Below are 71,038 nucleotides of genomic sequence, written 5' to 3'. Positions count from 1 at the left end.
CTGCGACTTCACCGCTATTCTATCCAGAAAGCACTGCGCCATCGATCCTACTACAAGAACCTGTTTTTCGGTATCGTTGACATGGCATTAGTCAATGGGTTCATTATCCACAAGTTAGTGATGAAAGAGCAAGGCAAACCTGTTCCCACCCATGCTGACTATTTGGCGCGGCTACACGTGGAGCTGCTTGCGCAGCAAAAGGTGGACTTTCAAGGCAACATGCACGCCCAAACTTTCGACCCCACTGGCAGGACAACCGCACGTGCTGACAAAAACTGCGGAAACCTACAAGAACAAAGTCCGTCAGTATTTATGCAAAGTATGTTCGGCCTATTCCGACAAGGAACATCGCAGCTTCGAGACGCCGTACTCTTGTGAAGAATGCTCGCTTACCTTTGGGGGTCGCGTGGCTCTTTGCAACAAGGTTCGCAGAGAGGAGCGAGGCAACACCGACACGTGCCATCAGACATGGCATATCACCTGGAAGAATGGCACCATCATCCCACCGGACATGAGAAAGAAAATTAGATTCAGGAAAAGAAAGCTGCAGGAAGTAGATGACGAGTAGCTCACCTCTGATCTAATGTGGAGGAAACTTTGCCCATTTGTTGTTCACACAAGTCTTTGCTTGACAAATGGGCAAAAGTTTTCTCCGCGGAAAGCGCGGGGTAGCTGCAGCGCTCTCCACGCCACCAGTTTTGGCGCGAATCGCCACGACGACTTCCGTACATCGAGTGTGAAAGGGTAACGAGTGCTACAGACATTTTTCACGATTTTGCACAAAATGTATCCATCAATCTAGCCAATTAGGACTCTTGCATTTACTGGTAGCATCATAAATTGTACTAGAATCCGGCTCGATTGCTAGAAGGGGGCTACAAACAGATAAACTTCACACAGGTACGCCGTCATACTATAGGAAAGCTTATTCCTTTTGCTGTATAATACAGCATAAACAGAGGGGCTAGAAGGGTTAACGCGCCAACATAAACACAGACCAGACCATGTCCGCGTGTAACTTACCATCGGATCTACAAGAAGACTGCAGGTCACTCGTGGACAAGGATATGGCCGCACAGACGCAGTGGCAAGTCCGGCCGAATAGTGACACCTTGCGCTATATAATTTCACAGATTCGCCTTTGTCTACTTTGTCCTATCCGATCTGCCCAATCCAACGCCACTATGTACTGCACGGCCACAAACTCGTCGATCTAGCTCAAGTCGGCTTCCAGACGGGCCCTGCGGCATCTTCATCAAGTGCCTGCGAGCGTCAAAGACAAGCAATTGGGTGCAGGGCCCAGTGGGTATAACTACCATTAGCTGGCACAACTCTGTAGTTGGCGTAACCGATTTCGGTATCCGAGACGTGGGGACACCTGCCACATCCTCGGCGGAGGGACCGATATACAACAGTATCGGCACGAGTCCGTGCAAGCGTGTCACCGACAATGTCACGTCCAGGTCGATCTGAAGGCAGCAAGAGACCAAGTCAAGTTCCAGTGGAGCAGCAACGTTCATCCGACCCAAGTACAACGTCGGCAAGCCACGGGTCAGTGAAGGAGAGACTCGCTCGGAGCAGGGTGCTACAACACATCCGACAAGGAAGTACGCTGTCCGTACAGACACCAAGTCTGCAACCAGTCCAGAAGACTACAAGAAGATCACTTTCTCGCGCCCTGCATCAGTTACTGTACGTCAGTGTGCTGTGCTCGGCACTCAATACTTCGAAATCGGCAAGGGCTGCGCGTGCGAGTATCGGATGCGTGCCAGACATTTACAACGGCGGGTGTTGTGGCTTGTTAGTGTTCCCGAGCTGTGTACGTTTGCGGAAAGTGCGCTGGTGACTCGTGATGCACTAATCACCCACGACGGTTAAGGCACGGTGATTTACCTCAACAAGCCGCGGTGGTTGCGCTCAGTTGCTGCACGTTTGCATAACGAGCTCCGCGAGACCGCCGTCGAGTTTCTCAGTGTTTTTCGACGGCGAAATGACAATAAGCGAGGATACGTTGCATGTATCGGCGCGGAAACACGTTACTGCGGAGATCTCGCCTATTCAAAGTGAACGAATTGTGCCAGCACGACGGTGTTGGTATTGTAAGGGTTTTGAGATAGAGGGATATTCTCGGCGTCGATTTGGACCAGTATTTGTGTGGATCGCAGATTACTGTGGCTAAGCTTGCCAAGATTTCATTTTGTCGATATTTTAAAAATTTCTACAATCAAGATAGGGACGGTAGTTTCAAAACGGTGGGCAAGTCGAGCATGATCAAGTTTTGCAAGCACGGACGATGCCGGTCGCACGTGTACGTCTCGCCACCTGGACCTGCTGAAGTGTGTGGTGCGGGCCGGCCAGTGGTGATAATGTGCAAAAATCTCCAGCCATGTGTCTGAGATAATTGCGAGATGCTGTTTGTACTGCCCGATTTTTGTCAAATTGTGCTTGGTTCTGGGTTAACTACGAGAGCTGATTTTACATTCAAAATTGCGTTGTTATGAAACTTCGGCGCTTGATAAAGTTTGCGCTGTGGGATTCGATCAGGTGATTTGTTTTCGTTACGAAAGGCTAGTGTAAACAATGTGGAACCCGTGGCCGAATCGGTACTTCTGAATATGTTTGCAGATGACTAGATGCATTGAATCAGTAAGCGTAGATCTGCTCCTTATTTTTTATTTTACCAAGTTATGATTTTGCTAAGTGTTATTTGAAATGTATGGTGTTCTAATTGATCGTTCGAGTATTTGTTGCTGCAAGAATATCCGACTATTGCGTGGTGATGGAATGTCAGTCATGGAAAATGCGTTGATTCCTTGCCATTGTACCGTGCAGTCTGTACGCTTCCTCTTACCTTGAAGGATTGGGTGAAATGTTAATTTATGCTAAGCGTAACAGTAGCCACTGTGCAACTTCGACGATCGGCACTCTCTCGTCTGCACTAATTGGCTTGGTTTGTTCCATTTGGTGGCAAATTTGTTGTTGATACTGAGCTTCTATCACTTGATAATCTGCTGAAATTTATGGTTCTCTGGATGTATGCTGCGATCATGACACGTTTCGCAATAGAGAGGCGTAAATATTAAAGATGTGCATTGTAATTGCTCTTTCCAGACGCCAAAAGACGACTTGGTCAATTCCACGAAGCTTGTGGAGACTGAAACCGCTCGGCCACCTGTCGGAGCACGCACATTCACGCATCAATTAAAACAATCGGCGAGCCTTTACAAAGTCACGTGTTGAAGGAGATCTCAAGTGGCTGCTGTTGTTGAGAGCTATTGGGTTATTTTCTCTACCTTTGTCTATCACCAGCTCTACAGGCCACTTGACGTCGCAGTTCAGCCCTGGCGTCATCTGAGCGTGCTCCTCGCAGCTTTGACCTCACTCTGCAATTTGCAGCAACCCTCTCAATGTTCTCGGGGGGTGGTCGTGAGCTCGCTGAGAAATTGAGGTTGTGAGCTTTTGAAATAAGCACATGTAGCTATCGCTGTATACGAGAGAATTGGGCGAGTAGTGCTTTTGAATTTTACAGTATCTGTTTTAACGATCATATACAAATAACATACGTTTTCAACCTAAATTCCAGCACATTTGGATTTTTTAAAATCCGTTTAAGAAGGGAATACGATTTGAGTGAGGTTAATATTTTCTATCACCGAAAAGATCAATTCTCGTCAGTGATTAAAATGCTTTAAACGACACTCGGCAAGGTTTTTCTTCTTCTTTAATACCGGGTAAACTAATTCGTGTAGACCACATAAAACATGTTTGTCCAAATTCGACAAAAAGGAAAACAAATTGACTTTAATTAGGAGTCCAGGCTTCTGTAATGATCACCCTATGTGTATATTCAGATGTTAATCGACCGTTATTACGGGAATTATATACTATTTACTAAGTTATTACATAAATCTTTCTCCTTACCTCTTATTCGACCGAGCACTTATCTCTCAAAGTCCACTATCGGCATATTACGATCGTTGAAGGCGTTGATTGGTCGATCAGTCTAGAGTTAGTATTGCTATTTTTGTCAAAGTTTCCGGCTTTGGGCCAGCTGAGTAAACCTCCGCTCAGCCCACACCTCCACTTGATTGGACTTAAATAAATGGGTACATGTACAAGAAGCCCAGAAGCCCATGCTGCTACTAGACTTAGAGCGAGTTTTTTTTCAGACTCTAGCAGGCTACGCGCGTGCCAAGAGCTAGTGTGGTTTGCCATCAACACCTGAAGCAGCTGACCGGCAAGGAGATCGCCGTGCTAGTAAGCCGAGTCTGCGTGGGAGAGCCGACTAAATTGGAAGAAGGATCGGTAAGATGTAGAGCGATACTAAGAAGGATGACATCTACTTCATGCAGGGCTTGCAAATGTCCTACATTGACATGCCTATTGACAAATAATGTTTTGTACGAAGATTGCAGTTAAAGCATCGAGTTTGATACTAAATTATGGAGGAAGCTGCTACAAAGTAGCACGCTCATCCAAATACAGTTTTTCACTGTTTGTATAGATTATATTATCTTGGCTACGCTCGACCACAACTTGAGCTCATATACAGCATGAATGAAAAAAACAATTGGCAATTGGATTCAAGCTTACGAGAAGACTGGAACCTATCAGCGTGCTAAAGCCTCGACCGACAGGAAGTTCACCGCGGACCACAGAAAATGGTTGTGTGATTTCTACTCAGAATCACTACTTGCTTATCTTGATGAGGCGCAAGACGCTTTCCAGGAGGCCAACCACATTCGCATCTCGAAGTCAAGTGTGTGGAGAATTATCCACGACTGTGGCCTTATACACAAAGTGTTGGAACGTCGTGGTACGCACATCAAGGAGAATGACGTACATGTATTTCGCTTTGTTGAAGAGCTGAGCAGTATCGACTGGCGCCATCACAATTAAGTGTTCCTTGACGAAGTAATTTTCGATAATCGCGGTATGATTCGAAAGCGTGGCTACGCTCTCAAGGAAAAGAAACTCGCAGTTAGGAGCGACTTCCAGCGGAAGCCCAGTGTATCATTTTGGCTTTTATTGGCGTGCTCGGACTAATTGATTACTACGACACAGTAGGCACATTCGATCGAGCAACGTTTTTGAAATGCTGCGAAGACTTTGCCTACTCAAAGAAAGGCAATGTCCGTCTGTATTCTGGATCACATTCTGTTAGGATTTTGGATGGGGCGTCGATTCATCGAAATCCGGACATTGTGTATTTTCTAAGGAGTATTGGCATTGTGCCAATATTCCTGCCAGCTGGCTTATTGTCCCTTCTTCAATCCTATCGAATATATGTTCGGCTACGTGAAGCATGCGTTCCAACGCTATTACAGCGAGTCAAGTGGTCGCGATTTATTGCAATTGTAGTGATGACTTTTCGAAAGTTCGAAGTGTTTTTCATGGGTAGAGTATTCGAGTTTTGTGGCTATAAAATACAGGGTCATTCTGACCCTACCGGGCCTATGTCTACCGAGAAGCGTCATGCTCCTGACATCTGGGATGAAACTGTGAGACCTGAAGTAGAAGATAAGAACTTAGAGTTTATTGAAAGGTGTAATTCAACGTAATAATAACCCAAATTCTCAACCTACTCTTCGTGCTTGAAGTCATCGATGTTATCAATGGTTTCCAGTATAACTGCTACTGCACTTGCAGGTGGCGGCTGGATATCACGGAGGAACCCCCTATAATAGTTACTCGAGGAAGCAAAACGTTTTTTTAATGTCCAAGCGCCGCGGTAACCCTTCCTCATCATGCTGCAGCTGATGGTGATCAGCTATTGATGCGTTAACATAGTCTAACGTCATTTCAGCTGACCTTGACAGGTGCCAGCCGCTGACGATCTTCAGAATCCATATTTCTGAGAAGATGAGCAATTTGATTGGGAGAGGACTGCGATACTGCGTCGCTCCAGGTGGAGCGGTTGAGGTTGCGAGTGATGTGATTCCCCACATCCTCCACACCACTTCTTCTGCTTGAAAAATGGGCTTCCAATGCTCTTGCAATTGCCGGACTACTTCACGCAGAGAGCTCTCTGTGGCCGCCGCCGCACGATCGGTCTCTACAGGACGAATGCACGCACCCAAAAAGCTCCCAGGTCTTGGATTTTGGTAATAGCAAGACCATATTCGTAAATCAGAAGTTTCAGTCTTATCACGCATTGAGGCCATCCAGAGATTCCTTGCATATTCAGTATTCTCGCTATCAACAAGGTGATTATTGTACTTGAACGGAATCACCTTCTACCAAGCTTAAATTGTAAAAGCTGCAACAGACCAGTCACTATCCTGCTTGACAGCCTGGCCTTTGATGCAAGGACAGAACTTCTCCACTAATTTATTTATTATATATTGGAACGTAGTGCCGTCAACCAGGCAACTACTCAGCGCTTCACCAGACGTCTCACACTGCCCAACCGAGCTCTTAAGAATGGGCTTGATAACCAGCTGGAACTAGTTATACGGTGGTGGAGATGTGCGCGTTGCCTGCGCTGATGTGCACTCTGGGTCACGAGAGCCTGGTGCCCGTGTCGGTATTACTGGTCGAGGTGTATGCAGCTGACGTCTGGTCATCTGCGGAGCTCGTACTTGTGATGTATTCAGTCGAGGAGATGCATTGAGCGCTAGAGATGAATCGACACGAGTTGGAGTGCGTACGCGCAACGGATATGGTGATACTCGCCGTGTAAGTGCTTGATGTGAGGGCTCTTCAGTTGAGGCGCTCGTTCCGGGAGTATGTGCCGACGGTGATGTGGTTTGTTGCAGCGGCTGGGGTCGATAAAGTGACATGGCAGGCGGCGCGCTGAGATCTTGAGCTGGCGCTGGAGTTAAGTACGAGCGAAGCCTCAAAATAGAGAAGTGTCGATGGTGACGAGAAAACCTATCGCTTAGGATAAAACATGATGTTAGAAAGGACGGAGATTGCTGGCGAGGTCGATTTAATCGAGCTGCTTCGAACATCTGGAATATAACGCACAATACCGGTATTAACTAACCTTCGCTGTCAACAGTATACACGTAGCTGTAATTTCATCCATACTGTTGACGGCATGAGAGTGAGTAAATTGCTCTCATGCAATTTGCCATTACCAAATGGCGGCCGATTTATATTTAAATCCCTCAGTACGAATACTGTATGCCGTTTGCTACCTGGGCATTCTGATCGAATTACTACTACATATATTACTATAATAAACTAAAGCTCCCTAGTGGAGTGGGGGCAGCGTCTGTCAGTCCGCCGTAACGGGCTAGGGCTCTAAAATGTAGCTCAAATACGTGCGGTCTACTGGCTGCCGAGCGCAGCGAAGGCGGCGTCGATTGGCTTAACTCGTATTATGTGGTGTACACACTACACTGTATATGGTCGACATATCGTACTTAAAAGCACCGTACAAATTTTATTTTTTAGCAGCGGCTCGCCAGGCCACGCAACGATGCCTGTGGGCCGGTAAGTTTGTATTGGTAGACATCGCCGACAAGCACACACGTATTATTTGCTCTTATAAGCTGGCTGTAAAAATTGTAGGACCTTTAGGACGCGCATTTCGCCTTGAATAGTCATTTTAGTACTTATAGCTCGCAAATATGATATTTTAAAGATTTGTAGTATGTTTAAAAAATGTTAATTATAAGATTGTTTTGCATAGTACTATTCTTACAAGCTTTCTTATTTTTGTTTGCAATCTTTTGTAGTAGTAGTACATAAAGCTATTATATTTTTGCTAGATAAAAATGCATAATTTTATTATTAATATAAATTACTAGAAACTTTTAATATGTGACTAAAGTGGCCGAACACACACCATTCTGCTGCCGCGAAAAATAGAACGTCTTCATTTAGCTCCAATAAAATACATTCGTATTCGCCCGCGAAGTGTTTGAATCTAAAATAACTTGCCCACTTTCCAACACGTTACGTGGCGTACATCACACGCACTGGGTGGTCAAATTGACGCGGGGTCACTGAAGAACACGAAACCAGGTATGAGAAGGAAACACGGAAGGACATTAAATAAGACTATGTATCCGCTGAAATGGATGCGGAAGCATGGCTGGGCACGAAAAAACGAAAGCCACGAATTATCTGAAAAGGACGATCCACGAAAGAGCACGCACCCATAAAAATTGGAAATACATGTACAAGAATATGACGGAGCGTACGGGCCAAGATAGGAAACTAAAATATTGACCCGAGCATGCTGAAAACACGGGCTACGAAAGAGCACGCACGTTAGAAGCCACGGTTGAACACGTTGTGTTAAGAGTGCACGGACAGAAATTTTCCCATAACACCACGATAGAACACGGAGCACTGTCGACCGACCAAACATGAAGCCACGGTAGACCATAAACGGGAGATCACCGAGCATTGGAACACGATAACAGGGTAGAACCGGAGCTCACTGGGGAGCGCGATACTACCGTAGCTAACGAAAGCACGGACGACAGCCCAACCGCGACACCACGAGATAGCACCATACCGTGGCCGATCGGCCAACTTTTAAGCCATGATAGAACATGCAGCCACTGACTCTATAGATGGGAAATCACCGAGCCACGGAGCACGATACCAGTGTAGCACCTGAGCTGATTAGCCACGGAGGACAGTAGTATATCAGAACACAAATGAGCGGACGGCGAACCAACCACAAAACATACGGGGGGCGGTTGGGGTGACCACGATTGCACACCACGGAGCACGATGCCATTGTAGAACACGATAATATACGGAAAAACGCAGATAAACTAAGCGAATACGATAGCATTGGATGGCGCAACCACACCGCGATTTGCATGATAGCGCGATAACGCGCTAATGGGTTCACACCATGAGAGCACGATACACGGGCGACGGATCGACACAACTACGTGGAGCACCAAAATCACGGAATAGCACCCTTCGGCTAGAATATCGGCGATGGAAGGCCAACGACTATGTACCACGAAATCTGTGCAGCCAACGTAAGGTTTTGAGAACAGGGAATAGCTAGTAGCCACGAAAGAGGCCGTACTAAAGAGCATGATCCCAATAGCGAGGGCGCATAGCCTTTAAGCAGCGTCGACCACGGGTGAGCAGAGAGCCACGAAGCCAGGAAGAGCACGGACGAGCACGGGCCACTCAAGAGCATGACATTCCAACCTGTAGTACGGGTTGGCGAAGCGTACCCAACCACGATACTGTACGGGACCACATGAGACTACGAAATGGTATGTGGTTGAGAGCACGAAGCCACGATCTACTGGTGTGAACGACGCTAACAAAGCACGCGACACCAAGGAGGGGCTTGGTGACGGCACCGGCGTTCCGTTCGTCATCCCAGCCCTCTGTAACAATTGGGAGAGACCGTCCATGATGAGAGTCTGTAAGGCTGAATCCGTCATTGGCGTTCCACTTCCTCTCGTCGGCGTTCTCATCGATTGAACAGGCGTCGCTCCTCGTCTTCCAATAGTCACGTACGCTCGCGTGTGCTCCAGTAACAACAGGTGCAGCTGCTGGGGCACTTCTGCTTCCTTGTTGGCCCGGTACGCTGTTGTTGGGCTGTCCGTACATTGACGTGACCATGGGCACGTCTCTTCTAGAGCCGTCCATCGTTTGCAAGGAGGGACGCGCTCGATCCAAGGCGAACCCCACCTTGCAGCGACCTCCCGAGTCCATCACCGAGGCTTCCAAGAGCATACCCGTCGTCGTCCTTGCAGGCGTCGTTCCTTCGCTGGGCGCCGGTTGGCCTGCCCACTGCTCAAGGACTGTGCTAGACACCTGTCCACCCTGAGGGGTCCCATGCACACACTTGACCGTCCTTCTCGTTCCTGGAGACGGAGACGCAACGCCGACCATGTCCTCGCCTTCCACGTGAATCGCTCGTGTCTCGTACCCTCCCGTCTCGGGATCAGCTCGCTGCGGCGTACCACGCTCCTCGCCATCTCCCTGACGTTCCCTTCCTTGAGATCTCTGTGGCGTGCCGCCGCCAGCAGCCCTCTCACCGCGATCTTCCGCTTTCTCCTCGAGGATCTCCACGCGCTCGGTATCCAACGGAGAAGCCCATCCCCCTACCCCCTCACTGGCTTCGAGTCCTTCGCCGGACCATCCAAGAGCGCTCATCCTTTTCCCGCTTCTTTCTCTTTATTCCTTGATACTCCGTTGCCAAGGCTTCTTCTCACGCCTGTACTCCTACGATATTCGGCTAGAAGATACCCTACTTCTCCACCAAATTGTCGCGGTCTTCCTCTAATCGGGGTCGTGAGTATCTTGGGCCGACGTTGGAGGTAGTAGTATTAGCGACACTGCTAGGATAGTAATGTAAAAGTTGACGTATTCCCCTTACCTTTCAGCAGGTCCCTCGTGTGTGGCGGTCTAGCTCCAATTTCCGCCACGACCAGCTGCTTCACGACCTCACACTTGGGGCGTCACTGACTTGGCCGCAGGTCCCGCTTGCTTAGACGTGGTCCGAAGAGTCTGGAGCGAGTAGACCTTCTGCAGGCAGTCCGCCAGCATCGTTTATCCTTGTTAGCTTACCGCTCCAATTAAATCGTATCCTACGCCCTTGTCGGCGACACGTCCTCCAGTTTAGTAGTATCAATTGTTGCTGTCTAAACAACGTTTAGAAAACAAAGGCAATCAATTCGCCTACCGTAGTCATTGTCACCAGCACATATGAGTTATTTTCGCTCCATCAGAGAACATGTGTGGATATGGCTCAAGTGACAACTTTTATAGCACAGCGTTGCTCTTACGGCCCTTTGTTACGGCCAGCTACTGTTGTACTACGATTTGGCAGTTACCTCATAGAAACCGACTCAGGTTACTTATTTTTACAACACAACAATCATGGTAACTATTTTAGTCGATGTTTGTCATCGTAGGTTGCCGGTGCACTCGGTCAGAAACGATAGAGTACGGCGTACTACGTCTATTAAAATCATCTCCTCGGAAACGCGAGCTCCTACGTGTCCGCTAAGCACTTTGCAGCATTACAAACAAGTGATAGCACTCAAATATTGAAAATAACAGCATTTTTAAAAAGTAAATATTATTAAAACGATGACGCCTTCGGATAATGAATAGCCTCGTGCAAATCTCTATATGTACACTGTCAACCACATGAAATTAATAATGTAAGCTACACAATCCAGACTTAATCAATTGGAGCCGCCTTCGATTCGCTCGACAGCCAATGATAGAGCTCAAAATCTGAGCGTTTCGTGTGACGGACGGACGGACACCGTGCTAGCATTGATAGCTTAGGACTAGCCGGCCGCCGCCGCTACGCGGCGGAGTGGGCAGGGTCTGTTGGAGACGAGGTGGCCGCAAATTTAAGTGTCAAACTACGACACACGTGCCACGTACCGTGCCGACGCACCATCTAACTGTACACCGTGACACAAGACGCCATGTTTTTGTTGTTGTTGTTGACGGCAGTGTTTTTTTATTTTATAGTGTAACGATGATTCCAGGATGCCTAAACGTCATTTAGGCTGCAAGAGCTATTAACGTTTCTTTATGGGGTCTACTTAACAAACTAAAATTTTCACCTCTCGTGTTGTACCCGACCTCGGACGTCTTCAAAGATGGAGTACCAAGGACCGATGACCCCGAGAGAATGAGGACGCAAACGCCGGTTTCGACACCTAGCCAAATGCCGATGGCTGCGATTTCCTCGTATGGAGGCGTGTCAACTTAAATGGCCGGTTCCATGTGGAGCAATGATGTAGTGGAACGCCTCAAAGGAGTGCGTTCTATCCTCCCTTCCAGCCACCAATGACGTCGAAACCTGGGTGGGCTGCTGCTGGAACGATATCCGCGTGGTCCGCAGCGTCTGCACGGCAGACACCTGCCAGCCCCAGAAGCGGAACGAACGGATTGCCGTTCCAGAGAACGTCACCCATGCATGGTGCGACGTTCCAGGGACGAGCACGAGCGCTAGGACAAGAAGAGAACGTGGGCGTTCAGGGAGGAAGGTACGCACCTAACGCAGTACCTCCGCAAGGACAAGTGACGAGTCCGTACTACGACCAAGGAGTCCGCAATGGCTCGCACGGGTCTAGAAGAGGTGCACCGCAGGACGTTCCGATTGTTGGTATCCCGACGGAATTGCGGAACGCTTCGAACGTTATTGCTCCGTTCTACTCAGAGACGGCCACGTACGAAAGGGCGGCCGCCTTCAGGCGCTCCTACGAGAAGTGTACGCTCGGTAATGACGACCAAATGCGGTTGACAGCCTTCGAGCAGTGCCTTAAGGGCAAGTTGGTTCAAAAAAGGTGGTACAATGCGAGGATTAACGATTTTGAAGCTCTGCGAGTGAGATTTTATAACCGCTTCATCTTTCAGACGCCAGCTCAGTTGTGGAGTCGACTCAAGGCCGCTAAGTGGAACTATGGCGAATCCGCTGAAGAGTGGGGCGACAGGAGCATCACGATGTGCGAGTACCTAAGTTATCACGAGCCTCGTATGCAGTACGAGTTCCTCCTCGATGGGTTAAGGAACAAGCAGATGCGGGCCGTTTTGAACGCGAACTTAGCTGCGTCGATCCAGGAAGCGTGCGCTTTATTGTTGTACAAGAAGCTGCACCTCCCTGTGGAAGACGAGGACGAGTTTGCGAATAGTGGAACGACGTTGAGGAACGTGAACGCGATGACGTCCACGCAGTCACAGATGCTCCAGCAGCTTCAACAAATGAACCAGCTGGTGCTGAAGCAGCAGCAGGATCTTGGAATGTCACAAGGGTTCGTTGGCGCCATGGCTCCCATGAACGTTCCAAGTACTGGCGCTCCAACTCCGAATGGAAACGTGGCTGGCGCACCGCTCGGACCCCTTCGCATTCGATTAGGGCCTGACACGCGTACCACAGAGTAGAAGTGGTGTGCGGACGCTGGGGACGTGTTGGACGTGGACGCGAGACGTGTCCCTGTGGACGAGGCCGTTGCAATCGGTGTAACGAGCTTGGACACTACTCGATGGAGTGCAACTGGCCAAGACCCCAAGGAAATTACCGGAGCAGAGAGCGACGCCAAACGGAGTGTCTGCTATGTGGTAAGGCGGGTCACCTGGTGGCGAGATGCCCGAGCCTCGATACTTTCCGAGGAACGATGCAGATCATGGCCGCCGGAAACGTGACTGCACCCGCTGGTACGTCCCAGCAATGAAGGGGGCAGGAGAAAGAAGAAGGAAGTGTCGCTCCTTCCTCCTGCCTAGTTGGCGACACGAAGAGAGATGAGGGTTCACCGCGACAGGACTTGACGGGTGAACATCAGAGGGCTCTCGGGAGAGGTGTGGTGAGTGATGAAGGCACTCGTGACATTTCTGTCACGAGCGTAAAGACGGAAATTGCGGAAACTAAAAGTGGAGCGAGCGGAGAGAGCAGTCCGACGGAGCCGACTGGACTAGAACGAAACGAGAAGATTAAGGGCTCTACGGAGAGGCCCGCACGAGACGGAGTGGTCGCTGAGGAAACAACGGAGTGTTCCTCGGCGAAACTAAACTGGGAAAACGGAACAACGGAACGTTCCAAGTTGGTAAAAGACGTCAGCACGGGAGCAACGGAACGCACCGAGACTACGTTGGACGCCGAAGAGAAGGGCCAAGCGAGTGAGGAGGTGGAGACGCTGTCCACCCGCTTAAAGCAGTACTAGGAGCACTCGAAACGATCACGGAGGACGCATCTGGCGCCAGGTCAAATCAGTTCTCGGCAGTCATTGGACAAGTGAGCACAGGTCAAGAAAGGACAGAAGCTCCGAAGAGCGTACTAAGGGAAAGAATTCGACGCAGCACTACGAGCGCCTGTTTACGGATGAGGGGCTGGACATGTTCGAGCACGGTGGCAATCAGGTAGTGAAGAATGAGCCCGAGGAGTACGATAAGAAGCTCGAAGAACGATTGTTCCCGATGAACGAAGAAGCGGCTCTGCTACGTGCCAAGCGGAACGCGGATGAACAAGGCAAGCCGACACTCGCGGAAATGAGTGCCGAGCTGCCGAGGCAAGACGTCGAAAATAGTGGCTGCGACCGTTGGGACAAGTTCCAGGAAGAGGGTGACTTTCGGTGTGGTTATCGAGGACGGAGATCCCAAAATAAGAGAAGGGGAAACCGAGGTCTATTTCCTAAACGTGAGAAGAGCTCCCAAGCCGCGGAGAAGCCCTGGGCTGCGCGAAGTGAGCGGCGATGACGTCTTCGACGACGGTGAAAGTGTCGTGCCGGATGGCAAGCGAGTCATCTGCAGCGTCGGGGGTGTGCAAGCGCTGTCGGACGGCTTTATCGATTGCTGCCCGTCCGAAATGCTAGCTGATACAGGTGCGGTCGCCAGTCTCGGACGAGCCTCCGAACCTCTACGACCTTATACTGGGAGCTTGGAAAGTGTCTCGGGGCACAAGGTTCGCGTTAGTGGGATTATCGACTTGCCCGTCACGCTTGGAACGCTGGAGAAGACGCTTCCTTTCGTCGTGACCGATCACTTGTTTGTGGACGCAATTCTCGGAACGGCCTCGCTAAGGGTGTTCCGTGTGGTGATTGACCTCGAGGAAGCAGTCGATGACATTGAAAGAGACGGGAGACGTGATCCCGTTAGATGCGACAAGCGTAGAAGAAACCTACGCGGCTACGATATCGTCGACGGTGCGTTTGGAACCCAAACGTCAGGCCTTAGTGAGATCGAGCGCTCGTGGAACGATGAAAGGACCACTCAGCTGTGTTGGTCGAGGGCGTTCCCGGAACGGACGAGTCTTTGAGAGTCGCGAGGACGTTGTGTACCGTGACGGATGGAACGGTGTTGGTCGAAGTGTTTAATGCTTCCGCGGAAGAGGTAGAGATCAAGTCTGACGCGTACGTCGCTACTGTAACCATCGTTCCCAAGTCGGCGATCACGACTAGAGTTTCAAAGTCAGATGGAACGACTAGGAACATAAGTGCAGTGCTGAGCACAGCGAAAGAGAACGCGACGATCGAAGTTGGAACGACAGAGGCTGAGATGAGTGCCGCCATGGACGACGACTTCGAAGTGGACTTTGACGACTCGTCACTCGGAGCTGAACAGAGGGGTCTTTTCGCGAAGATGTTGAAGGACCTGAGGGACTTATTCGTTGAAACCTCTAAGAAGCCTGGAAGGACGGATCTGCTACGATTCAGTATGGACACCGGAGATCACGCGCCTACAAAACAGCCTCCGTACAGAGTGTCAAAAGCTGAAGGGGACGTCATGGAAGCCGAAATTCAAGAGTACCTGGAACTCAGACTCATCTGACCTTCGACAAGTCCATGGGCCAGTCCTGTGTTGATGATACGGAAGCCTGATGGTGGCGTTAGATTCTCATCGATCATCGGGAACTAAACGCAGTGACAGTGAAGGACAGCTACCCAATGCCTTTGATCGACGCCATCCTGGACGTTCTGGGGAAGGCGAAGCTTTTCTCCACGATGGACATCGCTTCGGGATATTGGAACGCTCCAATGAATCTCGACAGCATGGAGAAAACGGCTTTCACGAGCAAATTCGGCCTCTACGAGTGGTTGGTTATGCCGTTTGGTTTGTGTAACGCTGTGCCTGCATTGGAGCGTTTGATGGAGAACGTTCTCGTTGGTCTCAAGTGGAGGGCGTGTCTCGTCTACCTAGATGACTGCGCTGTCTTCAGTGACGACTTTCCGACTCATTTGATTCGGGTACTGATCCTGGAACGTTTCAGAGCAGCAGGATTCAAGTTGAAGATGAAGAAGTGCCATTGGGGACGTGACCAAGTGGCGTTCCTAGGGCATATCGTGACTCCGACTGGAATCCTACCGAACCCTGAGAAGGCAAAAGCGGTGATGAGCATCGAGAGGCCGCATGACTTGCAGACGGTTAAAGCATTCATGGGTCTGACAAGCTACTTTCGACGCTACATACCGGGATTTGCTGCGATCTCTGCGCCGCTGGAACGCTAGAAGCAGAAGGACGTCGATTTTCGATGGAACGACGACTGTGAGGGCGCCTTCCGACAACTACAACGAGCATTAGTGAAACCACCGATAATGGTGTATCCAGACTTCAAGAAGAGGTTTAAGCTCCATGTAGATTCGTCACATTTAGCGGTGGGAGCATGTCTGATGCAAGAAGTCGACAAGAGAGACAGGGCGATCGCGTACGCGAGTAAGATGCTGGTTGGATCACAACGGAACTGGGTTAACAAGACAAGTGGAACGACAGAAATTGAGTGCTGGGGAATCGAATGGTCGACACGTAAGCTGCGGTGTTATCTGAGTCACGCGGAATTCGATCTGTGCACAGACCATCAAGCTCTCACGTGATTCTCCGGCGAGACAACAAGAAGGGCAACCGCAAAGTTGGCACGATGGACCATGGAGCTATCGCAGCTACGGTTTAAGATATACCACAAGCCAGGGACGTCGATGGGACACGCTGATGGTTTGTAGAGACTGTATCACCGACCGGATGCTGGTATTGTTAGCGCTATCCGGATGGCGGACCTTCTCAACGACAGTGAGGAAGGGAATCCTGACTTACAAGGGTCGACGTCAGACGAAGTGCAGACTCAATCCGGAGCGCAAGTCTTAAACGGAACGCTGGGTCACAACGTCACCGACGTTTTAATCCCAGTCGGGGAGCCTGCCGAGACTACGTATCCTAACGGAGAGACTGAGAGGAGTAACCAATAGACTGAGGATGCGTCCGCGGCTGTCGATCCTCTCACGCAAGCGGAGTAGGAGGAAGACTCGCAAGGGAGGGCTCTACAGGCGAGCTCATCGCCGATTGACGTGTTTGGACTGGACTATGACAAGCTCGTGGCGGAACAAGAGCGTGTGCCCTGGATACGAGCGCTGATGGCGTTCCTAAGAGATGGAGCCTTGGCTCTTGATCCACAACTGAGAGTGAGTGTGCTAAGATGTCTCCGCACTACTTGATTCGAAACGGAGTTCTGGTACGTCTCGTACATCTAGGAGCACGTGCCGGTCAAGCCCGAACTGTGTGCGTTCCAACTGTCCCGCTACCGCTCATTGAGACGGTCCTGCACTATTGTCACGGCGACATCTTCTCTGCACATTTGAGGAGGACGAAGACGACAGACAAGGTGAGACGCCACGCGTATTGGCATGAATGGAGGAAGGACGTGATCGAGTGCGTGCGTGAGCGCTCTATTTTCAGTGGTGGGAGTGGACATAGACCCTGGAGAGTTGGACTAATGAAACGGATGCCTGTTCAAGACTTGTCTGGTCCGTTCTCGCTACTCGTAGTCGACGCGATTGGACCACTGGTTATCACTCCACGTGGAAACAAGTATATTCTAGTGGTTGTGGACTATTTCACTAGATGGGTCGAGGCATTTGCTGTCGCTTCGTTGGACACGATTTCGTTTGTGAACGCCATCATAGAGGGCGTTATCGGTCGACATGGAGTACCGGAATGTCTACTAAGTGACCGTGGGTCCAACTTCACGTCCAATCTGGCCAAGTCACTGTATCAGACGTTGGGAATTAAGAAGTTGTTCGGAGCGGCGTACCACCTGCATCCACAAGGTCTGATGGAGCGCTTCAGCGGAACGTTGATGGGGATGCTACGTATGTTCGTTAACGAGACGCAGACGGATTGGGACGTGTACCTGCCAAGGGTCCTATTTGCGTACCGGACGGCATATCACGAAGGCCTCGGTGACACCTCGTTCTTTAGTCTGTACGGACGTGAGCCTCTACTACCTATCGAATTGGCGTTCCTGAACACGGGTAAAGACTGCAAAAGTAACGAAGTTGCGACGTACCGCCGGAGATTGTATCGCTCGCTGCGTGACTCTCGTCGTCTTGTGGAACGACAGCTACTCAAGGCTCAGGTTCGACACGAGCAGAGGTTGGCCAACCAAGTGAAGGTGACATTTGCAGAAGGAGACGCTGTCTGGGTGTACCAGTACTTGAGAGACCGGATGCGGTAACGCAGAACGAAGAAGCTGGCGTTCTTTATGGCGCGGCCCCTACCGTGTTGTTGGCCAAGTCGGGGAGAACGCCTACAGGATCACGATTCCTACGCACCCGAACAAGGTCGTCACGGCGAACGTTAACCGTCTGTAGCGCTTTCAAGGACGCTGGAGCCGACCCTACGCAGACGAGAAGCCGGATAGAGTCGAAGAGGAAGAGGATGACGGTACGGGTCCATTGGACGTCGAGGACGTGCCGCCGACGAGCTTTGTGGAACGTCTGTCTATTGGCGAAGAAGGAACCGCGCTCTCGGGAGTGTCGTCGCCGGGTTGTGGACATGATCGCGAAGAGAGTCGAAAAGCGTGAGCTACAGTATCTAGTACTCACCGCCACGTATGAGACGTTCTGGCTGTCTCGAGCGGCTTGGCGCCTGCGTTCTGGAGCGATGATACGTGCGTTTGAGGACGCAGATCGGAAGAAGGTAGTTCTGCCGAGTGGCTTCGGAACTTCAGAATGGTGGAAGCCAATGCTGATGTCGACGACGCGGGGGTGTTATTTCTAGCTGGCTAAGAACGCCGGTTGGAACGAGTGCAGTCGTGGGACTGCACGGGAATGTTCGAGACTCACTGAATCTTAAGACACTGAGTGACGTGTACATATTTTCTATTTTGGAACGACATCGGGTTGTTCTTTGGCTTTTACGTAGTTGGTTATTTTGGGAACGTCAAGAGTCTATGAAGTCAGAAGAGCGTCGGGGCGGAACGCGAGGAAGTTTGGGATGAGTCAGATTGGAACAAGAAGAAGCATTAAAAGAAGGACTCATTGGAGATGGGAACGAGGAACCAACAGAGGAGAGACAAGCCAAGACGGCGAAGAAATGACGGAACGTTACGGATAAGTGTCAAAAGAAAAGAGAGCTTCCTAGTGTGGAGCGACTCCGAGGAGCGCATGCCGAAGGGACGTCGTCTAGAGCAAGAAACGTGAGTCAAACTGCGAGTGGAACGTCACGTGGAAACGCTCCAGATCTAACCGTGGACGACACCGTGCGACAGGCCCCGGGCGATGTGGCTCGGCGAGGACACCAAGCGTCAGTCGGCGAGAATTGTCCTAGTGTACAGTTAGATGGTGGATTAACGATGCTGGCGGACTGCCTGCAGAAGGTCTACTCGCTCCAGACTCTCCGGACCACGTCCAAACAAGCGGGACCTGCGGCCATGTCAGTGACGTTCCAAGTGTGATGTCGTGAAGCAGCTGGTCGTGGCGGAAACTAGAGCTGGACCGCCACACACGAGGGATTGCTGAAAGATAAGGAGCTTTAAAACTCTTAGCGAGGTGAAATAAGGAGGTCAGTCGTGGATTTCCTTCTAACACGCACAAGAATATCTCAGCTTTTACATTACTATCCCAGTAGTGTCGATAATACTACTACCTCCTACGTCGGCCCAAGATACTCACGTAGAGGAAGACCGCGACACTTGGGACGCAATATCCAAATGTTTCAATCATAACTGGCAGATTCGAGTGTCTAACAACTAATTCTGAATCAGCCTGAATTATTTTTAGCTTGCATTGAGAGCTACAGAAGTCCCTCTGAATAAGCGTTTCTTGCTACCCATTGGAGACATAAAAACCAAATCACCAGATCGCAATGATTGGCCTATGCAAATTTATCAGATGACCATCTACGCTTATTGAAGAGGACTTCTGTACTTACAAGCTCAAACAAGCGGGTACTTAGTGCAAGCTGGGCAGACCATTACTATAATATCCTTAGAATTGATGCGAGCTAAGTTTCATTGAAATGGCCTGTGATATCGAGCACGCTTGAAGTGCAGGAAGGTACGGTGATAGCCAACAATAATAAACTGTCACGGTCACTAAAACAATATTTTATAAGCGTGGTAAGCATGATGCTACCGGTAGGGGATCAGATATTTATAATACCAATGTAAGCTGCACCCAGGGGCTAATGGTATCCAAATATCCTATGATATTTTTGAAGTAATAGTACTATTTTCGATATTAAATAGTAATAGTAGCTCATTTTTGCAAAAGTTAACATAATGTTTTAATATTAACTCTGAGAACTGAAAAATATTAGATACTACATAATATTTTATAGTATTTCCCACTTAAGTACGTTTCTTGCCACCTTAAGCGGAGCCAAATAACTTTTTCGATCAGGTTCTAAAAAAGCAGTAGGCCTTAAGACTGACGAGTATTTGCTCTAGTATTTCACTGTGACACAGACAAAGGCGATCGAGATGGAAAACTGCAAACGCTTGCAGCTGTTTAACGTTGATAGAGCGAAATCAAGACATTTGTTCTTGTACTCTACCGATCTCCTCGTCCACATCGTGCGTCTATTAAACCTGCTGCCTGTGGCGCTAGATTAATGCGCTCAGCAGTGCCAACACACGACGCCTTGCCGTCACTCTCACAATTGTCCCTCCCTCACGGTTGATTAGTAATACTTCAGCTAGTCGAGCGTTAACGACATCTGATGGGTTAATTTAGCCCGATTACGCAATCTTTGAAAAATATAATATCGTATTAGCTAATATTATGTTGATATTTAATAATATCATATTGTCTCAGAAGAAAATATTAGGTGATATTTTTTATATTAGCTGGTATACATGTACAGGTGATATTTTCACAATATTAGCTTCACCGATTTTGGAGTTATTAATACCATTAACCCCTGCCTGCACCGCGATTCAAATCGGAGAGGCTCATACGTTCCCTCTGGACTGACGACGCCAGCCCAATAGCCACGTCACTGACGTGGCTCAGTTTTACGCGCTAAATGGCCATAGAAGTAATGCTCCTCCATTCCTACTGTACCTTGAATGTATTTATTATAGGAGAAAATAGGGGAAACACACGTCCATCGCTGGGATAACACACACGGGGCTAGGCGACGTGGGTGCCATAGCCGCGGCGCCAACTAAGGTGAGCGGGTGCGAGGCGCGTAGCCACAGCAAACCCGCGCGGAGAGCCCGCGAAGCAGGGCCGCGCGGTATTTGCGGAGGCGGGCCCAGCGCTGAGCTCACCAGCGAGCCGAGCACTACACTTTCCAGAACATTCTATCTCCATATTGCGAGCGCAGCGAACCGCGGGGGCGCCGATGGGGCGCCCAGCCAAGCGAAGCGCGGCTGGTCCATTTTCTGCTGTGACCTCTAATCGTCGATTATGTCTTATTGCGACAATCAGAAGATCAAAAGTATACAGAAGTCAAGTCAAATGATTTGCTGTGTGCTGAAACAGTAAATACATGTGTTTGACATGTTCTGTCTTATTATAGTACTTGTATTTGTAGTATACCTGTATTTGGTTCAGCATTCCTGGTATTAAAGTGCATGTACTGTAGCAGGAATGCTGAACCAAGTGCAACGTTCAAAGCATTTCCGCCTCGGTTCTGCCGCACCACTTGTATTTGAGCACTTTCACCAGACGCCACTCCTTTGCATTGTCCTTGGATAGGAACTGATCGGCTATAGTCCAGGTATAATAAGGCGATTCGGGCTACGGTGTGGGTGCATGTGTCAGCATAGCTCATATTGCATTAGCAATGGTGATTGCTTCTACAGACAACACTTGGTTTCGACATGTGGGGTCGCTGGGGCTTGCTTGGACTCTTTTACTCAACTGTCTTGATGCCGAATGTGCCGCTGGTTCTTCGACGCTTACAACTGGTGGCTGCTCGGCTTGCGAGGCCTACGCTCTGTGTCGAGGCTTCAGCTTGGCCAGCGACTGCTTGGGTCCCCACTGCAAGGCGGATGGAAATTGCACGTTCGACTGCTTGAGCGTTGACGCTAATTCGACCACTTTAGCTGTACTGGTGGAGTTTGGTGACTATCAGAGCGAACATCAAGTGGTAGCAGGGAGCTACAGCGACACGGACTTGACCCAATACCCTGGTTCGGCTAACTGGCCTTCAGTATCGAACAACCAAGTGGATACACTCGGATCGATCGATTTATCTTCGCAAGTGACTACATTGTATGTTTGTTCGTAGATTCCACTGTCCGTATTGATGCTGACAGGCGAATTGGTTTATCATTTGCCTAGTACATGTATTTTGTCGGGTGGAAGCGCTGTATCGCGGTACCCGAAAGGCAAGGTCTCCAGAATATCATTGACCTCAAACTTCATTTATCTCCAGACGGAGGTGACCAAGGTGGCACTTTAGAATCTAAATCTGGCGACGCAAATTGACCTGCTTCCAGATTACCTCCCATCCTCTGTACAGACGCTTGACCTCGGCAATACGCTTCTAAACACATTCCCGACGGAATTAGGCAGTATGGCTTCACTCCAGCGCCTGTAGGTGACGACTTGATTCAAATTGGGCGCTTTTTGTTTGGCTCATTTCTTCTTTTTGTTGCTGTCGATCAGGTTACTGGATAACAATTTTTAACTACTATACACGCGAATGAAGCGATCGATGCCATCTGTGACGGGCCCATCGTCAAACATCGCCATCGCATCCAATGCGATGGCCAATCAGCTTGTAGAACACATCTACTGGTAGGCGTGGTCCGAGACCACGCCGTTAACTTTCAATTCATCTCAGAGTCTAATTTGCCTGCTTCCTCACGCACAGTGTACGTAAGGTAACGGGTTGCTGAAAGCCCGTTACACCTGGTAGCACTTTGTCATCCGTCCAACGCTCACGATGAACGACATGCCGATGCCCGACGCGCCCAAGTTGCCCAACACGTCGCTGGAGCACGACAGCTTCCCCCACCTCTCTTCGATCGAATGGGAGGCGTTGCACCGCCTCGCTGCTGCGTCCGGCGAGGCTGTCATCCACACGTTGCTCACTGCTGGAACCGAAGCTCAACATCGCCTTGCCGCCCAAGAATGTATGGCGCGTGAACTCGCTGACCTCCGTCAGCGCGTGTCGACTCCCACGCTGTCCAAGAACAGGACTGACATCGTCAAGCTCGATGTCTCCTCTTATAGTGGTGAAGGCGACGGTCGCCTCCACTTGAACAGATGGTTCTGCGAAGTGGACATCGCAGTTGAAGCCCGGCAGCTTTCCACCGAGCTCGCGCGGACTCGCTTCCTTCTTTCCAAACTGACGGGGAAGGCAAAGGAGTGGGCCCTCGGCAAGCTCGTTGTCAACCCCTCATGCTTTCCCACGATGGCTGCAATGAAATCTGACCTGCGACTCGCGTTCGAGCCGCCCCAAGACGAGAGAGTCCAGCGTTCCGCCTTCCTGTCGTTGCAGCAAGGCAAGATGTCCATGCTCGAATATATCCAGCGGGCACGTCACCTCATCTCGTGCATCACGACACATCCGGTTGACATGGCGACCCAAGTCCATGTCTTCGTGTCCGGCATGAACACCGGCTACCAACGCTTCTACTTAACGCGGAAGTCCCCATCTACGCTGGAAGAAGCTTTCGCGGTGGCCCTACGCGAAGATTACAGCGTCGCGGCATCTCAAGCTTTCGATTTCAGTCGGGCTCCGGCCTCCGAACCAGAACCGGAGCCGATGGAGATTGATGCCATCCGCCACTTCGATCGTTCTCGGTCGACGACACGTCCACCGCGCTCCCCGACGCGCAGCTAACGTCCGATGAAATGCTTCCGCTGTCGCAAGCCCGGACATCGCGCGGCGGTGTGCCGCGCGCCGGCACCTGTCCTGGCACACGTCACGGTGGAGTCCGAGGTCGCCGTTCCAAAAAACGGCGACAACCAGTAGGTGCGGGGCGCCCTACTGGGAATGGAAGGAGATATGCATCTCTGGTGGCAGAGCCGCCTCCTAGCCCTCCAGTGCTTCACGCACGACTTTTCGCCACCACTTCCGGCAGCGACTCGAGACTGATTATTCTTAGTCTTCACGTTGACGGCGCCCAGCGTGATGCCGCGGCCGCTCTTGCATTCGTCCAACGACGCGAGTCGGTAATCCGCTATGTGCGCGACGCCATCGCTATGGCGGTGGATCGCCAGAAGGACAACGCAGACAGGCGTGGTCGCAAGAATCTCGCGACGTTTGCAGTAGGCGATCGTGTTTTGCTATCCACCGACGGCATTACACCCACTTCTGTGACGAACTTGGGCGCCAACAAGCTGGCGCCGCGATATATCGGACCGTTCAAGAAATTGAAGGTATTACGTGACGCGTATACACTTCGACTACCTACAGCACTACGCCTCCACCCTACCTTCTACGTTGGTCGCCTCCGCCGCTATCACCCTTCGTCTATCCCCAGCGACGCGGATGGTTCCCCGCGTCCGGACTTCGGCGATCATCCCGAGGCTCGTCCTGACGTCGCACGCGTTAGCGCAGCTCTTGATTCTCCCGCTCCAGATACTCCACACGCTGAAGCAACCGATCCAGACGCTGCGCGGTCGCAGCGGCTTCCCGCCGTCCGCGGTCCACCCTTTCAGCGTGACGGTCCCGCTCCTCTTGTCGATAGCGCGGGTAATCTTCGTCATATCGTTGACCGTATCTTGGAACACGAGGACCCTCGTGCTGCGCCCAACCTTGCTCATACGAGTCACGGCGCTGATCGCCATGACGCTGCCATCCCTCCGCTCCGGCGCTACCTCGTTCGGTGACTCGGCCCCATGAAGGATAGTTGGGAGCCTCGCGCCATCCTTCTCGCCGACGTACTGGACTGCGTGGCGGAGTACGAGGCTGGTCTCGTACCGGCGGCCGATCGTCACGCGGGCGCGGCCGTCCGCCGCGCCTAGCCTCGTCGAGGGCCCTCAAGTAACCTCCTATCACACCACGCTCCACTTCGGTAATTGCAGCAGCTTCAAGAACACGACCCCATTCTGCGTCGTCGGGTCGCGAGACACCACGCTCGCGACAACGCTGACACCCATCTTCTCGGTGTGCGGTACAGCACCGGCGGCCTTGGTCACTGGCCAACCTGCAAACTTGAGCGGCCAGCGCGCTGACGGACAGCCGCGAGTGCGCCGCCTCGCGCTCGAGCAGCATGCGCTCGAACGCCTCGCCTCCTTCCTTATTCCAGCGGAGCATGAACGAAGTTCACGCTCGATCCAGGGACTGGAGTGTCACGGTGGCTGTCGCCGTGACGGGTTTGCCTCTTGTCGCGCGGAACCTCTCAAACAGCCGTTTCATCTCGTCATCACTGCGGGCGTTCACGAAGGCGCTGCAGTCGTGCAGCGCCCACCTCTCCAGCGCCTCCGCGTACGTGGTCGAGTCGTCGTCTCGCTCGCTCATCGATACCCAGTTCGTCGCGCCGTACAAAAAGGAAAATGCTGCGTGCTTTCTCTCTGAAGTGGGGGATGGTGTGACGGGCCCATCGTCACACATCGCCATCGCATCCAATGCGATGGCCAATCAGCTTGTAGAACACATCTACTGGTTGGCGTGGTCCGAGACCACGCCGTTAACTTTCAATTCATCTCAGAGTCTAATTTGCCTGCTTCCTCACGCACAGTGTACGTAAGGTAACGGGTTGCTGAAAGCCCGTTACACCATCACCACTCTGTACGTACGATATTATTTTATATTTTCTTATTTATAATAATAAACATATCTTTTATTTGGTGCAGGAGTCTGGAGAATAACAACATCGACACATTTAAAGGAGTTTTTCCTGGCGGATACGTTGTACTGGGATTGTCAGTATTCTACAGCATTTGCTAACGATTTTTTATTTTATACTGCAGTTATCTCGGCAAGAACAACTTGACAAGCATTCCTACTGCCATCTACAGACATTCGAAGCTGAAGTCTCTGTACGTTAATGATGCTTGCCTTACTTTATAAGATTTACTAAATGAATTTCGCTTTTCTGGTACTATTAAGAAACTAGTGGGGAACTGATTCTCGACCCGATACTCTACTCCTCACCAAGTCCAGTTCTTGCGAAATCTTGACACGCTGGGACTCTCCGAGTCGGATTTTCAAGTTGCAGTGGGGTGTGACGATACCGAGCAGAGTGTTCTACATGGAGTGACAGTTTGTCTTAAAGATGAAGCATCGGTGGGATCCATTCATTCTGATGCAACTCATGTGGATGATTTAGACTCCAAGACTGCGGACACGTCGTCCACAGTGACACGCATGGTTTTAGGTATCGTTTACGGAGTCTCCACTGTTGCGATGGTCGGGATCTTCCTGTTTACAGTCACACGAAAGAGGAGATCACGAAATCTCGAGGCTGCTGAGTACACTGACGAACATTCAGCTTCAAGAGTGACTGATACTCGGCAGAAAAAGATGCTGCGTTCGGGTCGCTATGGATCCAACAGGAGTGCCAAGGGCTTCGGAAGACAGTCCAGTAATTTCTCGATAGGTATACCCACATCATCAGGAGGTGATGACGCTAGTATCGACACGCCAGTGCTTGAAGCTTCCAGCCTCAGTACTTTTAAGTATGCGTCGGTTGTAAGAACAACGCACGATACAAAACTAGACGAGTGGACACTCTGGGATGACTATGAGCTCCTCTCGCTACAGCTCTGTGACAGATCTATCATGGACATCCAGCAACTGGGACGTGGGGGGTTTGCTACTGTTTGGCTTGTTCGCTACCGAAATCTTCAACTTCTTGCATCGAAGCGTCTACGATCGGACAGAAACACAAAGAAAAATGTGGCAGCTTTCGTCGAGGAGATCAAACTTGTGGCTAACTTTGATCACCCAAATATTGTGAAGTTTGTCGGTGCCGCGTGGACAGTGGAGAGTGATCTACAGATGGTTCTCGAGTATATGGATGGCGGTGATCTACGTCGGTATTTATCCAGTCCAACAACGCCTACAGGATGGACACACCACAAGTTTGACATCGCTATTAGTATCATCGAGGCGCTGGTGTATTTGCACTCATTCGTGCCGCCATTACTCCATCGCGATGTCAAGTCGAAAAACGTACTTCTGTCTTCAAGGCTCAAGGCAAAACTGAGTGATTTCGGCAAGTCCCGCTTTCGGTCAGACAGCAATTCAATGTCAGGTGGAGTTGGCACAAGTCGATGGTTAGCGCCCGAAGTTATTCGTGGAGATACCGACTATGGTCGCTCTGCTGATATTTACAGCTTTGGTGTCTTGTTGACGGAGCTGGACACGAACAGAATACCGTACAGCAACATTCGTGGCCCCAACGGTAGGGCCCTATCAGATACGACAATTATGCGTCGAGTCGCAAGTGGAGCACTGTATTCAAAGCTTCGGAGTACGTGTGAGGTTCAACTGAAAAAATTAGTGAAACGCTGTCTCGCTGGGAACCCACACAAACGACCAGCAGCGTCGGAAGTTGCCGATGAACTGCGAGTAATTCAGCACAAAATGGCGGCTTCTCTCTCTAAGCAGGCACCATGGACGACCGACTTTATTGGGCGCTAGTACTGTAGTTGCTCATAATTATTTATAAACATTTATTTCAGCTATGTTTTTTTCTAATTAACGCGAATAACAAACTCGTGTCTACACTGTAAATATATTCCGTTAAAGCATGTACTTGAAGAAGAAAGTGTTTTAACATTTCCTTCAGTGTTTTATCCACAATGAACTCTTGCAATTGATTGCAGGACTTGTTGCAAGAAAAACCTTTTTGAAAAAAATAAAGATACTTTTATTGATTCGTATCGATAATTTCCATTTTATTTTTGCTTAAATTACATTTTTTGAGTGAAGCTTTATGGTAAATCTGGATATTTCACGCTGACCCGAAGTGAAAATGCTTATTTATTTATGTGCGTATAAACAAATTCTACTACGTAGTACAGTAGTAGCAGGAAACACCTTTTAAATGTTAATGATTGTGCAAAGCAGTTGGCAAAGTTCATTGTGCGAATGTGGTTCGATCTTGCTTCATCATTTTTCCCCTAAACGAAGTTGTTGGGGTTTCGTTCGTAAGCTTTCCTCACTTTCTTTAAATACAGACTTCCTAGTTTCTTTGCCAAGCTTATTCGGACCTTGTTGACCTGCTTGATCAAGGGAAGATTCGAAAACTTCGGGGGACTGAGCAAAGCTGATAGCTTGTCGAACTGCGGAGTTGAGATAGTCCTCTCTTCTTCTACACCATCAGTTTTGGTCGCTTCATTGTTCCCTCTGAGGTAGCGATAGTCTTGGCTTTCGTGTTTGCGGTGAGTGGAAACTTCCAGGTCTTGAATCTCGACGGGGTTATCCGCAGTCGCGATTGTACCGTGGGCAGCAAGGAGAAGCACCACATAGAGGATGATACGCATTCTTGAAAGTTGACTTTTACGGTTATCTCGTTCAACCTTGAGCGTGTGAAAGACAACTGAGAAATGAGCTGTGATATTTTCATGGGATGAACCTATCCGATCGGTTGTAGCTAGAGCGGATTAGTTGCGGTGATTGCGCTACGCTACCTTTCACGTACAATTTGTAATTCGAAGCATTATACTACAAAGTGTGTATGTACGCTATCGGTATTGATAATATTGTGATTAACCGCATCTTGTTCTGGCCATTGCGAGAATTTTCTGGTCCAACCATTCCAAAATTTATCGGACCTCCGATCCTTTCGGACATGTACCATTATTATGGTATCTGCGTAAGAAAGCCAACGGACTTTATTTGATGAGTATGACAATTTTGTCTAATCATTATGTTTGGAGGAAAATAGGCAAGATTTGTGTTTTAAGATAGCGTAAGAGAGCCAACGGACTTTATTTGATGAGTATGACAATTTTGTCTAATCTTTATGTTTGGAGGAAAATAGGCAAGATTTGTCTGACTCTGTGCTCTATAGTACCGTATTCTGCGTGAAAAGTGAACGGGTCATGAACGCATAAATTACCACAAAGAATAATACCACCCGACAAGAAGGAGATGTGCAAAGGTATTGAGCTAAGATTGAATCCACCGGAGGTACAGGCAAAAAATCCATTTTATTTCAACATTTGAAATTGGCGCGCTTTTGGCGCCTTGCCCATGTATGTAATACATGCATACTATGCATGTAGCTTAACGGACCTTCACATCCCGCCGTTACTAAGCTGCCAATGCCGCCATGCCCCCCAATTCTACGAGGCGGGAAGGTGGTCACTCTCTCGTACTATGTCCTACAAGGCAATCGCTGAATGGGCCGTTAACGAGTTCTGTCTCCCAACCACTTCCGGCTAAGCCACCATGTGTTGTATTTTCAAGTCGTCAGCTACACTACTGAAGCAACCAGTGGAGAAGGCTACTCTATTCTCAAAAAAGTGATGCATGCATTAAATCGCTTAGGAGAGGGACATGCCGTGTGACGGGGTCACACAGCACCTTGCGCAAGAGGAAGTTATCTTCCGAGAGTATACAAACTCTCAGTGAACGGCAGTTCACAGGTCCCCTCTTTTATTAAAGAGAGCGAAGTGACCTAAATAAGGTAGATTGTAAACTGAGTATATTTATAGGTAGGTTAAGTTTGGGATTAATACTATCTGTTAGTTACCTGTAGAAATGCAATGTCATTTAACCAATGGTTGGCTTTGAGCGACCTTGGTACCTTGTACCAAATATCTCGGAGTATGACGTGTCATACTCCTGAAGTGTGAAGTGTCACACTTCATGTAACCAGGGTACACTTAGGGCTACGTACCCCGTTACATCCTCCCCCACTTAGGTTCGGTTTACCGACCAATCAGAATGAAGAGGTGTTCGTCACAAACTCTCATTCTCAAAGTCGAAAACCATCGACTTGGCCGCGCGAGCGCGGCGGAGGCTCACTTCACAGTTAGAGCCTCGAGCAGCAACCTGTGCGCTCTTCGTCAAGGTCTCCACTTCGACCGTTAACATGCCTCGCGGCACTGCTAAGAGCGGTGCTAAGACACGCTCCAAGGCTGCAGCCGGTAAGGCGCAGGCCAAGAGCACTAAGCCTCACGGCAAAGGCTCTGCACTCAAGGAGGCTACTCAGGTGGCCTCCGAGGCGATCGGTTCCTCGGGTGACGCGGCTGCGGACAAACGCGCAAGCAGGCGCCGCAGTCCGTCGCCCTCGTCTTCAGACAACCGTCCGAACCCTCGGTTCGTAGAACGCGAGTTCAACTCGGGCAGTGAAGACGATGCCGAGTCCGAGAGCACTCAGGATGCTCATGCGGGCTCTGTGGGAGGGCACAGCCCAGTGCCCAGTGAGCACAAAGAAGGCAGCGTGCAGTCGCCCGCTAGTGATCACGGTGATCACAGTCCCAGGACCTCTGTGCGCTCTGAGAGTCCGGCCGTTAAGGCTAAGGGCGCTCCCAAAGCCGGTGGCGATGAGGAAGAGAATCCTCGCAAACGTCTCTCGCTTGCCGAGGGTCTTGCGCGCGCTAAGGCCTCTAAAGCCGAAGGCGCCAAGCCCTCGAAGAAGCGTACCGCCTCTAAGTCTCCACTCCGCGAGGAGAAGGAGACTCGACGCTCCTATCAGAGTCTCTTCGGCTCCTTGGATGAAGAGGAGGAGAAGGAGGAAGAAGAGGAGGAGAAGGGTGCTATCGTTGAGCTTCGGGAGGTCTCGAATGACCTCGCCCAGCAGCAGGAGGAATTCCAAGCTGCCCAGCGTGTGCGTGGGGGTTCGGTGGCGGCACCCGTCAGCCAGGGAGCTGCCATCAACTCAAGAGGGTATTGGCCTCCCGAGGAGAGCTCTGGGGCTGACCTCTTCTTAGAGCTTCTCGTCGCTCCTCGTGGCCTTGTGGGCGGCCACACTTCTAGGGGCATCTATGAACGAGCCCTTGTTCAGAAAGAACAGTTGTTCGTCGACAACTTGGAGGCTGCTCGGTGTGTGCTTCTCGCGCAACACCGCATTCCCCTTAAGGACTTCACGACTTGTCGTAAGAAGCCCGAGACCCGGGGTGGTCTCTATCCTGTTTGGGGATACCCCTGGGTTATGCCCGAGAACTGTCCCACGTGGAGTTCTTGTGAGGACATGTTCTGGGCGTGGGTGGAGACTCTCAAGTACTCGCCCACGGAGTTATGGGAACTCCATGAAGATCAGCAGCTGCCCCACATCCTGGACCAGCGTGATCTTCGTGTGAGGTTTGCCCACTTGATCAGCAAGCGTATGCTGCCAAGGGACATCCTGAAGCCCGCGGCTTCTAGCGCTCACGGTGAGCGCGGGTACGGTATGTATTCATCGACCGTACCCGTTCGGGCAAGAAGCCCCGGACTACTTATGAAGCTGCCGCCGCTTCTGTTCCCAGATTGCGACAGCCTTCGGGCAGTCAATCAGGAGCCGTTCAATCGGCTCCCACGAATTCTCGGAGTGGGCATAACCCCTCCACTTCACGAGGAGCTGTCGCTTGCCGCGACACCGTTGCTCCTGGAGGATCCGCTCCACGTGGAAGTGGGCTTCTCCATTCCGGTCAAGCAGGGGCGGAGGTGCCCTCGTACGAGTACGAGTACTCGGCGCCTCCCGAGAGCCACTCTCGTCCGAGTGCTCCGACGGCGGGTCCGACACAGGACCCTGAGGTTGACCGCCTCCGTCAACGTGTCCTCGTGCTTGAGATTGCACTTGCCCTTGGAACTGGCGGTAATGCTGCCGCCCAGGCCGGGAATCAGGGCGAGCTCGCTCGTCTTGCGGGCCGCCTGAACCTGGTGGAGCGAGAGGTCGCGAGCCTGCACCTGCGGGTGGATCGCCGGGCCTCTTCGTCCGATCTGGACGAGGCCTTTCGCATGATCCGACGGATCGAGGCTTTGTTGCCACGTCCGGATCCGCCTGCGGCACACTCCCAGACGTACGCGTATGGTGCGTACCCGGCGTACTCAGCGTACTCGGCGTATGGCGCCGGGGTCCGTTCGTATGGAGCCCCTCCGGCGTACGGTCTTGACCGCAGCCTTGCCGTCCCGACCGAGGCTTGGGTGCCTGCTCCGACGCCCTCGTCGACGACTGTGACCGGCCCTCGCTTCGAGGAGCTGGGTCAAGGGGGGTCTGCGGGTCAAAGTACCGCTTAAGACGTCCGACATAGAACGTCGGGTGCGTCGTCATTGACTTTGGAAGGTCGATGGTGTACGACGCACCATGTCTGGCCAGGACTGCAAAAGGTCCGATGAAGCGGTGCTTCAGCTTGTTGCTGCCGACAGAGCTAATAGTGTCTAGAGGTAGGCTCCTCGTGTCTAGTAACACTAAGTCACCAATCTCAAATATACTTAAGTTTCCTCTTCCTTGTTTGTCCGAGTACTCCTTTTGTTTATCTTGGGCCGCTGCCATGGCATCGCGGACCCTGCTGACAATGTTCAGCTTGGTATCCATAAAGGATTCCACCTGTTTCCGCAGCGAAACTGGTCTCACATTCGAGACCTGGGAGGAAAGGGCTTTCCGAGCCTCTCCCCCACTTAGAATAGAGGAGTCAGTGTCTCCTCGAAAAGTGAGAGGCACTCTGGGGTGGCGGAAGCCGTTCAAGTAGAACGGCGTGAACCCCGTGGACGCGTGCACCGCGTTGTTGAGCGCAAACTCAACAACTGGAAGCTGCGACGACCACGTACGTGGCGCTGCCGCGCACACACTGCGCAGAGTGTCCTCGAGCACTCGATTGACGCGCTCTGTTTGGCCGTCTGTCTGCGGATGATCCGCAGTGGACATCTGCAGACGAGTTCCCAGTAAAGGGAACAGCGTTTTCCAAAACGCAGCAGTGAACCGCGGGTCTCGGTCCGAGACAATCGTCTCCGGGAGACCGTGATAGCGGAACACGCCATCGACGAACAACCTTGCGGTTTGTTCGCCCGTTACAGTGACGGGCAAGATGTACCATCTTGCTCAGCCGACACACGAACACCAAAATTCCGGTGTTGCCGTGTCCGTCGGCGGGAAGCCCAAAGATGAAGTCAAGACTCATCGACTTCCAGCAATCAGCCGGTACGGGCAGGCTCTGTAGTGGAGCCGAAGAGTGCCCTGCGGGTTTGACCCGCTGACATGGTTCGCATGTCTTGACGTATCGGGCGACCCACTTGTACATGTGGGTCCACCAGAAGGACTGAGAGACCGACAGAAAGGTCTTCTCGCGGCCCAAGTGGCCGCTGGAGGGCGCTTCATGCGCCTCCGCGAGGATGTCGAACTTCAGATCCTCGTCGTTGGGTACGACCACCCGTGGAGGATCAGTGGGCTCCACCCGATAATAGAGGAGGCCCTCCTTCAACTCATATCGGTGGAGCCGTGAGCGCTGTCGCGACGAGAGCCAGTCGGACTTCGCGCTCGTTCCGGCCTTAAGGAACTTGACGATAGGCGCGACAGCCTCATCGTCCCGATACGCCATGCGTATCCGATCATATAGATCCGTTGTCACCCGCGTGATGTGGGCCAACTCATAGTCGGGACGCCGAGAGAGGGCGTCCGCAAGCACGTTGAGCTTGCCCGGCTTGTATTCGACGCGGAAGTTGTATTCCGCGAAGATGGACAGCCATCTCGCCATCCTTTGGGAGAGGTGAGGCGAGTTAGTCGCCGTCCTCAAGGACGCGTGGTCTGTGTAGATCACAAAGGGCCTAGAGCCCAGAAGGTGAACACGGAACTTCACAAGGGCATATTTCATTGCCAGGAGCTCCTTGTCATGGACAGGGTAGTTCCGCTCGGCGACTTTGAGCTGCCGGGACTGGAACGAGATGACTCGTTCCTGTCCAGCCGTGTCGTCCTGCAGCAATGCACACTCGATGGCGTAATCGGAGGCATCGCAGACGACGCTAAACGGCTTCGTCTCGTCTGGCAGAGCCAGGACAGGGGCCTCTTGGAGACTGGCCTTGATGCTGTCAAAAGCACCCTGGTGCTCTTGTTCCCAGCGCCATTCGACGTCCTTCTGAAGGAGGCTCGACAAGGGCTTAGCGAAGCCCGCGTACCCAGCGCTGTACTTGTGAAGGTAGTTGGCCAAGCCCAACCACTTTCGAAGATCCTTCTGGGATCGGGGCGTCGGCCATGCTGCTATGGCCTTGACCTTGTCTGGGTCAGCCCGAACACCCACGTTGCTGACGAAGCAACCGAGAACTTTAATCTCTGGTGACGCGAAAACGCACTTGTCGATGTTGGCGTAGAGCTTGTTCGCTCGCATCACGTCCAACACTCGACGGAGGTGTCCTAGATGCACCTCCATGGCCGTCTTGCCTCCCTCGGCACGGCTATGGACGAATATGTCGTCGAAGTACGTCTGTACGAAGGTACGCAAAGGGCGGAACAATTGCGTCACCAGGCGATTGAACGTCGCCGGGGCGTTAGACAAGCCCTGCGGCATGACGAGCCACTCCCAAAGCATGCCGCTTGGAGTACTTACCGCGGTGAGCGGGATGTCACTCTCTCGCATCAGGATTTGGTAGTATCCGTCTACCAAATCCAGCGCACTGTACAGTACGCTCCCGGCCATGTTGTTCAACAACACATCCTTTCGTGGGATCGGTGTTTGGGCCGGCACCGTTGCGTTGTTCAGCTTGTTATAAGCGTGAACCAGACGCCACTTTCCGTTCGGCTTCCGAACGCAGAAAGTCGGCGTCGAGTGCGGGGATTTCGATTCCCGCACCATGCCTGCCTTCGCTTTCGCGGCGAAGAAGGCATCAATGACCTCGCACTGCTCGCGCGGGAGAGGCCATTGCCTCGTGACACAATACTTTGTGCCGGGCACGAGATCAATCTCGTGCCGTACGCCTCGATCCGGTGGGAGTTGGGTCGGTGGGTGTTTGTTCACCACGTCCGCATACTCCGTCACCAAAGGATACACCGGATCCTTGGGGTTCTTGAGAATCTCAGAACCCAAGCGCGCCTGACGCTGCTTGTTCATGTCTTCCAGGACGTTCTCGTCCAAGACAGAGGAGGAGTTCAGCTCCTCCTGAGTGGTCTCAGGTCTCATGAGTACCATCTCAGCAATCTCTCCAGCCTTGAGGTTGGCCAGGAAAGACTCAGCCGTCATTTCCTCGAGGTTCAGTATCTCCGCAACCTCTGGCAACGGTTCCAAGTGGACACCAGATGCCTTGACGGGTAAACCTGTCTCGCCATCGAAGATGTGATAACACTCTTCCACCGGCCTTGTCGGAGGAGCCCGGGCCCTGAACTCCGAGTCGCTTGAAGCGACGTCGATCGGAACGAAGCTCGGATCCGACTTGAGGCGGCGGCGGTGTCTTTGCCGACGGCGTCTGTGACGGGGAGCTTTGCTGCCCACGTCTAGGGATGTCGTCGCTACGACATCCGAGGCACTCGTGGCCTTGTGTGATACTGTTGTACCCACACAGGAAGCGTGTTCAACGCCTTTCTCTTCAGTTAAGGTCTGGGCGACCGCGTGTGGCACTGTGTTACCCACACAGGAAGCATGTTCAACGCCTTCCTCTTCAGTTAAGGTCTGGGCGACCGCGTGTGGCACTGTGTTACCCACACAGGAAGCGTATCCGACGTCTTCCTCTTCAGTTAAGGTCTGGGCGACCGTGAGTGGAACTCTGTTACCCACTCTGAACACGCTGTTCTCAGTGTTCATGACAGCTGCAGCTGTCTGCGGAACTAAGTTACCCGCCTGTGGACCTAAGTTACCCACTTGGCCGACGCCTCTTCTGGGCGCGGCCACCATCAAAACATCCTTGGAGTCGTCATATACGTCGACGACTCCCAAGCATCTGCCGGATGCTTTGGTACCCTGGCAGCCCTCGCGGGCGCCCCGGGTCCTGACAGAGGTGGGAACATGACTCACCAATGCTCTGTCGGACTGCGCAGGGCGGCTGGCACCGATTGCCTTGCCTCGCCAGTCGATCCAGGGCTCGTGCTTCTCAAGCCAGGGCATGCCCAGGTTCATATCATATGGATCCATATCGAGAACAGTGAGCTGTTCGAGGCTGTCAAAGTCTTCAAACTTGACAGCCAGATCCACTTGGACGTTGGGGACAGTGACGACCTTCCCGTCGGCCAGTTGCACTGACACCGTCCCGTTGCCCTTGCTTTCTCTCAAAGCTTCGGACAACTTGTTGCTGTTACGAGCAACCGTCTGGCGGCGTGCGAAATTCTTCGACGCCCCAGAGTCAATCAAGATTCTAAAGGGATGATCGTATCCCCGTACACATCCGTGTACTACGAGCAACCCGCCGCTGCTCTTCGCCGATTCGAGAGTGCGAAGACTCTCAGGGGCTAAGTCCCCGTGGTACGCGCCACCCGCGCACCCATCACGAAGACTTAGTTCTTCCCCAGTAGGGCGCCCCGCCCCTACTGGCTCCCTGCGCTCCCCTGTCCCCGGGATCCTGGCTTCTGCCAGCGACCCTTGAGGACGGGCTTGGGGAAGGACCGTCTACGGAGTCTTTCCGCGAGACAGTCGCGCTTGAAATGGCCCATCTTCCCACAGCCGAAGCAGCGGATGTCACGCTGTTCGGCGGACCCGAGGTCCATGGGAACTGGTCCGTTGGGGCTTGTTCGACCGAGAGCCGACAAGGAGCTCCCAGGCCACGCTGAGGCCGGCGTACGCGCCTGGCGATGGCTGTACTCTTCTTGAAGAGCCACTTGAATCGCCTCTTCAAGGGTGCTTGCCTGCACCCGGAACAGCTGAGTGCGTGCGGGGCCCACTCGAAAGCCGTCCATGAACACAGTCATCTTGATGTGTTCATTGAGTGAGTTTCCCACTAGGGACGCCGTGGGCTCCCGTATCTCTTGCACATATTCGTGCAGTTCGCGCCTTCCTTGTTTACACGCGAGGAAGCGCGAACGCTGGCGGTACTCGTAGTTCGCCGGGAGGAACGCGGCTCGGAGCTGTTCGCACAGCTGAGCCCAGGATGTGAAACATCCAGGGGATGTTGCTTCCCGAGTGTACACCCAACTCTTAGCACGATCGCTAAGGTTGGAGAGTGCAAAAGCAGCACGCAGTTGCTCGGTCGAGATCAGAGCCGCGTCCATCGCGAGCTCTACTTCTCGGACCCAGAAGTGACGGTTCTCGCCTTCCTTCCCTTCATACGGCTTTACCTTCAGCCGTATTGGCTTCGGGTGAGGCGGATTTGCTTCCGCCGCCGGAGCCTGCAGGTTCTCCCGCACATGCGCGATGAGGCCCTGCTCGTACGCGTCGAATGCATTGACGCGCTCGAGCTGCTCAGCCGGTGTTGACACCACCAGGCTCTGCAGGGCCTCCATCCCGAAGATGCCTGCCATCTTCCGAACCGACTCGAACTGAGAGTCGTTCAAATAGGAGAAGTCGTTCCTATCCATGGCAACGAACTTCGGAGGTTCAGGTAGTCTACCCGCGATGGCGTGGATTGACTACAAGTGCTACCAAGTGTGACGGGGTCACACAGCACCTTGCGCAAGAGGAAGTTATCTTCCGAGAGTATACAAACTCTCAGTGAACGGCAGTTCACAGGTCCCCTCTTTTATTAAAGAGATCGAAGTGACCTAAATAAGGTAGATTGTAAACTGAGTATATTTATAGGTAGGTTAAGTTTGCGTTTAATACAAACTGTTAGTTACCTATAGAAATGCAATGTCATTTAACCAATAGTTGGCTTTGAACGACCTTGGTACCTTGTACCAAATATCTCGGAGTATGACGTGTCATACTCCTGAAGTGTGAAGTGTCACACTTCATGTAACCAGGGTACACTTAGGGCTACGTACCCCGTTACATGCCGAGCCTTATAAAGTGGATTTACTTACTGCTGAGAGGAAGGTGAGCGCGACAACCATTCAATCAGGCGTTCACTATTCACGCAGAATAATGTATACTAATAGTACTGTAATACTACAGATTCAGCACAGAACGACAAATCTTGCCTATTTTCCCCCAAACATAATGATTAGAGAAAAGTACCGGATTCGTCAAATAAAGTAAATGGTGTACAGATTATGTACACCATTTCCCGGCCAAGTTGCCAATTTTACCAGCCATCGTGCAATTGGCCCTTGTGTGATCTAATTTAAGGCTGTGTGTAGTCACACCATTTTTAATTTTAGGCCACGGTAGTTGGCAAAAAACGATTTTCCCACGACTTGCATTTCTGCCCATCCCACTTTTCAAGACCTGGTCAAATACATAGAGCCAACGTTACCGCATCGAACTTCGATACCCTTCGATTCGAAGGGCATGGCTCATAGTGCTTCCAGAAATGAAGCCCTCCACAACATGTTTCTTATTGTAGGACACTTTAAATGTTGTTTATGGTGCTGTGAATGCTGTAGTCGTTGTTTGGCTTTGCTTATGCATTTTTTCTCCTCTTAATTTGGGGTACCTTAAAGCGTCAGAACATTCGGTAGCATAGGCTCCATGTATTTGAATGGGTTTGTAACCTGCTTGAAAAGTGTGATGGGCAGAAATGCAAGTCGTTGGAAAATCGGTTTTACCATGCAAATCGCCAAATACGGTATCGGTAGCCTAAAATTAAAAATGGTGTGACTCCACACAGCCTTAAATTAGATCACACAAGAACGAGCCATTTGCACGATGGTTGGTAAAATGAGAGTGGCTACGTACACAGTAACTAAAAAGTCCAATAGAGTGATACCATGTATCCATTCATAATCCCAACAGCACTTATTCCTAACCCAAGACCATCACTCTGGAGAGCGCGAATTCATGGTGATAAATCTTCCCCTACAAATTCAGAAATTAGCAGACTGCTAGCCGCTTTCGGAGCTCCAGCCACGAGGATGTCGCGGCGACCATCTAGCGTCTCAACCCTGTCCGACGAGAATGAGGGTATGAGGGAGAGTCGTGTCTGGGTGCTAAGTAGCTACAGTAGTTCCAGTAGTCCCAGTAGCTCAAGCATCGACAGCGATGAAGACACGTGTACGAGAAATCCCTCCAGGTTAATGTAGTTACGCATCCTCTCTCTCCATTAAGTTCTTTAAGAAATAAGTAAAAAAAAGTAAAAAAAAAAGATATTTTTTGGTTAAAACTCTAAGTGATTCTCAAGGAAAGACAATCACTCCTTACTGCTGAGCTTGTTCTGCGCCAGCGCTGGTCTGGTTTTGGCAGGAAACCTGATGAAGCCCGACTGTCAGCTGGTGAGGCTTTCCAAGCGGATGACTCATAGAAAGGGCAAAACTGTGGCAGCCGTCCTGGACTGTGGACGGTGGACACAAACTCGCACTGAGACTGTGTACGTAGCCTCTGTCTTGGTAAAATTGGCAACTTGGCCGGGAAACGGTGTAGAGAGCCTGTTGTGCCTAGTCTCTAGGCGGCTCAGAATCGCTTAAAACGGCCTGTGGGCTTAGAAAATCGATTAAAAACTGAAAACAAGCAAATTACACTCGAGAGTCATGTGCTCTGTAGCAGGCAAAAAAAAAATTAAGCCGACCAGTTACTACTGCGCGCATTGCATTGGGCAACCAACTTCCAGTATAACTCTGCCGTTTGGCAGGCCAGAATCTCTCTATCAGTCAGCGATACACAGCCACACATAGTGACTCCACACAGCCTTAAATTAGATCACACAAAAATGGGCAATTTGCACGATGGTTGATAAAATTGGTAACTTGTCCGGGAAATAATGTAGAGAGTCGGTTGTGTTTTGTCTATAGGCGGCTAAGAAACACCTAAAACGGCCTGTGGACTGAGAAAATTGATTAAAAAACTGGAAAAAAAGCAAACTACACTCGAGCGTCATTGGCTCAGTAGCAGGCAAATAAAAAATCAACCGAACTTGGCAATCAGTGTTGGCAGGAGGGACTTTACTTTCTGGCCAATGAATGGCCGAAACGTGGTTTTGGCACTAGGTTTCGGCCAAACGGCCATGGACGGGTCGGCCGATTGGACGGCCAAAACTGCATCAACAGGCTCAGTGCTTAACCCTTCTACTACGACATTACGGATAATCCGGAATCTAATTTATAGAGGTGAAACTGTTCCGAGATGTCCGCAACACCATTCGAGGAACGACAATTCGGCATATTGAATTTTGTATCCGATAAATTTAAACGCGTTAAGTGTAAGCTGCACATCACATGCGACACGGGATTGTCAGAAAGCGGTTAGGTTTACAGATATAAGGAGTCAAGAGACTCTCCCAGCCCTCCATTTGGAAATCAGCACCGGAGAAGAGACCGTCACTCCTGAAGATATTCACCTTCGAGAAATCGTTCAACCAGATATGGCCCCCCGGTGGCAACCTCGCGGGATCGGAAGGCGTGGACTACGTTGAAGGTAAGACTACCGATGCGAATATGCTGTATCGGCAACTAACCGTGTACGCTTGTCGGGTGAGATGAGTCTGCTTCGCTACTGCCGCCGTAAAGGATGGCTTGCCTTCGAGCCAGCTTCGACGCCGACCATCGCCGAGCCCGAGCAACCCAAAAATACTCCTGGTCCGTCCGAGACTACGTCAGCACTGTCTGAAGAGAATCCCGCGCGGTGTGAAGCAGATTCCGAAGCGGTACCTGCGCCGTCCGAGCCTGGATTAGCTGCACCCGTTGCCGCACCGAAGGAAGCTGCTGCGAAGAACACTGCGATTGATTGGCCCAGGCCTGCTGCCAAAGCCACTGCCCCAGCGAGAGCGTCGACTATCTCAAGCGTACCACCTGCACCTGGCAAGGCCAGAGGTTCTAGCAGACCACGACCCGCAAGCAAGGCAGCTAGTTCGGCACACGACATTGAAACGGATCCGCAACCTCGACCGAAAGGCAAGCGCAAGACATCGAGTACAAGAACGTCTACGAAACGACCCCGTACTGGTACGTTTGAGTTTTTGATGCTGACTGTTGCGAAATATATACTAAATTTCTTGTTGCTGATTGTGCAGCTCCTGGTGTTCAGGAAACGACCTCACGTACCACGTATAATACCCCGCAACCTGTTCCGGATACCCCTGTCGAGGTTGAGGAAACTCCTGAATCGTCTATTACGGCGGTACCCACTCCGGCAGCAGTTCTAAGCGCGGAGCAATCTGGTATTTCTCTAGATGACTTCGATTCGGATAACTTCTTGGATGCACTGCGACGGGACCGGCTGTTTGGGCCAACTGATGCTGATGATATAAACATTGGAGGTGGCGACTGGTTGCTCCCTCTAGATTCCGAAGCGGAAGGTAACGAAGAGTCCATTCTGGCGGACGAAAACGATGAAGTGGACGAGGCAGTTGCTGCTGCTGTTGATGACCAAGTTGATGACGACGTGGCAACTGAGCGTGACGAAGTGCCAGTGGAGTTTGACGTGACTGGTCCAGCGATTGACAGACTTCAAGCAGAGGGGTGGGAGGTGTTCGATGAACGCCACGCGGACCAAGTGCGACACGATGCATTACCCCTCAACGACGGCCCATCTGGTCCAACCCGATCTGCGCTGGCATACGCGGAGAATCCTATCGCGATATTTTACTTTTTTCTGCCGAAGGAGCTGTGGCGAAAGATTGCAGCCGAGACGAACAAGTACCGTAAGGACAGCATCGACAGTACTTCGCAGCAAATGCGTGCACGGGCACGTCAGCAGCGCGAACGCGTCCCCTCAACAATAGTGCTGACCATTGATGAGTACAAGTCAAAACTAGCGCGCAAGCCATCCATCCGGCCCCACGAGATCATTCAGCTCATCGGTTTGCTTATCGCACGAGCACTAGAGCCACGCCGAGAGAGTCTAAGTCGGCACTGGGTCACGAAGGTCGAGGGTGCACTCGCGCAGCGGCACGTTTGGCCAGTTCTTGAGTCGGAAAATGGTTCCAAGACATGCGCGGTATCTCCACTTCAACGACAACGAACGACAGTCCGACAGTGGGGACCGGGCCTTCAAATTCGGCCCGTGGCTCAAGCGTTGCAGAAGACGTTCTTCAGAGGATACCAAATGGGTGCACGAATTTTGTTCGACGAAGGGATGATGCCGATGCGTCATCGCCGCAACCCAATGCGCCAGTACATGCCGGCAAAGCCAAACAAGTGGGGCACCAAATTTTACCTGACGTGCTGTGCAGACACCGCCTACTGCTCCAGGTACGAAGTACGATTGTTACGGATATCTGTCTTACAAGACGGATATCCGTAGTAATTATAATCTGTCTGGTCCGTAATGTATTATGTATGTGCCGTAATATCTCGCTAGCCGAACTGTGTCGTACTGTGTAGATTGGATATTTATTGCGGCAAGGCAAAGCAAGACGAAGAGGCTGTCGCGCAGCAATCTGTGATCAAGAATAATTCCAAAGTCCTTCGTGGGCAGCCTTCACAGCACCTCATTTGCACTGACAACTTCTATGGGCCCTCGCCACGTGGGAACTATCAGGAAAGATCGCAAATGCTGGTGTGCGGCCATTGAGTTCAAGCAAAAGAGACGACCGAAGCGTATGCCGCGCGGAGCGTGCAAGATGGCTGTGTGGAAGAGGCGCCGTGACTTCGCTGCGCTTACAAGGCTGGATAATAAGCCTGTTAGTTTTTTGGCGACGGGGTGCTCAACACATACCACTCAAGTCTCCCGTAGAGAGCGCGATGGCTCCATTTCTGCCATGCCCCCAGCTTGTGCGAGACTACCTAGAGGCGATGGGGGGAGTAGACGTTCACGGCCCAGCTACGCCTGCAGCGATACTCCATCCCAACGCTTGATTCGCATGCGGAAGTACTACAAGACGATATTTCTCGGTATCGTTGATATTGCAATGGTGAACGCGTTCATCGCCCACAAGATTGCGATGCGCAGCCGCGGGAAACCGGTGCCGACCCATGCGGCATTCATGCGGCGGCTGCATACCGATCTGCTGAATCAAGCAAGTGAGGATTTTGCTGCTGGTGACGACTTAGCAGATCTAGTTACAGAGCCTATCCCATGTCAACCTCACACACTCGAGAAGACCGAGGAGTGAAGCGTCGTCAGTGGTTGTGCAATGTGTGCTCAGCGTACGCTGGGCCCGGCGTACGGAGCTACGAGACCAGCTACTTCTGTGCTTCGTGCTCAACGGTCAAGAAGGGGAGAGTCACCTTGTGTAACAAGGCGCGCAGATTGGAGCACGGAAGCGCTCTAACATGCAATGAGGTGTGGCACCAGAGCTGGAAGAACGGCATGGTCATCCCCCCAGAGATGCAGCACAAGTTCAGGTTTGTTAGGAAGCGTAGGCCCGAAGTTGAGAGCGAGGTCGACGAGGAGTAAGTGAATGAGCAGTTGTGTGGGTGCTGGCCTCTTAGTTTTGTCTCGTTGTTGCTGTACGGTGTAACGGTTTTGCAGGGAGATCGCAATTGAAAGTTTTATGGACAGGTTCTGTTCTGCACATCATTCACAATTAGCCAATCACATGCCATAATCTGGACACGTGTCACGCGAAACGGCTCACAACTTGGTAAATTGTACTGATATTCCGGCATACGTTAGCTCATATATTAGGAATTACGGATACTCCGGAATAATCTTCGGATTAGAGGGGTTAAAAGCCGAGACCAATGCCGAGCCACCGCCCGGGAGAGCGTCCTGCTTGTCCTGAAAGCGCTCACTTTGTGATACTGGTCGATCTGGGGCAGGATAAAGGGGCTACAAGTATTGTGAGTGCAGATACTGCAGAGCTGCCTACGACAACGATACCACAAACATCTCACCAATCGCAATTGTGGCTAGGCCTCGGAGCTACAGAAGTCATCTGTCCAAATGCGACTATTTTGCTGCTACACGGATACAGCCGGCGTCGCCCATTTCAGCAGAATCGACTCCTACACATAATCAGCCAGCTGTAACTCCATCAGGCGAGCAATCTGTTGAGCAATTTCCATAAGTCAGTAGTTACTACTGAGATCGGGTGATTTGATTTGGTGCGTGTAAAGTACTGATCAGTAGTTGTCCCAAGCGTTAGATGTGTTACGCCTGGGTAGTAGCATAATAGTATTAATAATACACAGTGATGCTCAACCATCGAATGCATGAAGTAGAGCAACATGCTCTTACAAAACAACTTTCTCATTTCCATTTTATCCACGCCATGGCCCCTGTACTCCGCAACCTCTCGAAGAAGAAATTGGGCCGACCCAAAAAGCGCCTGCCCCGAACCTGCCCATCCTGCAAGGTCACCTTTAGCTCCGACTAAGCTAAAGAACCATTTAAACCGTCAACGCGGATGCGGTCCCAAGGTCGTAGCTCTTCAAAAGGCAAAAAGAAAAGAAGCGAACCGGTATTACAGAAAGGTAAATTCAATTAAAAAAAAATTAGACAAGGTGGGGATGTGGGATTTTGAGTACTTTGGGCGACGAGGCCATGGAAAAGCCTAAGTAGAGGTTGTTTTGGAGACAACTTGTCCACTGCCAAGGGATTGGCTCAGTTAGACTGGACGCAGGTAGTAGATCTTCGCTAGAGTGATATTGAGTGTGTGTAGCACGATAGAAGTACTATTACCTATTGTGAAGTGGTAATATTAGAATATCATTTACTACAGGTTGTTCTGTGATTCCCACACGCATGACGTGGTTGTGAGCAAATTAAAGCGAGTAACCTTCCAGCTTCCGTCAGCTCCGTTGACATTGATAGCAAACGGGCACTCAATTTCGTCATAGGAGGTGTTCTTGTCGAAGAATTGCTGACCATTCAGCTTTTTGCAGACATACTTTGCATTTCCACTATCGTTTGCCTTGCTACTGAAGCTTTTGACAAACAACTGAAAGCCGGACGATTGAGCAAGTTCTTTGCAGCGTTCTTGAATTGCCTTTTGAGATCCGTGAGTCTCGATCCCGATGTTCTCTCGCCGCTGCTACGCCACACCGTAGTTGCTCTTGCTACAGTCTGTCACTCCAATTGGTACATCTTGTCTCAACAAGCCAAGCGACCTGGCCATATCCAGCTCTGACACGTTCACCACGAAAGGAGCCGACCCGAAAGTGCGAGCTTTTCGTGTTCGAGAGCGGAGCATTCGGTCAGTGTATTGTGTGCCTCGTGGAACTAACGAGCTGGTGAGAGGAAACAGAGAAATGGGCTTGTAGCAGTGAGAAACGAATGCACGACGACAACAATAGAAACCAAGTCAACGTCTGTTGAGTGCCGTTGAATTTCCATATTAGATTAAAAAAATGTTGTTAGCATGCGCATCATATGTAGAATACTATACTATTTAATTTGAATATGAAATGAAGTACTATTTCATAACTACTGAGATTCGCTGACAATAGCAGTATTTACAAATCAAATCACCCGATCTCAGTAGTAACTACTGACTTATGGAAATTGCTCCAATCTGTTTCCAACAGAACACGCTCCCAGAGCGCTACTGTTTGCTGTGATCGGACAGGCGCCCGTGCTCCAATGGAATACGAGCCCGACGTACCTTGATGCTCGCGCAGCCCCCCCCCCGCGAATCTCAAAAATGCGTTCTCCACGAAGTGCTATGAAACGCTCCCGCCAACGTTTTAACAGGCGCTCCCCATTGACCAGTATAAAGCCAGCTCCAGTTAAAAAGAAGCCGAAACGTCAGCTTTCAAGAGATGACATTAAGCAACTCGAGCGTGCGTTAGTCGCAATGCACGCTGACAATCAGCTTCCTGATCGATTCGTCGAACAAGGATCAGTTTTACGTTGTTTTTAGATATTGTGTCCTGGTGTGGCAGCTATGCTTCCTTCACGTCGGATTTTGGATGGCCGACTACTAAAAGAGAACGCGAAGCGCTGCTACGAGAAAGCTATTGAAGCTCTGAGAACCATGCAACCGAATACGGGATGCTGTGTCAACCTCTCGTCTGATGTATGGATGAATATCTCTAAAGAACATTTTCTGGGAGTTCAGTTGACTCTATTCGGTGTAGCACCTATTTACGCTCTTCCACCAGCGGGTGATAGTCACGATGGCCTGGTCATCGCAGAGGAACTGGAGAAGATCATGAAGCAAGCACTCAATGAGGGCTGGGGCATCGGTGCTATTATCACGAACAATGCCAGTCAGTGTGCGAGGGCTCATCGAATATTGGCACTACGATGGCCGCAGATGATCTTCATGTTCTGTTTTGCACAATATCGTCAAGGCTATTTTGCAATCTTCATTTTGTAATGTAGCGGGGCCGCTGTGAATTGTATGAATGCATCATCTGCTAAGTGGCTCAAGCGCGCCCGGAGAATCATGTCTCAGTACTACGGCCGATCACTGTGTCTACGCTCGCTTTGTGCTACGAGATGGAACTCCGCTCAAGGCTATTTTGCCTCTTTGCTCTGCGTACAGTCGGCTTTACAAATGATTTACCGCTAGTACAAAACGGACGACGACTTCCCTGCGTGTCTTCACGTTTTGGGTGACACTGCGTTTGGAGTAAGCTAAAAACCGCGGAAGCGGTCATTGTGCCGTTGTCATACGCATCGTACATGCTTCAACGTGAAGAGAATACGGTAGGTGATGTGGTGCTGACCTACGGTGAGATCTAACGAGCGTTTATCCAGGCCAGTGTGCGTGGAGATGCGCTCGTCAAGTGCGTGGAACATCATTAATCACAGTGTGAGCTAGCCCTATTTTTACTGGGGTATGCACTTCACCCTATGTACGCTGAACATGCACGAAAAATGCCAACTACAGCGGTGTCTGGAGTTGGTGTACTGCCCAAGATAGCAGTATGTTACTATCGTAGCCTTTTTTTCTACTGAAGACATTGGTTTCATCAGGAGCGACATGCTCAAGTGGATGCAAGGAGCATTTACCAGAGCTAAGCCGAACGAGATTTAGGTTGGGCCATGGGAGTATTGTCAATATTTGGCTCAAGAAAAGCCTAGTAGTCTGCTACCGAAGCTTGCAATTGCTGTCTTATCGGTAGCCGTCATCACTGCGACGTGCGAACGTCTTTTTTAGTGAGCTTGGTCGGATTCACAGTGCGTTACGCAATCGAATGAAATCAACTAAGGCGCTCGACATTCATACTGTTGCGCAGCATGTTCGCCAGCGAACCTTGAAGAACGCTGATCGAGATCCCAAGAAAAAGCTATTGATTTTTCCGCTGGAGCGTGAAATTCTTCGTGATGCACACAGCACAATGTTTACTCCACAGCACAATGTTTACTCCGTCCCCACAAAGAAACCAAGACGCAGACCAGCTTGCAGAGGGTAGCGATGAAGAAGATCCGGGAGATGGCGTTAGTGATGCGGCCACTCTGTTGCTTTGGGGTGAGTACTTAGACGAGATGTTTCAAGATGAGGAGCTGGATACCGTCTTTGCCGAAGCTGAAACGAGCTCAAGCAGTACTTGTCGTGCTGATCAAGCTTTTGAAAAAGCTGACGAATTTGAGGAAATCGCTGCAGCGGTCATTCACAAATTTCCTGCGGATAATGTTCCAAACTTCCCTCAAGAACTAAAGCTGTCTGGATTTAAAACCCAAAATGCTACGCTTAAGGAGCTTTTTGGCATAATGACAGTGTAGTTCTTTACGAGTTTTGTCTCTCATTTTGACAGATCCTATCAATTAATTACATTGCGGCAAACCGTGAGACACAGCAAGGCACTATCTTCCGGAATGAAAAATGAACTACGATAGGTGGCTTCCATTTCATTCGAATCCTAGGGTCATTTTCCGCTACTGAGCTAGGGCGAGGAGACTGAGTTGAATTTTGGCAATATGATGTGCATATAACCTGACCAAAAGATGTTTTTCTGTCTCCCAGTATTTGTGTGCTGCCTTTATCTCAAAGCTGCGACTGCCAGTACTAGTTATCTGTAGAAGGGATCACGACGCGAATCTGAGCTAGTGATTTCGAAGTGGGCCCTGCAACGTTGATTATCGCAGTGTTACTGGTCATATCGATTGTTCAATAGCCAAGAGCCGCCGCTTTGCGACGGGGAGTGCATGCCTACTTATCGTTGTGTTCTGCCTCCGTTCTACTCGCTACGGGCCCACCTGTCTTTCGCACCTTGATAGTCGCTGCATCCAGTGTTCGCGCTGGAAAAAAAGGGACGATGAATCAATAGATAATAGCATCGAAACAAAGAAATTGATAGGAATTGCTGATTTCAAAAGCGAAATGCAGCAATCCTTTATATTTCTACACACATGCCATGTCTCGCACTTATCGTCCCCTCACCACCGTTACACGTCGATGCCGATTGCTTAGCATCTCCTTGATCTTAATCTTCGATAACACGTAGCTATGCTCTCTTTGCTGACGTAGTTAACGAGCTTCTTGTGGACCATCGCCTCGGCTGCGAGACCTCCTTGAATGCATGCCCTTGAACAAAGCGAAGTACCAGTTGGTTGTGGTAGACCGACAGAATGCTGCCGCCAAAGGCCTTCAGGTCTTTAACGAAAAACTTAAAGTCCTGCTTCCAACTTGGACGTGAACCCCTGGCTAACATGACCGTGCAGTTTGATAGAGCGATTGGTTTGCGAGCTGGTCACAAGCCCGTAGGTATCGTAGACTTGTGTGTGAAACCCACGCTTAGTCGTATACTGGTCCAGCTGCGTCTAACCTTTTTCGAGACCGAGTCTGCGTCTAACCTTCTTCGAAGCCGAGCCCACTTCCAGAGTTGCCACCTTTTATCAAATGACCGCGATTTGGAGCCAGCTATCTACGTACCAAGGTCCTTATCTGAGCTTGGCACCACTTTTTCTTTCGTTCTGCGTGTCGCTGTCGGTAGCTGAAGCCTTCAGTCACAAAATGCCTCTCACTCAGCACTGCGCGAATGTTGTTGATTTCAGTGCTGCAATCTTAATACTGCTGAGCGTTCAGAACGCTCTCGGTATTACGCTTCTCTCAGAGTCACGCTCTGATACCTCGTCTGTGTAATGAAGACTTTGAAATGAAAATTGCAATAAACAAAGTCGTTGTTTCTTAATTCCGGTATGATTTAAATAAATCACCGCAAATACGTGCTGGCCGTTAATAATAGTAAAGTCCTAGTGACATAGGTAAGGGCCAATCGGTACGGCTGGACTTTACTCTTCTGGCCGAAATCATTGGTCTTTGCCAACACTGGTCTACAGGCGGCTCAGTATCGCCTATAACGGCCTATGGGCTGAGAAAATTGACAAGCAAATTACACTCGAGAGCCATGCGCTCTGTATCAGGCAAATAATAAAATTAAGCCGAACTTGACTATTATACGGATAAATTAAGTGTCTGGATACTTTTTAAAATTGGCATCCCGTCACGTCTGAGCGCATTTCATTGGGCATCCAACTTCCAATGAAATTCTGCCGTTTGGCAGGCCAGAATCTCTCTTTCAGTCGGTGATACACAGCCACATATAGACTACATCGTACCCGACATTGAGGTCGAAACCCTACTTGCTCTTTTTTCGACGATACTGCGCAGACCTTAGGATGGTTGTCTCAAGTTGCACTGCCGCATGCAGCGTGTACACACGGCGCCACGTCAGTCACCCCCCCCCCCCTCCAACCTCCCTATATGACGGTGTAGCTCAATAAATACAGCGCAGGGTCTTGCCCCGAGAATGTTGGCTCGACTCCAACCGCTGTTATTCTGTGGTTTGTGTATTGTTGTTTGCCTGGATTGTTGATTACCTCGAGTACGTCCTGTGTGTATCCAGGGGCGGGATCCCTAATTGCTGCGGTCTCGAGCAGGCGCGGGTGGCGCTCAATCTTGCTGTTCAGGACTCCCGCGCGGTGGAGAGTGCAGAGGTGCTTGAGGACGGCGGCTGAGCCGCGCGATGTGATCTTCCGCTCGGCTAAAAATGCAAGAACTGCTTTCTCCGCCCGTTTGGCCAAGTCGAGAGCCTAATCGCGGTAGTCATGCGCTGTCGTGTAAAGCTCGAAGCCGTCGTCCAAGAAGGGTTTCATGAAAGCCGCAAACAGCTTCGCGTCCGACTTCTGCTGCTTTGAGATGAGTGCTTGCCAGAACCTTGGCTCCTGCGCGTATCAAGCGAGCCACGAAGCATGAATGTGAGTGACTGATGATCTGAGCTGCTTCTTCTTGGGCTCACTGGCAGCTTTTTCTGCAGTGTCTTGGTGGTGGCGCTTGTGTTTAGGATGCATACGATAGTAAGCGAAGCGCACGTCGACTGCGCGACGCTCCACAGAGGCCCGACATAGTGACGATATATCTGACCAGCGAGTGACGTTGAAGTCGGTCGACAGCTGGGGCAGTTGGTGGCAGACGTGGGCAACGATCTTCGGCTGGAGGCACCGGACCGAAGTCGAAAAGGATACATAGTGTGAGGAGTCGGAAGGGAAAAGATCGCTCAAAAGAGGTGACACAAGGACGGACTAAAAGAACAAAGGAGAGGCGACAAGGGGCCGAAGGAAAATCAGTCATTAGGGTAGGGTAGACCTCGTAAAGAGCACGGGACGACCGGTCCTGGTCGCCCAACGCTCAGTTGCAATCTAGCCAGGAGGAGGCAAGGTTAAGCAGCTAATCGTAAGCGTGAGGTTCTGCGGGGCCGGCCTCACCCAACACTGAGAGGAAGACTTACAGAGAGTGTCATGCATGATGGACTCCCCTCGCCCGTGGGTACAACTACAGGATCGTTGTTCACCTTGGCCTCGAGTGCGTCCATGCGCTGACCTTAACACTGCGCGGGCTCGATTAAATGGTTAATTACAGCGGCTTGGTGTCGAATAGGCTTCCGGTCGCGGGTGGCTTCGGTTTGCCTGCCGTCTTGCGAGGTTGGTTGTGCTTTAGTGCTGCTGCTAGATTTGTCGCAGGGTGACGCTATGGATACCAAATGCGACGACCATCCAAACAATTTTGCGATGGAGCTGCCACTGGGAAGGACGCATGCTTCGATGGGCTTGGCGACTGGAGCGTCGGGGCTGAGCTCCTTAAGCAAAGGATAGTGGCGCAGCACACACGAGGTAAGAACATCAAGAACGGACCGGTTGACAGTATGGCTTGTGGACCCAAGGTCTTGTTTGGTAGTGAAGAGAATACGCTGAGCAGCTTCGATTTTGGTGCGCGTCTGCGAGTCGAAGGACTTGAGCTTCTGGGGTACCACCGGTGCTTCAGCGTCGTGGCCACTAAGTATCTTGCAAATATTGTGGTCCTCTGCGCTGATGTTGAAGATGTAGTTGAATCCTTTATTTGTTGTTGTCATGTTCCAGTCGCCGCGGTCGAAGATCCGGCGAGCCGTGAGCTGACCACAAGCGTTCGCGTGCTGAGCGTCGCCGCGATGAAACGAGTGGGACGTAAGTGCAACCTCGATACCAGCCGGCTTGGTGATGCGATCTAATACGCGGTCTACATGGGCAAAGATGGTCGGGGTCGTGTCCAAGCCAGAAGTCAGCGCAGCCAGGCCTTGCGTCGTCGTCGGATGGTCAAGCATCTCCAACAGCGGCACGTCTGGGGCCAGCTCGATGACAGCATGACGTCGCTACTCGGGCAGGTTGTCAATAACGCTTGCGGACGGGGCTACCTAGGTGAGAAGCGCCAGTGTGACAGCGAGGAGGGGCACGTGGCAAAGCTCGCGTCAGGGAAGATCGACAGGCCCTGCTCTACGGATGTCTTCATCCGGATGAAGCGAACGAAGAGCACCTTATCCGCGTCGCCGAACAAGTTCAGCTTCCGGAGCAGCGCAAGGTCGGACGCTCGGCTGAACAGATACCACAGCAGGGAGAGTAAGGCAGCGTCTTGGTAGTCACTTGGACAACTAGTGTTAGCGTCAAATGCAATATATAAGCATTAATTTTAAACCACCCTTTGAGCACGGGGGGCTTTAATGATGAAGCCATCACCATCTCGCTTTATTAAAAAAATGTCCAGTGTTTTCTCCGTTTTAAGCAGCCAAGCCTTAAGTGCGGGTCTGTGCCGAGGGAACTGTTCGAGTAGCCATAGTTTAGCCTGCCGGTAGTATTGCATTAAAGTGTTTCGAGCCAACGGCTTGCCTTTTTTGCCCTCATTAAATGCAAGATACGTACCAAGCTTATCCATCACTGGTACGAAGCACTTTCCAGTATCATCACGCTCAATGCGAGTTCGTACATTTTCATCACTGACATTCTCAGTTTTTAGAAACTTCTTAAAAGTTTCCACTGCTGTTGCCTTGGCTCTGTTTGTGTTTCCACACTCTAGCTCCGCTAAGCTCATTGCGCTTATCGAATAAATGCAAAATTTGCAAGTGATACGATGTTGACTTGCCTACTTAGTGGAGAAACATATTTTTCGTATCGCTCCTTCCCGATACGTCGGAAAGGCTGGATTGTATGACTCACCTAACCTCGCACTGTCTTATTGGTCAAAAATACATATTACCGAGATGTGACTGGACAATTATTTGTGCCTTGATGACGATTGTGTGGTGTAGGGATTTCCAGATTCGACCATATGCCAACCTACTTTAGGTCAAGAATCTGCTCGGTCTGATAACCCAGAGCTTAGGAGCAAAGGATCACGGTAAGTACTCGGCGATCTGTCCGGATATGCTATCCGGATAGCCGCTGAGCTCAACGGTCGCCCGAACTCAGCTGAAGGGTCGGTAGAGATCCGTAAACGACTACATTTCACTAGATATTTGTATAGGAAGCATAGGATTAAATAGGGGGAGCCAAAAAGGCTCCCAGAAGATAACAGAGCAGAATTTTCCTAGTCCAAGACACGTGTACACTTTTCCGGTAAGTCCCTGCATAGGGCTGGATTATGCCTGCCGTCAGTACTCGAGAGGCATAGCTTGTAGGGTATTGACTGGTAGCGCCAAGAGATTAGGTCGGTCCGGGTAGGACAAAGTCTCGCTACGCGCGAAAGAAAGCCCCGCATACTCAGCGGGCCGGTACGTCGGATAGCCCGGGTGCCGTAACACTTCTAGCCGAGCAGCCTCTGCGCTCGGTGACCTGTAAAAGCGCTCGCGCGCCGTCGTTTATCCTTTGGTGGAGGGCACAGGGTTGTGAACGAGCTCAGCCGAACCAAACTCGGCGGAGCCTCGGAAGTGATCTGGCTTGGTTAGTTGGAACCGAGTGGAAGCGAGCCACTCGTCTGTCCCGGAAGGGCCGAACCGCGAGGGGACCACCCTCTGCGCAGGCCATACAACCGCCGACCTAACTCGGCGATTTGTTGTGGTTTGTGTAAGGAATCCACATCTGACGGTATTTGTGTGTTCTACTACACCACAATTGGCTATTTTATTCCATACAAAATTCAAGTTAGATCGGATGCATTGTCACATCCAACCATATCACAAAAACATTAATAGCCATATAAATGAACATACTTCGGTGTCTATCATTTTAAAGTGCGGTAGCACCTCTAGACTCGCACTCTAACAGCATAAACGCAAGCTCACTACTAAAGCAGCGGTTTTTGCACGAAAATTTAAATAAACGAGAATCCTGGTAAACTGAATGAAATAATCAATTTTGCTAAAATATGTGATTTCAGTAAAAAAAAAACAGATTCGTGAATTTCTTCGCCTCTTTTTATTTTGTGCTTTTCTTACATAATTAAAATTCTAGCAGCTCTTTAATGCTTATTTGCTCTCTTTTGCTGTCGAGACGCCCTCGGAGAATCTGAATAGCCAAGCTGAACGATAATTTATTTACGGCTGGCAATCACCATTTTTTTGTAGTAGTTGTGTACAGCAATACTGATACTACTATAAAAAAACATTCCGACCGACCCAGTCTCTAATTCTCTTCCTAATTCACACCACTTCTCTCCATACTTCAAACTTCTTTTCATCTAACGAGCATCTACATTTCTTGTTGAATCACCCGCAGTTCGTACGCAATAGCAGGCGCAGTCGGTCGTTCCGCCGGGTCTTCAAGTAGACATCGCTCCACCAGGTCTTTTAAAGCCTTTCCACACGTTGCTCGTACTTTGGGGTGCAGTTTTCCCGTCGCTACTCGGTGAAGAATAGTCAAGTCCGACATGATCTTGCCGTTTGAAGCACGAACGTTATCGTACGGGATCTGGTTCGTGTCCAGTTCCGTAAGCAGCGTACCAAAGCTGTAAATATCAGCAGCTGGGCCGTAATCGGAGTCGCCTCGAATAACCTCAGGGGCCAGCCATCGACCCGTGCCAACACCTCCAGTCATAGTCTTATCCGACGACCTGAATCGTGACGTACCAAAGTCACTCAGCTTGGCTTCCATGTCTGAGGATAACAACACGTTGTTTGACTTGAGATCACGGTGTACCAATGGCGGCGTGAAGGAGTGCAAGTACACGAGTGCTTCAATGACATCAATAGCGATATTAAACTTCGTAGTCGTCCAGCCACTTGGCGTGTTGGAATCTGCCAGATATCGTCGGAGATCACCTCCTTCCATGTATTCCAGCAGCATTTGTAGATCTGTTTCGACAGTCCAAGCAGCGCCGATAAGCCTCACCAGATTCGGGTGATCGAAGTTTGCGATAAGTTTGATCTCTTCCACGAAAGCTGCAGTGTGTTTCTTGGTCCGTCTCTCGGGTCGAAGACGCTTTGAAGCTAGTAATTGTAGATTCCTGTAGCGGACTAACCAAACCGTAGCGTAAGCTCCACTGCCAAGTGGTTTAAGATCCTTAATCGCAGATGCACGCAGCTGTAACGAGAGTAATTCGAGATCGTTCCAGATCGACATAAACCTCTGCGGTTTACCCTTTGAAACTGCCTCTTCCGTCGAGACAAAGGAAGGGATACTGGAGACAGCAGTGGCGTCAACCACAGCCACCTCGGTGTTGTCCATCTCATGCTGTTCATTTGTCAACGTCGGGATGCCCATAGACACGTCACTTGAGAGTCTTACCATCGGAATGTCCTCAAAAGATGACCCTCGGCCACGAGACTGTAACAATTGATGCCAATTATTTGTAGAGGAGTAATGGTCACTATATCCAACAGTGTCACTGGCGATAGAAACGTCCATTTTCTTGTGTTCTTTTCGTCGATGTAACACGAAAATGAATGCAGCGAATAGCACGACAAAGACGCCACAGACGATCCCCACAATCCAGCTCATTGAAGATGTAGACGAGGACGATTCGGTCGTCGTCGTTGTAGTTGAGCCATCAGAGGCAGCTGAGCTGGACGAGACGGTACCGCCATTGGTCGTAGCACTTGTTGTCAATGAGCCATCGTCGGTAATACACACGGGCACATTGACGATTTTGCCCTCTCGTGAGCAATCCAAATCAGTACTAAAGTCGGAGGTGGAGAGACCTAGAGTCTCGAGACTGTTTAAGAAGTTCGCCTGTTTACTGGTGAACTCTCGAGATGCTAGTGGGTTTCCGGTCAAATTTCTGAATGCAAGAAATGTTAGATTTTTTTAAGAAAAAAATAAAGATACAGAGCAAAAACGTACAGTGTCTTCAGACTGGAATAACTGTAGACAGCGCTGGGAATACTAGTCAAGTTGTTGCCACCGAGGTACCTGCGAATTGACAGAAAAAATGTTAGCTATTTAAGTTTAAGTCTCACTAAAAAAATTCTTCAAGTTACTTACAATTTCTCCACTTTTGAGAAAACCGCCGAGAAGTTGGCGAGGTTATTGTTCTGCATGCTCCTGCAATAAAAATAGGGTTTAGAAAAAAAATGTACACCCAGCGATTTCTCCTCAGGGCATCCGTACAGTGTTGTGATGGAGTCAATTCCATTGGTAGCGTCCACTGACGTGACGTAGTTGTTGTCCAGAACTCTACACGTCGAAGAATAATAGCAACATGTTAGCAACAGCTTCAGATGTCGTTCTCATAAGCCACTTACAGTTCCTTCAATACTTGTAGAGAGCTCAGCTTCGCGGGGAAGGTCGAGAGAAGAGTGTTGCTGAGGTCTAGAGACTCCACCGACGCCGGAACGAACGCCGGTAATGTGTCGATCTGGTTCTTGAGAGCGAGATTTGTGAGCCCTACTGTGGTCACTGACGTCGCGGACGAAATCACATTCGAAGATAAAATAATGTTGGAGACCTTGCCTTTGGGGTATTCCATCGCAGTCGTCCCTCCTGTTGCGATACTATATTATAAAAAAAGCATATAAAGTCAGCATAAAAATAAGAAAACCTAGCACCTTTTACCAACAAGACACTCGACGTACAAAGTGGTGACTGCAGAGGACACGCTTATCCTTCCTAGCGCTGTAACGTCATCGTTCGAGACGGAGGGCCAGGAGCTCGTCTCATCCGGATAACCTGCCAAGTCGGACTGTGTGTACCCGCCTGCTGCGAGTTCCTCTTCGCTTTTGTATGTGCCGAAACCCACCAATACGACCAATTTCTCCGAGTTTTTATCCACACGCATGCACTTGTACGTGCAGACTCCGTCCGTCTCACAGCCAGAGCCTGAGCAGCTCGAAGCGGACATGTAACCCACACACAGATCGTAGTCCCCACAGCCTGTACAGTCCGCAGTCGTTAGAGTCGTTGGGCCGCCAGCACATGCAGCGTACACGCCACGGTTACGAGCGATCAAGTACAGTAACCCCACGACCGTCAAGCGTCCGACCAAGCACAACGGCGCCACCATTTGCTAATGTCGATGGGCTTGTCCGCCGTCTGAAGGCAACAGCGAGGAGCTTCTAAAGTTTCGATGGAGAATGCAAGACTATGGAGTGGAGAGACAGTGGCTTTGACCCAAGAGACAGAGAGCGGCCACTTGAAAGTAAAAGTGCGTCCGACTGGCGACCATGCAGATGGAAGGGAACAAGCGGTGTCTGAATCCGCCAATGTGGGGCTGCCATCCGGCTGCCAAACAGTCTGGTCAACTCCATGCTCGATTGCTGAAGCGCCATCGTCTGTTGTTTGTCCGGATGGCTGTAAGTGAAGGGAGGCTTTAAAATACATGTATTAATACAAACCTCGTCCAACGCCGGCATGTCAGTTCCTATCATACCCGATCAACTCTGTCAACTTCACCAAGATGATTTCGTGTCGCCCAGCCCGCAGCCTTTCCCGTTGGTCTCACGTCACTGACCCTACATGTATTGATCATCAATAGGGAGCCATGAGCCGTCAATTTGATGGTAAACTGGAGCAACCTGGATCAATATATTTATACCGATATATAAATTGCAGTAACACGCCACCGTGTCACAAGGTTCAGGCTTCCGAAGCGATGTCTACTGTGACGACACCCCTAGGGAAGGCAATCCTACATGTACTAGGATTGCCTTGCAACGAACAAGTTGCAAGCTTACTGCAACTTGTCAAAATGAATCAACCATTTACTGAACCTAGAACCGGTACTTCAGCAATGATCAGCAGTACCGGTAATAATCGTTTCTGACATAAATGCTACATTGTGGTACCCTTTATTAGGTACAGTTGCCGCCATCACCTTCGCCAGTCACTGCAATTAGCTCTTGGTAGCTTCGATGAGTGGGTTTGAGCGCATCTTGGCTCGCGTAGGTGGCGATGCGCTGCGTTCGTATTGCTCGTCGGCCATTGAGGACGAGCTGCGCAACTTGCAGACGCGCATGAAGACTTGTCTAGAGAGCGTGGAGCAAGCCATGAAGGTCCAAGAGGCCGTCGCCAAGCTGGATGTGCCAATGAGCCGCGAGAACGCGGCCACATGTGCCGAGATCAAGCGTAAATATGCGAAATTTAGCGCTGATCTCAAGGGCTTCGTCGAAGAGCAACGCAAGCTGCAGGCTGAAGCCCCCGAAGCCAGTCCCGACGACCAACAGAAGCAGAGCGAGCAGCAGAGTCGCGAACGCGTGACCAAACTACTTGGCAAGATCCAGCACCGCATCACACGCAAGCGCAACGACGCGTGGATCGACAAGAACTTCGCAGACGTGGAAACTATCGCAAGTATCATCGGAGACGACGACTTTGCGGGTCCCGACAAGGCTCTACGCAACGAACTGGTGCTCGTATTGGACCACTTGATCTCGGCTGTGTTGCTCAGTCCGCTGACCAACCAAAGTACACTGGAGAAAATGGAAAAAGTACTCAAGAAATTGGCAGATGTCCACGATGATATCGACGAGTACATCAAGTAAGTGAGGGCGGCTTATGAGATGTGATTAGAGGGGGAAACTGATAGAATATTATTTGTTACAGGTCATCCAGTGAGCTTCTCACCAAGAAGAGAGCAGCGTATACCTCGCAGAATGAGTCGAATAATATTGTGGATGCGGCGGAGGAGCCGAGGATGAAGAGACAGCGCGTGGAGAATACGCCACAGTCCGACTTCTTGGTCAAGGTGGAGCGTACTGCCGCTGCTGTTGCTGCAGCTGAAGCAGCAGGTAGCGACGCGACGTACGAGGTGTTTGTATCGGATCTGCCATGGGGCACCACCAAGGAAGCGGATGTAGCGTCGTACTTTGGCATCGCTGGCGCCGTCGTGTCCGTGCAGATGCCCACGATGGCTGACGGTAGCACTGTCGGAGTCGCAATTGTGCGTTTCGCCACGTTGGAAGGCATGACGCTCGCTCTGCGGATGGACGGCTATCCATTCAACGGCAAAAACATCCGCGTGGTCGTACACAAGTCCAATTGAGGGCGGAGACCGCAGTACGTATCATAGATCTTAGAAACACCACGACCATAAGTAGTCGATAGCCTCATTGACGTGAAGCATTCACTTGGTTCTGTTGAGGTTTTTACCCACGTGGGATGCGAAGTAGCTCGAGAACTTCGTCACGACTCTGTAAACAAGATAACAGTATCAGCGTTTATTGTCAACTAACGTGACGGCAAGTATATATGGCACTTACGGACGCAGAAAGGCAGGCAAGTCGTCCAGCAGACACTCGAGCTGTTCAACGACCGCTTGTAAGTCGGACAGTGCTCGCCGGATCTTCGGTCTTATAGGTAGCGCCATACCCACAGCGATGATGATCTTTATCGCTACTCCAAGTTCATCGGCTTCCTCCTCTGTAATGCGCTTGTGCGCGAATAAATATCCATCCAGCTCGGTTACGGTCAGGTGTTTGTGGTCGATCAAGTAGGATCGTAATTGTTCCACAACAACTGGGAACTTGGCCAATTGGTTCATAGTATTCGCGCTCTGAAGCTGCGTCACCAGTTCCTTACAGGGAGAGAAATCGTCGTCCGAGTCGGAATCAGGGACGTCCAGTTCAATTGCTATCTCTTCCGCATCTGACATCTCCATTACTGATTGCTCCGAGTCGGAAGTGTCCAACACTTCCAACTCAATAGGAGATTCTACCGTGTCTTGAGCTCCGGTCTCATGCATGGCTTCAACCGGCTGATTGTCAGGATATGTCATCGGTTCCTCTTTGATACGCACCGTGGCGTCACGAGTTAGTCTCACCAAACCGCACGGCAACTCGTCACTTTCACTCATCACATCTACATCCCTCTGCTCTTTCACATTAAGTTCGGTTCTCCTCTCAGCCGCCACCACCTCAATAACCTCCACATCGGAATCTCCATTCTCCTGTTGCTCCTGTGCTGGATTCTCAGCTCGTCGCTCTACTGCTTCCTCACTGTTTCGATCGTCTATTGCTGCATCCGACCTCCTCGTACCGAGATCTATAACTTCTAAACACTCCACATCGGATCCCTCCTGCTGCTCGAACGTGTCTCTCTTCTTCGCTGTCGTCGTGTTGCTATGGTTTCGATTTAGTTTATCTTGTAGGGATCCTCTCACTTCCACCAAGACAACCTCGTCCTCCTTTTCGGGTTCAAGTGTCTCCTTGGCAAGAGGTCTTTTTCTTTTCTTCGCTCTCTTGCCTTTTGCATTCATCTCTAGCGCATCCACTGCGGTCTCCAATCTGCTATGTAGTTCCTCGATGCTTTTGAGCTGCGTCTGCAGCGTAATAGGCAGCCAGTCGCCACTTGGTCTCAAATGATCCGACGCAGCCTGCAGCTGCCTCAATGCTGTCAGTGATGTCAATGCGTGGCGGACTTGGCGGCTAACGGACTTGTATTCCTTCCGTACCACCTTATGCAGCTGATTGTGCAACTCTGAGCGCTTCACGTCTGCCAGGATGGACGCATACACAGCCTCGTCGCCATCCCCTGTCATTATTGCTGGAGAATGTTCTTGATTTTCAATCTCGTGTGCATAATTGGTGTGGCAGCTTTTCACTTTTTAAATTTCTTAGAAGCTGATTGGTCTCTGAAAAATATTGCCCCTGGAGGCAATTCATTCATTTTCATTCTTTGTTTGAGAGAGGTTTCTATATCTGGCTCAGCCACAACGGCGGATGCTACGGCACCGGCACAGGAGACTTCCAACGGCAAATGTATTCTGAGCGACAGGTCCGAGATGCTAGTCGGCTGCGGAGAAATTCTGCACTACTCAGGCTATCAATGCATTACGCTGGCCGTTGCGACCATTCATGCCGTGAAATATTCCTTTGCTTTACAAGCTTAGCAGAATCAGTTTGAGCCTCAGTTGGTCAACGGACTGTGGTTAAGCTTCAACTGGAAGATTGGACGCCTTAAAATGAGTGTGTCACTCGTTTTGCTATTGTATACTGAGACTCGGCCCCTTGAAACCTTCAGACGAATATGAAAACGAAACGACCAAACTCCTTCAGGCCCAAAAAGCGTGCCTTTAGTTCACGACTTACAAACGAGGCAACAAGCTGGCAACGGGGTATAGTGTGCTCAACTACAAATCGATTAGCATGGTTGGTCGACGCTCGCGTAGTGCGCATAACGGGTAAGCTAACACAATTGGTTTCACCGGTTGAATGTCTCCTTGCTTACGTATCATCTCTAGGGACTTGACCGAGCCGTTGCACTCTGGTGATGCCTCGGACAGCAAAAGCGCGAGTCATCGTGAGTCGAACTCAATGGTGCGTCGATCGCAGCGCAAAGGAACCGCTGGGAGCGTCGGCAGCGATGACTTTGCTGCAAAACTACGCATCGACTTTGATGGCAACCGTAAGAGCTCATTGAAGCAGCAGCGCTTCTCACGTAAGTTGGTATTGCAATGGTAGATGGATAGTACGTATTCTAATCAACGCTTGGGTCTACTACTACGCAGGAGAGTTCCGATTCAATGCTCAGTTGTCATTACGAGTTGCTGTTGGAGTCCTGATTGCATCGGCCATTCAGACTCGTGTCTCGGATTATGATCCATCCGATGCCGATGGGAAGAAGTGGGTGTTATTTCCTTCGTGGTACTATCTCGGCGGCTTGAGCTATTGCGCGATTGCTGTAATATTCACTACGGGGAAGACGATTGGTAGCACGCTCATGATTGTGTGGCAAGCCTTTCTCGGCGTGGGTATGGCACTCGTGTACAGCATCATTCTTTTCGCATGTATGGATGTGCATACACAAGATACAAACGCAGACGACCCTTACGACGGCTACACTGAAATTGACCAAGCTTTCTCCTCCAATACCTACTGGGTGAATCTACACGACTTCTACACAACGTTACCGTGGATGATAATCTTCACGGTGGCCCTTTTGGTATGTCCCTTTGCTGCGACGACCAAGAAATTTGCCATTGCCAATAACCTCTACTTCAGTAAGGACCTATATGGTTAAGTTAGCAAGCTGTTCTGTACTAACATCAGTTTTTTTTCAGTTCTCACGATAATCAACCCGGCGGACCCAATCGGAGGCTCAGGGCTTAAAACTTCTGATGACCCAAGCTTCCGCACAGCAAATATTTTACACAACCTGGCGGTTTATTTCCTGATAGGAATTGTCGGCTCGTTGGTTTCCCTTGTCATCATGTTCATCCCATACCCAATCTTGTAAGTTTTTTATTTTATTTTTTTACTGAAATTACTAACTTTTTTCTTGATCTTTAGTGCGATTAACCGACTGCGCAAGGATTCTAAACGAGCAGCAGAAGACGTTCTTGACTTACTCAATATCATCATCGACTCGTACTGCTTTAAGAACAAGAACGTGGATCACATGAATTTCCTCAAACTGAAGCTTCAGCGCAAATTTGATGCCGCCGCTGCCCGTCATCGTCGCATGGAAGCTCTGCTGGATGATGCGTGGTGGGAGCAGTCATTTGGATTACACTACTTGCTCGGCTTTCACCGTCCTATCATGTTTAATTACGTGAAGCTTGTGGGTTCGTTGATCTCGGACTTGCGCACGCTTAGCTACGCGATGCAACTCGAGAAATACGACCACCTCCACTTCACGTACATGAAGGTGTTGCAGCGCGAGATTTACATTATCCAGACGCGGTCGGGTGATCTTCTTCATGAAATTGCGTGCGAAGTACAATCGGCCTCACGGGGTAAGTTATTTATGCCTAACATTTTTTCTTTTTACTTTTTGCTAACAGGTTTTAAAATTTTGTAGAGGTGCGACTTGTGTCAATTTCTAAACTCGAGGCTCAAATGGAGACAACACTGCATCGCTACCGTTCGACGCAGAATCGAACACTGCGCTCGTACCCCGTTACACTCGAGGAAATGGCGGGCAATGTGCCACTGAATATTTTCCTCTTTTCACTCAATTCCTTCTGCAGCACGATGATCGGCTTCCAGGATATTCACAATAGGAAAATCTACACGGACGCCCATCGAATCCGGTCATTTCTCGTGACTTCGGTCAGGAATTTCTTCAAGGTGGCACACTACACCAACGGACATGCGATGCTAAGTGCATTCAGAGGCTCCGTGGCAATTATTATCGGTATCTTCTTATCGGTTTACGTCTACGGCTTCAGCGCGACAGTTCCTAGCACGGTGGCATATGTGCTAGGGAACTATCTTGGGGGATCATTCAGAGCGACAGTAAACCGCGTCGGTGGAGTCGTGGCAGGCAGCGTTGTACCCTCCGTGTTCCAGTATTTTATTGCTCAGATCTGTGACCCACGGTACCTCAATGTGGCTCTTTCGAACATTGTCCTATTCGTCTGGCTGTGTATCTCCATGTACGTCTGCTACGCTGGCGGGTACAGTTCGTACGCTGGTTTAGTATCGGCTTTTGTATCGACGGGGATATTGATGCGGCAGTCGGACTTGTGCTACTCGAATGCATCGGACAACGCGTCATCCATCGCCATCAGCTCGTACTCGAGCCTCGCACAGACCTCGGTAGGCATCGTGCTGTTCATCATTGTGGAGCTTCTGATCTGCCCCAAGAGCGCCATGTATTTGCTTCGACGGAACATTAAAAAAACACTCAAGCTACAACTCGAAGCCTTCCAAGTGCTCTTCGGTCACCACTTGACAAAGTCCGGAACTATGGACGCCCAGACGATGGAGCATCTCCGAGAGATTCTACAAGTCAAGATCCCTGCGAAACATGCGCAACAAGCGTCTCTACTGGCGGAGGCTCAAGCCGAGCCGCTCATGTGGAGACCTGCGTTCTCGACTCTGAAATATGAAAAAGTGCTCGAGAGCTCACGTCGACTACTGAACAACAACACGCTACTCTTTAAGCTGGTGCGGTGGTTCAATTTCCGCGTCGAGCACAACCGAGTTGAGCTTAATAGTGTCGACATTCGGGACACCGAGGCTTCACTAGAGAGCAAGAGCACAAGTACAAAGTGGCAGCTCGCCACGAACCAATTCCAGACTGCAGTGACCGACTCGTTCAAGACGTTGAAGATGCTCTTTAGCGATGCGTTTCTGTACTCGGAGCCGGACCAGACCGCCATCTTCATGCAGATGAAAGAGGCCTTCCGTCTGGCAGACAAGGACTGTAGCGGCGAGATCGACGCGGACGAAGTTGCAGACATGCTGGAGACCATCTTCGCCCAGTCTGGCGCGGTCAAGCAAGGCGAGATCCACAAGTACGTAGAGGAATTCATGCGTGTGGTGGACAAGGATAGCAGCGGCTTGGTGTCGTTCGAAGAGTTCGTCGAGGCGCTGGAGAACGGCCTCAAGCTCGAGGTGGAGGTGTACACGCGTCGCAAACCCAAGGCCCCGGCTCTGGTAGCCAGACGGGAGCATGTGCTGGCAGCGATCAATGAGAACGAGGACGACGCGGGCGATGCGAGCGAGAACGACGTACCGAAGGTCGTCAACGTGGACTCTGGCGACAGGATTCAGTCCAAACTTCCACCTTCGGACGTGCAGGAAGCGAAGGTCAACAGTTCTCGAGCCGCGATGCCGTCACGTGAGAGTTATCGCCACTCGTCTCAAGCTTCGTCCGTTGAGAAGAGCAAGAGAGCCTCGTCGGCTGCGTCATCGGCTCCTGCCATGTGTCGCGAGCACGACGTTCTGAATGTGGAGGAATTCTCCAGTAGCGACATCGCGGCGCAGATGAAGACTGCGTACGTGGAATGGCTGCTGGAAGAACGTCGGTACGAGAAGGTGTCGATGGAGGAGCTCTTGCTACTCAACTGTCTTGTCAGTGGGGCGGAGGGTATTGCCAAGAGTCTCACAGAGATGGCCGAGATCGTCGTTGCGTCCTAAAGACAAGAAAGACAACACATAGATATCTGATGAACAGACTTACTTTTTTTATATAAAACCTAGATCGCTTTTTCTCAACCTCAAAGCGTCTTTGTAGCCTGGAAGGTCTTGACATTGATCCGAGCCTGCTTCATCACGCGCTTGTAGAGTTCCGGACGGTAACCGAGTGGGAACAAAATCTCGAGCAGCACGAACATCGGAGCGGTGATCAGAGCCTGGTCCGGGCTGTCGAAGAGCGCCGGTTTGCGACGCTCGAAGACGCCGTGGCCAATGAACTGCAGGATCCAGGCCGTGGCTTGGATGGCCAAGGCCACGTGCATACTGTGCACGTCCATGGCCTTGGCGCCCTCGACAACGAAATAGTTGGCAAATACGAAGCAGACGGAGATGATGGTGGCTCCCAATGTGCCGGCGTAAATGTCCAGAGCCATGTACCAGAGCATGTAGATGCCTGCGATGACGGCCGAGTAGTTTAGCAGGATGAACTCGCCGTAAGGAAGCGACGTCAGCAGCGCTGGCGTCTCGACTAGCGGCTGCGTGTGCGCGAGGATTATGAGTCCCGACACGAAGATGGGCCAGATGCAGGCCAAGTGGATGTACTGGTTGATTTTGTTGTCGTGGTACGAGAGGTAGAACGTCACCTGCTTCTCCAGGTCAAAGCGATCCGAAATGAAGCCCATCGTGGATACGGTTTAAAACTTTTGCGTTGCTTGCGCGGCGGAAAAACCAAAGTGATCTTGTCCAACCATTTTTCAAGAAACCACGGTCATTTTTGTAGTTTACGATTAAATGTCGGAAAACCGTTTATGGTTGGTTAAAATACAGCTATCTGCGTAATCCTCAGCTCATTTAATATTTCCGGCACTGTACAATCAGGGCTTTTGGTCATCTGATTTTTTAGAGCAATCGTACTATTTTGACTTTAAAAATAAAGATTAGCTCATTGTCTAAAAGCTAGTATGATATTCTAACATTAACTCCGAAATTTTAAACATATTTGATACAATTAATAATAATAGATTATAGTTTACGATATTCTTCCACTTAAGTACGCTTCTTGACCATGAATTGAGGGCACTATTTCGACCGGGCTCTAAGAGTGACGGCAGGCTTAGCCTGACGAGTGTTTGTTCTAGTATTCCACTGTGACACGACAAAGCCGATCGATATGGTAAGCCGCAAAAGGTTGCAGTAGTTTAAAGTCGACAGCTGTAACTGAACAGAATGTAATACAGTACTGTACCGGAATTTGGCATCGGTACCGGTACATGTAGCACTTAAGCCAACTACAGGGACTGCTAGTAGCAGAGCAGAATGCATGTACAGTGCTCGTCACTAGGCACGCGACTGTTTGTACGCGGAAATTTACAGTACATGCAGGCTGCATGATGCAGCTACACCATCGACTGTATTGGTGCTACTACTCATTCTATTAACAGTTGAAGGTCCAAATGATCACTTCGCAGCTTAAACCCGACACATGGACCTCGTCGCTGGACAATAAAGCTTTAATACTTAGTGCATCTAGGCTCGAGGTCCTGGAGCCTACTAGCTCAGCCTAGGCGCTCAAGTACTGTAAACTCTGACTATGTACTGTACTAAGTACTGTACCGGGACTGTACATGTACAGTCCGATGCCAGCGTTGTGAAAATCAACATGTTCGGAGTGATGATCGTTGATTCCTTGCATTTTATCTGTGGCCATATTCTAATGATCATTAGTTACAAAAGTAAATGCACTTCGAAAATTCGTCAAACATCTACCGTCGAGGGCGTATGAATTTGTATACCGCGCCCTGAATAAATGTAACGCGCGGACATAATTATACAGTCACACAAGCACGTGAATATATGCATACCGGTACCGGTATGCGTAAGCCACGTGTCGCAATCAGCGGAAGGCTGGTAAACACTGTCATTTGATTATTGTTGAAGTAAGCATCTCCGATGTGATGATGACTATCTAGTGGAATATAATTGCGCTATTTCACGTAGAGACTTTTTTTATACTGGTTGGTGAAAAATAACTACACCAGACTCTCAAATTTATCACTTCTTCTTTTACCATCTTCACAACACAAGCATCTTCTTTCTATACTCAAAACTTCCTCTCCACTATCGCCGCCTAGACCACTCTACTTCTGTCCTCACTCTCATACTGTACTGCTAACAACTCTGCGAAAATCATCCCTTCAACAGGCTATAAGCCCGACGCTTCCTACGGTAGGAAGCGTAGGAATCCTACCAATAAGGCGGCTCAAACGCAGAGCGCCACCTGTCTTAATAGGGCATGAATTCGACGGCCCCCGGCGCCTCAAGGCCAGATTGCCCTCTACGCCAGATAACGAGCTGCGCGCGGTGAGCAGAACGTCTGCCACGCGGTATCGAGCTAGAGGAAAATCTCCTTGGACTTCGCACCATACGCACTGCGTATCGATCCCGCTATAAGCGGCGCGTTTGGGTTGTAATTGCGCCCACGATGAAAAGCACTGCATATTGAGCTCGCTACAAGCGGAGTGCATGGGCAGAAATGCGTGCTGTAATATCGCCCACTATTATACGCACTCCATAACGAGCCTGCAGAGTAGTAATATCGCCCACGATAATGTTGGAATTATCATATTACTATCTCCACTGCTAATACAAACAATAATGGCAGTATATTAATAATGCCTACTACTGTAAGGGAGATTCTAAATTTAGGGCTGCCCTGAAAGAAAGTCACATAACTATTTGCACAGGGACACAAAACGAGACAGTTTCCAAAGCTTGTAACCTGAATTTTTATTGTATTTTTTGCGGCCAATGACCAATAGCATTCAGGACACGGCAACAGATTTTTTTGTCGAATCAGTTCAGGGCCGCATTTAACCTTGACTTCAGTATTAAAGTGTTCAGCTGGTGAAAAATGTCAAGCCATTCAAGCATAGGGTGAAATCACGCTTTATTTTAATGCTTATGCGTCTTAATATAAATTGTGAAGGATACATAATTATGCAAAATTGATCAAACGTCTGTCATTACCAAAACAAAATCAGAAACTTCAAGTGCTGACAGCTCAGTCGTTTAGACGGCTAGCTTATCAAGGGTCCATTATAGGAGCAGGGTTGTCGCGGGTTCGAGTCTACTCATTGCCGTTAATTTTCCGCACTGAAATGGTAAGTTATCAATCCACAAACATTGTGTAAAGCTTGCAACGAATATTTTTGTTGACTGGTTACACTACGACGGAATTGACAATATGCTCGTCTCTTGAGGGACTCCATAGCCTTTGACTTCGGTGGCGACTGCAAACATTCTGCGAGACCTTGTACATGTTCTGCTGCTTTCTGTAGATAGCTCCTGGAGAATTTCTTGCGTAAGTAGCCTTCCACACCTGTAACTCTTTTTCATTTTAAAGACTTCTTTTGCTTTGGCCGCAATTGCAGCACCTGTTTTTCAACGGTTGGCTTCACGTGAAGCCATGCTGCCAGGCGAGAGTGTCGAAGAGCTTTATTTCTATCATAAAGACCAAAGCGCTCGTGCATACACACCAGTGAAAGCGGAAAAATTCCGCAAACCTTAAATCCAGCCTTGAGATTTCTGCTGATAATTTTGCAGGTGGCCCAAACTGTATTTGCAAGTTCTATTGCGTTGGGTTTGTCAATCGAACAACAATTCTAATCGTCCTCGTCAACGACCTCCTTTATCAGATTGCACAGTTTCATTTTTAGTGTCGCAAAAACAGCAGCGCTCAGAGGCTACAATAGGTGGATGGCGTTCAGCAATAGCGGCCTTTTGACAGTTCTGGGTACCGAGTAAATGCCTGTGATTAGTAAAAACCTCGCTAGTCGTTCTTTATCAACATATGATTGGTGGGCCCAAACTGATTACGCAAGCTTTGTTAAAAAAAAATATTTTTTAATATATTACGTTGATATTTTATTAAATATGTTTGTCTCTATAGATAATATTAGGGAATATTTTATAAATTAACTACCAAGTGACCATTAGCCCTGCCCCTGTGACTGGACAAATGCGTTACCTTAATCAATTTTATAATTACATTAATTGAGGGACTTCTGTACTGCTCTCACTCTTCATTTCACCACGCCGGCACGCCGCAAGAGCGCTAAGATCATAATAATGAGGCTTAAACACCCGAGCTGTCAGTGCTATTATAAATGCGCAGCTTTCATGAGAGAAAAATCGATTGCTACACATGCGTACTTAGTACAATATAAACTACCGCGATGACTTGAAAAATAATACTATAGAGGTTCATATTATGGACCTCTTCCCTACTCCGAATTTGTAGGTCACCAAGGCCTTCTTTGGGGTTAAAACAGAGAAGTATGAGCCCAAGGTATCACCCGTATCCATGTACAAGGCTCAAGTCAAGGCTGAAGAAGAAACATCCAGCGATACTGCCACCAGCCCACAGCCTAAGAACGGTAAAAAGAAAGAGTTCAAACATTTTCCCACTAAGGCACGAGTGGTATTCGCCTCTAATTGCTGATCACCCAGATCACCGATCGCTCAAGAGGAAATACGAAAAACACCGTCAGTTTAGGGACTCAACACTGCATTTTCTCAAATAGCACCCATGTATAGCCAGGGCACCCCTGTGTAGCACCCAACGACTCGCTGGCAGTTTTTAATTGGCCAATTTTTTTGGCCAATTAAAAACTACCAGCGAGTTGTTCTACAAATATTTGCAAGCCTAGATATCGACCTCACTCGACGATGAGCGCGCAATTTATCGATGCGTTGGTGCAGCTAGTCGATCGGGTAGACTATGGCCCTCGGACGTACGACCTGCAGAAGATCAAGGCACGCATACCGTACAGCAAGGACCGATACGTGCTGGGCGCGTTCTCATGGGCGCGTGTGATGGATTCCGAGGCACCAGCACTGGTGTTTGCTGGCTCGTGTGACTTGGTGGCAGGGGTACGTGGGTATACACGTATTCCGAACGACCCCCAGCATATCTTTGACATCCTCGGAACAACCAACATTCGAGAGTTCGTGAAGGAGGGTGCAAGGGAGGAGCAAGAAGAAGGCCGATTTTGCCCCTCGGACCAATACAGCGTACACCTGCCAAACTACTACTCCAAGCTCGTGTTTCCGCACAACGAAGCCTATAGGTATAGGTCTGAATACTGGCTTCAATATGGAAACCGTGAGTCCCCCATACACGTCGGCCACGGGCGTGTGATTTCGTACCTGCCCCCGTGCGCGAAGACGGCCTTCAAGATTTGGGTGATATTTCCTCCGGCTTCTAAGGCGACCACATCCTTCAACTACGGGAACAAGGAGGACTCCTTGAATAGGATGCTACGTACGCCTGGAAGCTCCGTGCTTATCCAACGACCCGGCGATGTCGTGTGCTTGAATAACCTGGTGTTTCAATCGGTACTTCTCGTCTACCAGAAGGGCACTGCTGAAGAAGACAAATGGGGCGGTGTTTTTGGCAACGTTGTGGTTTGTGAAGTGGACCGCGTTGCGTCGTTTCGATATGCAACCAAGCTGGCATCAGGAAGCAAAAAGGATTCTGTTGGATCGTGGGAGTCTCTGCTAACAGCGTACTGTACGATGGAGGGACGTGTGTATGACCAGGCAAACTTCGAGCATGAGAAGAAGCTATTTTACAAGAAGTTGAAGCTACCAGCAAAGTCGGAGAAAGCTCGTGTAGGTGCGAGCGCGAAGAAAGAGAAGAAGCGGAAACTGAATGAGAAGCTAGCTGCCGTACGGGCTGCCAAGCATCAAAAGTGACTGCAGTACACTTTGCTCCTAATCAGAATTCTAATTTCTGATAATACATCTCTTTTCGCATCCTAACTTGCAATTTTAATTTGGGGGACTGTTTCGACGTACAGGTAGTTTTCAAAGTACTACTGCTTAAACTTGTACAAGCTACATTTTGTCAAATATAAGCTCTAAAACACTTGTAGTTACGGTCGCCCCTCTGAAACTATGGGTTTTTGCAGCGTATCTTGCACATTAACGATTAGTGGACCCAGCTTGTTTGAGGCAGCATCGAAATAGTTACCCGCACCATTTGTACAAGCCAGATATGGTCACTCTGTATAAACGACCTCCACGCGCTTTTTTATTTAGCGTAAAGATCCAACAATCAAACACTCTGACACAGTTATCTCGCAGCCTAACTTGCAATTTTGTTTATACATTCATTTGTAAAGTATTTGGTTAAGCTCAAGTAATCTCTTAAAGTTTCTACAGGCCAGATTTGGCGTCTGTATATTAGTCTTGGCACGACAGAGCCTAAGTGCGCTGCTTCTCCAATCTGGATCGGCCGCAGCCCTGGTGTTAATTACAATCAGAGAGTGTCAGTAAGGACTGATTCATTATTCACTGAGTCGTAACATCGGTTTGTACAAGCGGGAGAACAATAGAGCTGTCACTGAGGTCATGTCAGTGTGATTTTTGTATTGTTTTAAAATACAGCCTATCTTGACCGTCGATAAGCACACCATCTTTGTGAGTTGTTTGCATCAGTACGGTAGCTACTGAATCACTTCTACAAACCAGAATTCCCGTAACCGACTCTTGTTTAGGGATAACTACTTGAATTCATGAATGCGTTCATCGTTGCTGCAGCGAGTTTCTTTACTACTCATGAAGTATTGCTACTCTGTTTCTAACGCCGGACCAATTGCGCGCGGCCTACCAGCACTTCCCGATGCACCTCTACGCGACTTCGCCCCTCTGTAAACCAGCGTTTCTTTTCCGTGTATGTCAGTAACGCCGCGCACCTCCATAGCGTACAGCGTGTGGATGCAGGATCCGTACTTGAACCAAAAGTTGCACGGACACGAGCGGGATTGCATATCCACGGGCCAACCCGATGCAGGCATTCCCTGCGTCTCCATATTTGCAGTGAGCTTGTTCAGTTGTGAAGAGATCGGCAGGTCCTCTACTGTCTTCTTTCTCATTTCGTCATAAGCGCGGGGCGATGGATGACTAACAACACCGACTACGTCACGTGACGAAATGTCGGGGGGATTGGATAGCAGGAAAGCAATGCTATTTCTCGAGGTGGCGTACACTGACAGTAGCCCAGCTCTAGCCATCGCTTTGACACGTCGCACAAGTCTTGCGTCTGGCTCGCAAGTAGCTGTGAAGGGTCTTGCAGCGACACTTTCGCTTTCACATAGGACCCTCAGAAGTGGTATGAGAGCGCCAACCTTGAGCTTTCGACGCAGAGTGACGTCTCTTTTAATCGCTGCGTTGTAAGTCTCGCAGGGGTTATTGGTGGTTGCGTCACCGCTTGGTGTGTGG

At 50.1% G+C, this 71,038-nt stretch overlaps 8 protein-coding genes across 8 annotated transcripts; 4 read left to right on the top strand and 4 right to left on the bottom strand.

Annotated features, from left to right (window-relative positions):
* Positions 1 to 26,583: 26,583 nt before the first annotated feature.
* Positions 26,584 to 27,064, top strand: PITG_07737 (protein kinase; the record flags this gene model as incomplete). The annotated part of the gene is made up of 3 exons (XM_002904625.1): positions 26,584 to 26,789; positions 26,841 to 26,913; positions 26,990 to 27,064. 3 exons carry the CDS (start codon positions 26,584 to 26,586, stop codon positions 27,062 to 27,064), a joined length of 354 nt encoding a protein of 117 aa, XP_002904671.1.
* A 631-nt stretch (positions 27,065 to 27,695) lies between these two features.
* On the bottom strand, positions 27,696 to 28,058 carry PITG_07736 (secreted RxLR effector peptide protein, putative; the record flags this gene model as incomplete). Its single annotated transcript, XM_002904624.1, has 1 exon — positions 27,696 to 28,058. One exon carries the CDS (start codon positions 28,056 to 28,058, stop codon positions 27,696 to 27,698), a length of 363 nt encoding a protein of 120 aa, XP_002904670.1.
* Positions 28,059 to 45,717: 17,659 nt separating this feature from the next.
* On the top strand, positions 45,718 to 46,295 carry PITG_07733 (uncharacterized protein; the record flags this gene model as incomplete). The annotated part of the gene is made up of 4 exons (XM_002904623.1): positions 45,718 to 45,815; positions 45,905 to 45,992; positions 46,086 to 46,179; positions 46,267 to 46,295. 4 exons carry the CDS (start codon positions 45,718 to 45,720, stop codon positions 46,293 to 46,295), a joined length of 309 nt encoding a protein of 102 aa, XP_002904669.1.
* Positions 46,296 to 53,210: 6,915 nt separating this feature from the next.
* On the bottom strand, positions 53,211 to 55,959 carry PITG_07731 (protein kinase, putative; the record flags this gene model as incomplete). Its single annotated transcript, XM_002904622.1, has 6 exons — positions 53,211 to 54,738; positions 54,801 to 54,869; positions 54,942 to 55,001; positions 55,068 to 55,133; positions 55,202 to 55,450; positions 55,532 to 55,959. The coding sequence occupies 6 exons, from the start codon at positions 55,957 to 55,959 to the stop codon at positions 53,211 to 53,213; spliced, it is 2,400 nt and encodes a 799-aa protein (XP_002904668.1).
* Positions 55,960 to 56,806: 847 nt separating this feature from the next.
* PITG_07730 (uncharacterized protein) lies at positions 56,807 to 57,936 on the top strand (the record flags this gene model as incomplete). The annotated part of the gene is made up of 3 exons (XM_002904621.1): positions 56,807 to 57,432; positions 57,498 to 57,533; positions 57,597 to 57,936. The coding sequence occupies 3 exons, from the start codon at positions 56,807 to 56,809 to the stop codon at positions 57,934 to 57,936; spliced, it is 1,002 nt and encodes a 333-aa protein (XP_002904667.1).
* Positions 57,937 to 58,286: 350 nt separating this feature from the next.
* PITG_07729 (uncharacterized protein) lies at positions 58,287 to 59,430 on the bottom strand (the record flags this gene model as incomplete). Its single annotated transcript, XM_002904620.1, has 4 exons — positions 58,287 to 58,313; positions 58,462 to 58,647; positions 58,690 to 59,271; positions 59,344 to 59,430. The coding sequence occupies 4 exons, from the start codon at positions 59,428 to 59,430 to the stop codon at positions 58,287 to 58,289; spliced, it is 882 nt and encodes a 293-aa protein (XP_002904666.1).
* A 775-nt stretch (positions 59,431 to 60,205) lies between these two features.
* Positions 60,206 to 63,757, top strand: PITG_07728 (uncharacterized protein; the record flags this gene model as incomplete). The annotated part of the gene is made up of 6 exons (XM_002904619.1): positions 60,206 to 60,329; positions 60,400 to 60,891; positions 60,952 to 61,123; positions 61,181 to 61,626; positions 61,692 to 63,367; positions 63,419 to 63,757. The coding sequence occupies 6 exons, from the start codon at positions 60,206 to 60,208 to the stop codon at positions 63,755 to 63,757; spliced, it is 3,249 nt and encodes a 1,082-aa protein (XP_002904665.1).
* Positions 63,758 to 63,782: 25 nt separating this feature from the next.
* On the bottom strand, positions 63,783 to 64,475 carry PITG_07727 (uncharacterized protein; the record flags this gene model as incomplete). The annotated part of the gene is made up of 1 exon (XM_002904618.1): positions 63,783 to 64,475. One exon carries the CDS (start codon positions 64,435 to 64,437, stop codon positions 63,838 to 63,840), a length of 600 nt encoding a protein of 199 aa, XP_002904664.1.
* Positions 64,476 to 71,038: the final 6,563 nt, after the last annotated feature.

This window comes from Phytophthora infestans, genomic scaffold (genome assembly GCF_000142945.1).
Source record: "Phytophthora infestans T30-4 supercont1.11 genomic scaffold, whole genome shotgun sequence".
In the NCBI taxonomy this organism is placed as follows: domain Eukaryota; phylum Oomycota; class Peronosporomycetes; order Peronosporales; family Peronosporaceae; genus Phytophthora; species Phytophthora infestans.
This window is presented reverse-complemented; position numbering and strand designations above follow the sequence as displayed.